Source organism: Magnolia sinica, chromosome 5 (assembly GCF_029962835.1).
Source record: "Magnolia sinica isolate HGM2019 chromosome 5, MsV1, whole genome shotgun sequence".
Taxonomy (NCBI): Eukaryota; Viridiplantae; Streptophyta; class Magnoliopsida; order Magnoliales; family Magnoliaceae; genus Magnolia; species Magnolia sinica.
In genome coordinates, this window is record NC_080577.1 from 6,526,289 (window position 1) to 6,598,377 (window position 72,089).

Below are 72,089 nucleotides of genomic sequence, written 5' to 3' on the forward strand. Positions count from 1 at the left end.
ACACATCAGATTCCTTCCCAAACCCCAAATTACTGTGAGTGTGTGTCCACTTTGCACACGTGGCAGCTGGGTCGCACTTTTGATGAAGCATGGATCTAAGCTTAGTTTGATTGGAAGAGAAGAGCTCATCTCTTCCATTAGATGGATGGGGTGCAACTCAAAATGTGTTTTAATGAGCTTTTTTCTTGGGGGTCAGCACCTGTCTACTGAAAGCATATCAACGGTTAGTATGGATCTAAAGTTGTGGCCCAGTGGTGTATCCAGCTGGCTTGGAATTTCATTGGCACTCTTTTTCTTATGACGAGAGTTTGATGAATGGTATGGATTTTTCGATCAACACCCTTGCTAGCTGCGAGTTAGGGTGTGTTTGGTGCCACGATTCTCTGATGACAGCACCTTTTGAAAGCATACCAGCCGTTGGTATGGAGCTAAGATTGTGGCCCAGTCAGAATATCTTGGAATTTCATTGGTATGTATTTTTTACGCTGAGTTTGATGACCGGTTTGGATTTTCGAACATGTGGCATGTAAGAGCAAGTGTGTGAGAAGCAATGAATCGACCTCTCACTGGCTATTTATTGGTATGCGTTTTTGGACAGCTAAGTTCGATGATTTGATTGATTTTTCAAACATGTGGCATGTATGAACACGTGTGGTTCCGATCAATTTAGCTGGCCGCATTTTTTTAGGGGAGGAGTAGCTTTCCTGACCAACGCACACAGATTCAATGACAATTGTAAAATGGGTGGCATCGAAACAAAACCATATCATTATTATCTTAGCTCGGGTCTAAATTTTTTACTATAGCCAATCTGAAATGGGACCCAACGCATGAATGGCTTGGATTGTTGTTATTGAATACCATATGTACCATGGATGAGTGTATGCGCTTGGATTCTCATACTCTGGCAATGTATCAAATAAGATCTTTTTATTTTTAACTCAGTCACTAAATACAGTTGTATGTTAGATTTGTGAGGGGTTGGGAAAAGCAAAGCTTTGTCACGAAGGGTATGTTTTGTGCGTTTGACTGTTTGCTTTGTCACCACTTTAGAATGGAAGTGGGATTGTTTTCTTGTGGTTGTTTGGTAGACCAAACAAGGCTCAAAAATACCCCTCCAACCATTCCCAAATTTCAAGATGTGAACGTGTGTAACTCAAATATCAACTTTAGTAAAGGAACCACGTACATTTTCATGGATGCCACTTTATTCTATTCCTGTTTTGGATGTATTTGAAACTACGTACAACCTAGAGATGAAACCCTCCAGTTATGAAAGGGATTCTGAAAACTCGACTCAGCTACTTCTCTAGCCAGATCGAGTTGACTGAGCGACTTATATCGAGTTTTCGCTTGACTCGACTGGGTATTTAATAATAAAATTAATTACATGTAAGATGTTTGTCGGTGTCATGGTTACAGGTGTTTGTTTTGTTAAGTTTGTAACTTGCCAGTTTTTAATTTTTATTTAATTATAAACCAACTATTCTGAGTGACTCGAGATTGTAAGAACTCTATTTAGTGGGCCTCACTGATCAACGGTCTGGATTGTCATACAGTTGGACTGGATGATTGAGTAGACTAGTGGGCCCCACTTCAAGTGATGTGCTGCGCAGTCTATCTACGCAGTTCTTCGTACTAGGGCTGGAATGCTATAACTGTCTTACGCAGACAGAAGCTTGAGTTGAACTAGGATACTACAATGTAAAGCGTGGGAGAGAGAGAGTTGTGATGAGTTTCAAACTCTCTCTCCACAAACTCTATATTAGAGAGCTGGGTCCCCGATCCTACACCACAGCAGAATTCGAGTCTCATCTATTGTATTGCAGAAAGGGTGTGAAGGAGAGGAAGATCCTAAGCTCTTTAGGAATTATCGGTATTCTGGTATTCTTATCCGGCTTCCATGGCGGCGTCACAGCTAGGTAAGTTATCTTACCCCTGATCGCCATGTCCCATGCACATAGAGATCCGTGGGCCTATTCCGTATATAGATTAAGTCCCACAGAGATTAAACACAGTGGGTCGTGTAGGGTAATTAAGTGTGAGTCATGTTGATGAGCCAAATTTCGATATCTTGTTATGCCAATTTGACTCGCCTTTGTTTAAAACTCAACACTTCTATATTCTAAAATTTCTATCATAGGAATAAAATTAGTTAGACTATATTTTTGAGGTACTATAACGACCGATGAGAGAATATGTAGTATTTTTAGGTTTCAATTTGTATAAGTGGGCTTCAGATTTAGTGATCTAAGCTGTTTATATGATGTTCCCACCATAGATGTGTGCGCCAAACATGAGGTTGTAGGAGTGTGAAGAAAAGCAGAAGAAAAGATAACCATCTTCTTCATCTAGAAAAAGCCTTGAATTCATGACAAAAGAAGAAAAGAACCTCTCTAATTGGAACATATGATAATTAATTGTTCTCTCTATAATAATACGAGCGGAGTCTCCTAAGTTTACTTGGAATAGTAAACTTGTTAAAAATGGTATTAATTTTGAAGCTTAACATTGAAATAACCGGTTACATAACCTGTGGCCTGATTTCTCTTGATCCTAGCAATCCATAAAATTCTCCATAACCTATTCAACATTAAAACATCTCTCAGATAGGAAGAATGTAAACCAGTAAAATGACCGCTAAGTAATAAATTATAACAAATAGTTCATGTTTAACTGAAATGGCCATATATTTCACTTTACCGGAGCCCCGCAGATCTGCCTAGACTTATTAGGGGCATTTTAGCTTTAGACAATGCAAGGATTGGGCTGTTTAGAAGGAAAAAAATGTCAAGGGGGGAGGGCTTAACATAGGAAAGCTTTTTAGCTCCCCTTTTTTTGCGTTATCTTGGGTGGGTTTATTTTGTATATGGCTCATATGATAGGTGGGACCCAAGCATTTTTCGCCGGGCTTCACCTGAATGTGTGTTGATAGTCTTAATTAATAAATTTTCTTTAAAAAAGAAAAAGAAATAGCCATATATTTAGGGGGCTTTTGGAGATAAGTTACTTATGTAGCAAGTAACAACTTATCTTACTTATATTTATTCAGAAGATAAATATGTTTGGTAAAGAACATATTTATCAGTTCTCCTCTCTTTCATATCTCCCGATGCTTCTCTTCAGCAACTCAGGAAAAGTAGAAAAGCTTTAAAAAAATAACTAAAGTAATTAAGTACTTTTAAGTAAAAAGTTCCTTATAACTAATTATAAACCAAACTTATCTAAAAATAAGTCACTTATCATCTGCTGTAAGTAGAAAAAGTAACTTGTCTTGTGGTATCTAAACAGGCTCTTAATGTCTGAGAGATTTTTGATGCATGGACCAATCATAGAGGGGCCATCATATCAACAGTTTGGATTACTCTATTGTGACCCTTGAATGGATCATTCCCATTGAACTCACGTCTATGGAGGTACAATGCCTAGCAAACATTCCCTTGTCACTAACCACATTCATCTGGCAATTCAAGCGGTTGGAATGCCACTTATCTATCAAAATATGGGGTCATGAGGAAGATTAATTGATGATGGCATTGTCTGGATTCCTGAAATGAGAAATAAGAACGCCATGTTTGGATCCCAAGTGAATTGAACTGTCAACATGCAATTTAATCAAAAGAAAATAACCCAACAAGCTATGTTTCCTAGTATTCACGACGATGAACTGATTCTCATCTTGCAACTAAGTCCTTATTAAGTTCAACTTGAAAGTAATGCAATTGCAATTTGGAGCCCAGACCTACTACATTAGCACCATACAGATGGATACTACAATTTGGTTTGTCCACTTCATTACACTATAATTCGGATCCAAAGATCCAAACGCACCAAAATAATGTGCAATGTATACTGAGCAAGCGTACATTGGATGTTGCCGTCGTGTCGGCCGGTGGATGACTCATCAGATCAGCACCTTGTAGTTGACCGAGTCAACCAAAAGTTAGAAAGATTTGAAGGTTGATCTTACCTAACCTAGATTTTTCATTCCATTAATCATTGATCTGTAATTTTTTTCAACCTTTATAACTATTCAAGATCCCAATTTAAGAATATTGACGATTACATAGCCTTTGAATCCCACGACTAGCAATCTTTTTTCTTTATTATTGTTAATCATGGAGGAACATTGCATGCACGAGATTGGTTATCAGATTTCTTGTTAATAATTGGGGGGTGATGTCACTTGCAATGCACGGCTGATCGATTGTATACGTGTGGCTATTGTTCAGTCATCCAATACATGGGTGGAAATGGTCCATGAACAAAACTCTTCCTGATGGAATAATCTAAACCGTTCGAGAGGTGGCCAACAAAGAAATGTTTTAAAAGGCCCATTATTCCACGGCTAGGATCTTCCAATCTAGGGTATTTTCAGTGCATGTACCATCGTGTGGGCATTTTGGGTCACTGAACCATGGGCCCCACTTATACGAATTGATTACCCAAACGTAATGTACCCAATATATTTGCCCGAGCATTGTATGCGCATGCATGTACCGTGGATGCATGCTAATTGATGTAGAGCGGGTCGTGGATAGTTTCATGGCCAAGATGGATCAGAAAAGGCCCGGTCGACGACAGAAGTGATCCGGACCGTCGGACCTTAGATCGGGCGTATCTCACAATCTGGAATGAGTTATATATCAGGCGTAAAATATATGATTTTGGGGTAGAACGAGCTACTTTAGCCAACCAACCCGGCTATGCCAGGTTGCGCAAGCTGGATTTGCGAAATACCCCTGGATTGATGGTCATTTCCCTATTTTAATTTCATTTTTACTATAAATAGTAAGTTTTAGTTTGATTATAACTCTTCATCCGTCGGGCTTTAGGAGTTGCGACCAACGTGAAAAGAGCTTAGAATAATTAGGAGAACGGTCTGGTGAAGCCAAATAGAACACTTACTATTTTTGGCCGAAAACCTTGCGCACTAGTAGACATCATGATCGTCTATAAATAGTAAGTTTCCTATTTATAGTAAGTCGCAAATTCTACGAGTTTTAGTTGTAGTTTGATTATGATTTCTTTCTCATTGCTTGGTACTGCTATTTAAAAGGTTGTGAACTCATTTTTATTCATCAATTAATCAATTTCGAATTTATTAAAATTTATTTCTATTTCATGCTTTCTTTCCTCATGGATTCGAGAAGTCTCTGTGAGGAGTCCAGAGAAGCTCCGTGGATTCGGAGTAGTTATCTTCATCACGTTCATCCCCACGTCACTAATCATACACGTACGTGTGGGAGAGGTGTGGTTGATGTAAGCAATCGATGAGTGGAAAAGGGCGCCAAATTCGGAGGTGTGGGTCCCACTTCTTTTCACAGAAGCAAAATTCACTGATATGTATCTTTGCGATGCACCAAAAGGGTATCGCTCAGCTGTACAGTTATCAGTGGTGGAGGACAACTAGGATCCAACTAGGTTGACCAAGTCAACGTATACTGTGCAAGATACAAATGCTAACTACCGCACATACAAAACCTCACACTTATGAAGCGCATGGTTTTCTCAATCAGAGAAATCACCAAATACAAGCACTGCATGTGAACCTTCACATACAGCCCTGTCTTTCTCTCCCACGTATCATGTATGTGGGACATTTGAGCCATGCAACAGATGGGCCGCATGTTCACCGTCGAAAATCAAGCTGATCCACTCACTGGCGACGCCCGTATGTTGCGTAAAAACGTCCTTCTTTCTATTAAATTCTGAAAAGTTGTCTGCCCAACGGATGGACCAGCCTGATTTGCACCTGAGGTGATCTTTATGGTGCGGTGCACCTTTTGCACGGCTTGGATGTGCGACACAGGCAACAATTTGGTAGGAAAGATGGGGTTGTATGTTGAAATTCACATACAATGGTTGTATGTGGTCATTTCTCCCCCAATCATACAACTTTGGAAATAATGAAAGTGGTATTCGCTAGTTGCAACTACAAGCCAAAACTTGCAAAAAAAAAAAAAAGAGGAGGCACCAATATCTGCAATGGCTGTGATACCTTCTCTTTGGCTCTATCCTACAATGACTTTTGACGTGGTCAATCGACAAGCCAGGTTTTTTAAACATTAGTATGAGAAGGACATTCGAATCTCTCTGCTACCAGTGGATTTTGTCCATTTGGAATAGGTGGGCATGGCAACTATTTCAAGTTGGACGGTTGGCTGATTTACCCGATGATCTGAGCCTTGCATCTAGAACGGCCCATTGTAGATGGTTCATATGGTAGAGATCTCACTAGTTAGAGATCCTTTACCACTCCATGCAAAGGTGAGTTAGAAGTTTGTGGCCCAGCTAGGGAGGGCCGGATAATCAGGTGGCTAGCCTTTTCAGTGGGGTCGAAAATCTTCAAATTCATAGACATGCTCTCTCTCGTCAGTGTACTTCAAAAGGGCATGCAGTAAATTTAATAAAATCTAGAGCTCACCCCATCATTTCACGAGACTATCCATGCACCATATTTCAAAAGAAATCTGATCACATACAGCGGCTGTATGTCAACTTCACATACAACCATTACTTTCAGGGCCAATATATCACATGATAAAAATATCCATACCATGCAAATGATGGGCCACATCATGTTGATCACCCAGAATAAAATCAGGCTGATCCACTCGCAAAGCATGACACAAAATGAAAATCAATGCACTGATGATGAGATGACTCACCCAATGACTAGATGGGCCTGATTTTTATACCAAGTGATCATCATGCTGTGACCCATTTTTTGGACGGATCAGATATGCTATACGTGGGGCCCAAAATGACTGCATGTTAAAGTCCACGTATGTGAACGTTTGTGATTGAAAAACACATGTTGTGCAAGACAAGAACCCAATGGCAAGGAGCTTTTGTGCACCATCACCTGCGATGGAGATTTTATTGTGGTTGGAGAGGAAAGGAAAAGCACTTCACTTTCAAAAAAGGGAGTCATAGGCTTATTGCGTCAAGGGAGGAAGGCTTTTTTTTTTTTTTGTGGGCCCCAGGAAGAAAGATAGGACCATCCATGTAAATGGACCCAAATTTACGCGGTTTAGCCTTTCACCCATTTGACTGGAAAGGGTGTGGACCAAATCCCCGTACGTGGCGGGTGGGATGGTGGATCCAAACTGTCCATCTGGTTGTTCCCATCCGTTGATGATCGCCCTTATTAAAAAATAGTACAGAGGGTGCTATCCTAATCGTACAAAATACTGGCCTAGAAATTGACGGTAATAATGAAATTGATAATTGTTAACGTTTGATAGGACCCATTTGGAGGGTCAGGATTTAGTGCCCCCACATGACATGTGTCACTGCTCCATTCGATCTCTGAAAACTAGCCTCGAGTCTTCTTAAGAATAAAGTAAAGAAATGCCCACCAAGCACCGAGCCTTTTTTCAAAAACCTTAAAAACGTTGAATGCATCACATGATGGCTGTAAAGGCAAAGGAAAAGGATTTCGCTGTTGATGGAGTCATGGATTATATCTGTTGGATACAGATATATGATTTTTGCTAGTTCTACTCTACGTAAAGAAGGCCACACACACAACAATTGGCACACGTACACATTGAAAAGATTCGGATTTGGTAGTGACCCCTCGATCCGGCACGACGACGGTACTGGTCAGTGCTGTGGGCCCACCTTGATTTGTGTTTTTTATCCACATCATCCATCCATTTTCGCCAACCCATTTCAAGGCATGATCTAGAAAATGAGACAGATCCAAATCTTGGGTGGACCACACCTCAGAAAACAGTGGTGATTGAACGCCCACCATTAAGAACTTCCTAAGGTCCATTGTAATGTTTATTTTCCACTGATAAGGTCACACAGGTCTAGGCGAAGTTACAACACTTTTTGTAGCCTCTGAGAAGTTTTTAAGGGTGAGATTCCTATCACCCTTGTTTCCTATGGTGTGATTTACTTGTAATTTGGATTTGTTTCATTTTTTGGCTCATATCATTAAATAAGTTGGCAAAATAGATGAATGACGTGGATAAAACACATACATCATGGTGAGGGCCCATAGAGCACTGACCAATATTGAACTGGAAGGATAACTTAAGATGTTAGCATCTAGGGGTGCACACGGGTCGGTTCGGTCCGATTCTGGGGTGAAACTGTGACGCAGGGATGAACATGATGAGGATAACTACTCCGAATCCACGAGCTTCTCTGGACTCCTCACAGAGACTTCTCGAATCCACGAGAAAAGAAAGCAGAAAATAGAAATAAATTCTAATAAATTTGAAATTGATTAATTAATCCATAAAAACGAGTTTACAACCCTTTAAACAGGGGTACCAAGTAATGGGAAAGAAATCAGAATCAAACTACAACTAAAATTCCTAGAATCCGCGACTTACTATTAATAGTAAACTTACTATTTATAGACGGTCGTGATATCTACTAGTGCCAAGGTTTTCAGCCAAAATTAGTAAGTGTCCTATTTGGATTTACCAAACCGTTCTCATCATTATTCTAAGCTCTTTTCACATTGGACACAACTCATAAAGCCCGACGGATGAAGAGTTATATTCAAACTAAAACTTACTATTTATAGTAAAAACGAAATTAAAACAGGGGAACGATTGTCGATCCGGCTTGCGCAACCCGGCACAGCGGGATTGGTTGGCTAAAGTAGCTCGTTCTACCCCAAAATCATATATTTTACGCCTGATAACTCATTCCGGATTGTGAGATACGCCCGATCTATGGTCCGACGGTCCGGATCACTTTTGTCGTCGACCGGGCTTTTTCTGATCCATCCTGGCCATAAAATTGTCCGTGACCTGCTCTACACCAGTTCCCTTCACTTCAAAAGAACTCGTCCTCAAGTTCTCATCCTGCTCTGGTTCATGATACTCGGTCAGGTCCGCGACGTTGAAAGTTCGTGAGATCGCCATGTCATCTGGAAGATCAACAACATAAACGTTGTCATTGATCTTTTGGATGATTGAGACGGGTCCAATCTTCTTATTTTTCAACTTGTTGTACGTCCCTATCGGAAATCTCTCTTTGCGCTGATGGAACATAACGCGGTCACCTACCTCGAACACCTTTTGTCGTTGGTGCTTCTCCGCTTGTTCCTTGTACTTCTCGTTCGAGGCATGTAGCTTGGTCTACACTTCCGCATGGATACTCATGATCTTGTCTGCCGTATGTTCTATTGCAATGCTCGTGCCTGGGTGCTTGGGCAGAGAGACCAAGTCAAGTGTGTGGCGAGACACTCATCCGTAGATAATCTGAAACAGTGATTTTTCTGTCGAGCGGTTCACCATGTTGTTGAATGCAAACTTTGCTTGAGACAAGGCCAAATCTCACTGCTTCAGTTTTTCTCCTGAAATACAGCGAAGGAGGTTTCCCAAAGTGCGATTCACAACTTTGGTCTGCCCATCAGTCTGTAGGTGGTAAGCACTGCTGAATTGAAGTCGTGTATCGAATCGAGTCCACAAAGTCCGCCAAAAGTGGCTAATAAATTTCGTGTCACGATTAGAAGTGATGGTTTTGGGGATCCCGTGTAGCCATACGACCTCCCTGAAGAATAAATTCACCACATGTATTGCATCAAAGGTCTTCTTACATTGAATAAAATGTGTCATCTTGGAGAAATGATCTACCATCACGAATACCGAATCCATGCCGCGTTGTGTTCGTGGGAGACCAAGCACGAAGTTCATTGATAAATCCTCCCAAGGACCGTCAAGCATGGGTAACGAGGTGTAGGGCCCGCATTCTGAGATTGCCCCTTGGAGGTCTGACAAACATGACAACATTGAACGGCTTTTTCCATGTCACGTACTAATTGCGGCCAATAATACTTCTCTTCCACAAGAGCTCACGTCTTGTCTCGCTGTGGCCACCGAGGTCACCTCCATGTAGCTCCTGAATAATCTGCTCCCTCAGAGAACTTTGAGGGATGCACAATTGATTCCCTTTGAAGGGAAAATAGTCTTGTATATGAAGGTCACCCCAGTGACCTTCTTGGCACTTCATTCAAGAATCTTTGAAGTCCTCTTCCTCGGCATACAGTTCATTGAGACAATCGAAGCCGACCACCTCGTTGCTCATCGTAACAAGTAGTGATGCACGACAGCTAAGTGCATCAGTCACCTTGTTCTACTGCCCTGACTTATACTTCAGAACGAACATGAATTCCTATAAAAATGTAACTCATCTAGCATGCACACGATTCACGTTAGTCTGACTATTAATAAACTTTAATGCTTGATAGTCAGTGTACAGAACAAATTCTCTTTGAATCAGATAATGTCGTCAATGTCGCAGCGCCTGAACAACCACGTACAACTCAAGCTCATAAGTTGACCACTTCTTTCGGGCTTCACTGAACTTCTCGTTGTAAAAGGCTACTGGCCTGCCTTCCTATGATGATACTCCAATTCTAACGTATGAAGCGTCACACTCAACCTCAAACAATTTGTCGAAATTAGGAAGCACCAAGACCGATGTTGTAGACAAATGATGCTTAATCTCATGAAAGCTCTTGTTAGCTTTATCGGTCCACTGGAACGGTCCTTTTTTCATGCAATCTATTATAGGTGCAACTATGGTGCTAAAATCTCACACAAATCGATGATAAAAAGTCATCAACCTATGAAAACTCCTTACCTCATGAATGTTTGTCGGGATTGGTCATTCCCTAATAGCTCGCACCTTTTCATTATCCACACGAATGCCTGTGGACGTAACAACAAATCCTAAAAACAACAGGCTATCAGTTAAAAAACTACGCTTCTTAAAGTTGAGGTACAACTTGTTAATTTGTAGGACCTACAGCACGTAGCTGAGATATTTCCTGTGCTCTGCCTCATCCTAGCTATATATCAATATGTCATCAAAATATAATACTACAAATCGGCCAGTGAATGGTTTTAGAACTTGATTCATCAAATGCATAAAAGTACTTAGTGCGTTCAATAGGTTGAAGGGCATGACTAGCCACTCATACAACCCTTCCTTCGTCTTGAATGTCGTTTTCCACTCATCACCGGATCGGATATGAATCTAATGGTACCCGCTCCTTAGATCTAATTTAGAGAACACCTTAGCCCCTTCTAGCATATCGAGCATGTCATCCAACCGTGGTATTAGGAATCGATATTTGATGGTAATTTTGTTAATTACCCGGCTATCGACACACATGCGTCAGCTTCCATCTTTTTTTGGCGTTAATAATACTAGTACGACACATGGGTTCATGCTCTCTCTCAAGAGACCCTTACGGATCAATTCATCTACTTACCCTTGAAGTATCTCACACTCCTTTGGACTCATCCGATAATAAGGGCGGTTGGGCAAGCTAGCCCCAGGGACGAGGTCTATGTGATGTTGGGTGTCTCTCATGGGGCAATCCATTAGGTAAATCTTCAGGCCAGACTTTTTGAATTCGTTTAGCAACAGTCTTAAACTTGGAGGGATGTTTGAGGGTTCTTCTCCCTCGCCCTTCACCACGATGGCGTATACCTCGCTGGTTTCCTTGGATTCCTCCATGAAATTCCGAATGGTCAAAAGGGAACTCCCCTCCATTTTAGAGGCTTCAGGGTGGTTCTCTGGTGTCATAGGGGCAAGGATTATTTTTCGATTATCCTTTAAGAATATGCAAGCATTGTCTCATCCCCGATTGGTCGCATCACGGTCCGACTGCCAGGGTTGATCGAGTAGCATATGACAAGCTTCCATATCAACCACGTCACAAAGTATTTGATCCTTATAATTTTTACCAATTGAAAATGAAATAGTGTATTGTTCAGTTACCTTGGTTGCATTTACCTTTTTTATCCAGCCAATTGAGTACGGGGAAGGATGTTTCGTCGTTAGTAGCTGCAACTTATCCACCATCACTCTTGAGACGATGTTCTCGCTACTACTACTGTCTATAATCACATCACAGACCTTTCCGTTGACATTGCACCGAGTACAAAATATATTGTGTCACTGTAGATGTAATTCCTTTCGTGGGGCATACAGTAATCGCCTCACAACTAAAAATTCATCACGATCCTCGCCCGTCACTTCATCACCACCTGTTATTTTTTCAGTGGTTTGTTCATGTCCATCAAAGCCATGGTCTTCTTCTGCGGCTCCATCTTCAGTGCCCCCTTCGTTTATAGTCAAGTGTGCTGCAGGATGTTGAGGACAAGTATTTGATAAGTGGCCTGGCTGGCCACAGTGGTAACAATTATTCGACCTTAGCGAGCATAAGGATTTGGAATCCTATTCGGGCCCGCTGTTGTGGGTGCTGCACGTTGAGGTCTGAATGAGTTGCTCCCCATATCACAGTTTGCAGTTGTAGGAAGTTGAGGACGTTCTCCTACTGGATCCTTTCCTCGTGCCAGCACTGGATCCTACATGGGATCTGTCATGGGGGGTCGAGTTGAAGGATATGGATAAGCAGGAGCTCTTCCTAGTTGTGTTTCTGCCCTACCCGCCAATTGAACTGCTTCATCCACGATCCCGACTGGATACATCTGAACCCGGTCCTGAATTATCGGTCACAACCCACCTATAAATTGTACCACCTTCTGTGACTCAGATTCTAACAGATCGTTTCGTGCAGCCAACCACTGGAATTCTTCAGTGTAATCTGTGACGGTTCAATTTCCTTGTCGGTAATTTTGATATTGCTGGAATAATAGATGCTCATAATCACTGGAGAGAAATTGTGATCGAAGAAGACGTCTTATCTGTGGCCATGATAAGATGGGCACCTTGTTCTGACGGACTCGTGAGAGTTGTAATTGTTCCCACCATGCAGAAGCACTAGATTTTAATTTAAACGCTACCAATTTTACCCGTTTAAAATCTGACACGTCTATATAATCAAAATATCTCTCTACTTCGGCTAGCCAATTGAGAAAATCTTCTATACGTAATAAACCGTTAAAACTAGCAAGTTTAGCCTTACCTCGATAGTCTCTTTCAGCACGATCTAGATAATCGCCTCCATGGATTGGTCATCAAACAAAACCCTCATTAAGGTCCTCGTCGCTAGAACTTGAATCATCTAGTGTAGCCCTACGGTTTGCCACTGGTAGTGGTCTACGAAAATCGGGGTTGCATCGTACAGCAACCACGGGTAGTGAAGCAACCATAGGTGGTGGAGCACCGCCTAGGGCTCGGGGCAGAAGTAGCGCATCCGCAAGACGGTCGAGGGTTACCTGCAGCCCTTACATGGTCAACTGACTCTCCTGGTGGAAAGCTTTTATTCTTTCCGAAAGATAACAAATCTTTGGATCACCATCTATAGTATTTTAATTCATACCTTCATTGTTTGCCATCGGTCCGAGGGGAATCCTCGCTCGGATACCAATTGACGCAGGGATGAAAGTAATGAGGATAACTACTCCGAATCCACGGAACTTCTCTGGACTCCTCACAGAGACTTCTTGAATCCACGAGGGAAGAAAGTAAAAAATAGAAATAAATTCTAATAAATTCAAAATTGATTAATTAATCCATAAAAATGAGTTCACAACCCTTTAAATAGGGGTACCAAGCAATGAGAAAGAAATCAAAATCAAACTACAACTAAAACTCCTAGAATCCGCGACTTACCATAAATAGTAAACTTACTATTTATAGACGGTCATGATGTCTACTAGTGCGCAAGGTTTTCGGCCAAAAATAGTAAGTGTCCTATTTGGCTTCACCAAACCGTTCTTCTAATTATTCTAAGCTCTTTTCACGTTGGACACAACTCCTAAAGCCCGATGGATGAAGAGTTATAATCAAACTAAAACTTACTATTTATAGTAAAAACGAAATTAAAACAGGAAAATGACCATCGATCGAGGGGTATTTTGCAAATCCGGCTTGTGCAACCCGGCATAGCAGGGTTAGTTAGCTAAAGTAGTAGCTCGTTCTACCCCAAAATCATATATTTTACGCTTGATAACTCATTCTGGATTGTGAGATACGCCCGATCTAAGGTCTGATGGTCTGGATCACTTCTGTCGTCGACCGGACCTTTTTTGATCCATCTTGGCCATGAAACTATCCGCGACCAGCTCTACATCAAACTAGAACCAAACCGTTCCATACGGTTCTAGGATTTTCAGAACCAAAACTGGACCGTTCGCACCCTAGAACTAGACCGGTTCGGTTTCGAATCGGTTCCATGGTTTTGTGGTGTGGAGAGAGAGGACCAACGAGAGAGAAAATTGGTTAGAGAGAGGAGTAGAGAGAGAGAGAGAGGGGAAGGATCGGGGGCCAGCGAGAGAGGAACAAAGAGAGAGAGAGGGCCGGTGGCGGTGAGAGAGAGAGAGAGAGAGAGAGAGAGAGAGGGTCGGCAGCGGCGAGAGAGAGAGGAGCAATGAGAGAGATTGGAGGAGCAATGAGATAGAGAGAGGACCCGAGAAGGCAGGGGCAGCCGCGCACACACAGCAGGGTTGGGTAGACTAAGCGTTTTTTTTAATTATTATTTCTTAATGTAGGTTCAGTTCTTGGTTCGGTTCTAGATTCGGATCACGGTTCGATTCGGTTCTACATACCCCTAAACCGGAACCGAACCGATCTAAACGGTTCTTTGATTTTTGGAACCGAAACTGGAACCGGTGCACTCTAGAGCCGGACCAAACTAGACCGTTTGATCGGTTCCGGTCCGGTTCCACGGTTCTACCGATTCGATGTGCACCCCTATTAACATCACAAGGATTCTATAAAGCATTATTTGCACCTTTTCATAGTATGGATTCCTGCACTATAAACTAAGGGCATATTTGGGAGCATGGATTTGGAACCCCTTGGATTTGAAATCCTCTTAGTGTGTTTGGCACCCTGGTTTGGGAATCAACTTTAATCCAAAAGTAGCTATGCATGGTATATTTACAGGGATTTGAATTTAATTACTAAATCAACTTTAATATCTCTAATTAGTGACGTGTGTAATATTTGATACAACGGTTATAATAAGCTCGCTGAAATATATGCTTTGCTCGAAAATGATGAAATTCCAAGTCTCGGATGGGCCACAAGCATAAGATCATGTCCGAGTTACCAACCAACAATTTCTAGCCATTGATTTACATGGACAATGTTTGGACAGTGTTGATCATCATATTAAAATAATTATAGTAATGCAATTGATAATCTAGTTGTTTTTGGATATCATTAGTGGGCCATGTGCCCAATAGAATAATAGTATGGTGACACGCATGTTACACTTGTAACTATAGAAAAGATTCTAGGTGTAATCCAAGCTCTATCGAGGATTTCAAACCTTTCTTTGAGGGGATTTGAAATACCCTGTTACTTTATGCTGCCAAACAACCAGGGGATTTGAAATCCCCTTAAATCCCCCTCCCCCAAACCCAAGGTGTCAAACGACCCCTAAGGGGGCATTTGGCGCATGGGATTGGGTGGGATTAGGTGGGATGGGATTCAAAACATGTCATTATCACGATCTGTTAGGGATTGTCTTCAATCCCACGTTGGTTGACTTGAATGGTGGAGTGTTTGGATGGGGAGTTAGCTTTAAATGCATCCTGGGGTTGAAGGTGGTGTGGCGTTTGGGTATAGCTCCAACCCCATGGGTTACGTAATCATGCACTCCAAACACATGTTTGGATAGCAATGTGGGTCTGCTCGGTGAAAGTTGCTACATTACAAATCTCAGTCCTAGATGCGTTTTTTGGTAGTGGGCTAATGTTGATCGTCCATTTTGGAAGTGGCTTGGGTCCAGACCTCGCCTAGACTGTAATCCGTTCGGTCAAAGCACTATGTGGGCCATCGTTTCGTAATGTACTTATCCATGTCGCCCATCCCAATATACAGAACATTATATAATGCAAGCAGTTATTTCGAAGCATAACAAAGGCTTAAGTGGGCCACAAGTGGGGATTGAATGCCCACCATTAATAACTTCTTGGGAGCTACAGAAGTTTTGGATCAATCCGATGTTTTTGTTTTCACTTCATACAGGTGTATATGGCCTTATCAATAGGTTGGATGGTTAAAAAACAACATAATGGCCCTTGTATCAGCTCTCGAAGAAGGCTACACCTACGCCTCCGATCGTCCACTCACCACCTGAAAATCGAACGGTCGGCTGAAGAGGGTCATCAGGTAGTAGCATCAAGGAAATCAGAAAACGGAGAAGCAGAAGCACATACACCTACTTGCAAAGGATTTGAAGGCGTTGGGTGAAACCTGCTCTTCCTCTCACCTGAATTTATGGTGTGGGTTTGGTTGGATATCCCCCCATCTCAATCAATGGAAGAGATGTAATGAGAAAGACAAAAGATCGTGCCATCTGCAGGCTTGGAACGAGGGAGATATACGCAGTACTCCGAGATTTGGTGGGATTTCATTCAATCTCACTTCGAGCTGTTTAAAGGCCCGTGGAAGTGATGCTACTCTACCCCAAGACCAAGAGGGATTGTGCAAATCCCTTCCCTCAGCACAGTGTCCAATGCAGGCTTCGTAAATTTGGGATTTTGAATCGTCACCAAACAGACTTCTCATCAGATCCTGGGTTTTGAAATCCCATGCCCACCTAATCCCACCCAATCCTACACGCCAAACGCCCCCTAAGGGTTTAACTCAAGCAAGTTGAGTAGGTTTGAGAGTCAACCTTGATCTCAAGAAGACACAATCTCATAGCAATTTGTCTTAAAATAAAATGAATGCTCCACAAATATAAAAATTTTACTTGTCATCAAATAACATTAATAAGATTGAAATCCACATTTCAATGGTACTCATGAAAACATTATTATCTTTGGTTCTTTTTTCCTTCGAGTACATGTATCCAAACATAGTTTACTTATAACCTATGGAATGTTGCACCAACCTAATCTTTGAAGTAGCTTATTTGCACAACAAACGCCTCTTCACAAATGATTTAGGTGTTGCACACATGTACCTTATTGGCATGCATAATGTTTGTACCAAAATTCATCCAGATCATATAAATGGTACAGATTGGGCCACATGGTATAAAAGATATTTGAGAAGAATGCACTAGAGATTTGAAAATCAGACTATATTTTCATGTGCATTTTTAGTATTTAAGTTATCTTTAGATAGAGGGCAAGCAATTGTTCCAATCACATCAACCCTAAAGTATATTCTAAGCATCGAGTGAAAACAAAATCATAGTTGATATAAAATATAATTGCTCTTTCTCAATTGGTTATATGCTAAGACGACACATGTGGATGAGTGCTTGTTCTCCCATCTCTCTTGAAAAGCTATAAATAGCAGAAGAAGATACAAGCCTCACTTCGAAAATTCAAAATTAAAATATAAAAGTCTTAATTCAACACAACGCCCTGTATCTAGTTTTAGTTCCCCACTGCTCATCAATAGCGGACCCTTAAGGTAGATTTAGTTTCAGTTTGCCTCTCCGCGTATGTCGAACTGACTCTTAACTATAACCAGTAGTTGTAATTCCATTTCATCTGCTGCTGCTTGCCAGATCTGAAGGAAGACATTAGTTTAGGAACTCGTCTACTTACGCTCATATGTTAACCCGATCATAGTTGTAATCTCCGACATTGCCTTTGCATCGCTCATTAGTATGTTAGTCCTTAAAGCACCCTATTACTCTCAACCAAGTCGGCGATCTGCTGTGGTGGTAAGTAACATGTCTTTTCTACATCCATCTCCAACCTTTTCCATTTGACCATACAGCTATTTCACCTTTGAAAGTCTTTAAATTTTTAAGATAAAAAAGATTTTATTGGAGTAAGAGCCCTGACCTCTTATAGTCGTTTGAGTAATGAGCGTACGACGGTTGACTGAATAGACAAACATTCAAACTACGACTGAACACCACTCTATCTCAATGTCAAGGGTATGGTCACGGTTTGAATCAGACCTAATCAGTTCCAGCACGCCCACAAACCTTACACATGTTCCGCATGACCAATTCAAGACCAACACATAACTTCTAGTAGGTTAGTGCGTAGATGTGATCAGAGAACTTCATATTAATGGTGCCTTTCTTGAATATGTTATACAATGCTTTGGTCGTGTTTGTAAGTAAAAATATATGTAGGTGCTCTAAAAGAGCGAATAGATAATATACAAGCAGTTAGAAATTACAGAAAAAATATGTATGTGGCATATAAGTAATTCTAACTAAATGGTATCAAATATGAATACCACTTTAGATGTATCATGATAAAAAATTTACTATGTTTTAATTATTTAACATTAAATTGTTGAATATTTATTGAATAGTTAAAATCCAAATTTCTAACAAAAATTACATTATTTTATGATGGCTCAACCAATCCTTTTTTCAGTCCATACCTTAGAGAGTGGGTCCACAAATTACTTAATTTTATTTGAAGTATTACATGCCTTGTCTGCCATTTTAAATGGCCACAGGTTGCCTGGAGACCAGGTCGCTAGGGATGGTGCGGGGCCCATTGTAATTTATATGTTTTATCCCCATTGTCCATCTGTTATGTCAACTTATTTTACGTACTTATGGGCCTAAAAAGGAGGCAAATCTGAAGCTCAAGTGGATCACGCCACAAGAAATAAAGGGGATTGAATGCATACGTTGAAAAATTCTTGGGGCCATAAAAGTTTTAGATCAAGTTGATATATGTATTTCCTTTATCTAAGTCCTTGTAACCTTATAAACAAGTTCGATGACAAATAAATATCATGGTCGGCCATGGGAAGGTTTCAATAGTACTGTGTGTCATTATCCCCACTACTTCTTGTTGTATGGTCCACTTAAGCTTTTGATGTAGGACGTGGCATAGATACATTCTTAGAATGGTTGGACCAAAAGAAGGCCAAATGGAAGTGGAAGTAGTATGTCATATTCAGCCCAGTCTTACATAAGAGATGATGTAATTGAGGCCCAAGTGCATCCGGTTTGAAGAAATTCAATTTGAATAGGGAGAAATTGACATTTGAAGTGTGAACCATAAATCGATCATAACTTTTTATCCAGGTATCATTATGGGACAAATGATCTATCAATTTTTACTACAACGGGCCATCCAGGGTCAACTTACCCACATCATGGGTTGTGTTAGGCTATTTCATGAGAAAACATATGCTTCAAGTTCAAAAATGAAAATTTTGTGAAATTTTATTTTTTTAGTAATTTTGATTTGTCATATTTCTTTATTTTTAGAGTTCCATCTTTATTAGAAATCACTTGTAATCATCCCAGGACTCCTCTTAGAATGTTTATCTGGACTTTCTATTTTTTGCAAATTAGGCTTTAGATAAGCTTTACTATTTTGGATACTTTTTATTAAGACTAGAATTCTACTATTATTAATAATTATGAATTAGAATTTTATTTATTTTTAATTGAGAAAACATACGCATTACACATTATTCTATAGATAAAATGTTTGGGGTTTTCTCTTATTTTTCTTGTGGAATCAAAAAATTATATTGTGAATTGAAGGTTTTAATCACTTGAGGAAAATGATGATTTTTTTTTTCATCATTTCACCCTTCCCTGCATCAGCTTTAACCTCATTTTTGCGCTTTTGCCCCTCAAATGAGTGTCAATGTGGATGAATAAAACACATATATCATAGTAAGGTTACAGAGTCGAGTCACCGGATATATCCCCAGTGGTCACCTATCTATATAAATCTGCCTTCATCTTGTTTGAGCATGAACCTTCCACTCTTCATATTGGCCAGACCCTGGTAATTAAGCACTTGACAGTGGCATATTTGGGCAAAAGTACAAGTGTGGCTAGCTGGATGAGTGGACTGGTCTGATTTTCGCTCTTTGTGGAGCTAACCTGTTAAACATGTTATCGTGGCAATCGTGATCCAATTGGGCCTTATTATATTAACACCGTGGAATGATCATATGCATTTAAACACATGATAAATTACGGTGTATTTGAGCAGCGTGGGACCGCTGTGATGTGTGAGTGCCATTCAACTTGTCAATCCAAAAAATCCAGCATGATCAGGTGAGTCACATCAAAAGAGAAACAGTGAAGGCCATTGGGGAGGGGGACACCCACCATAGAAACTTCCTGATGAATGTGGGGTCCACTATGTTGTGCCTATGTCATCCAACCCAATCATCAAGGGACACACCAAAATTCAAGGCATTAAAAAATTTAGGTGGGCCACAACAATTGAATATATAAGTTTTAGGTGTGATTTTATATTGCTACCTATAGTGTGTCCCACCTGAGTTTTTGATAGGGATGATTTTTGCATGTTCAGTGTCCATGAGGAGCGCACAGATGCACTGTTTGGATTCCAAATCCACACCACAAGAGTGCCCCACATGCATCTCTCTCTCTCTCTCTCTCTCTCTCTCTCTAATATAAAAAACGGATCGTTCGTTTTTGATAGGGATGATTAATTGGATCGTTCGTTTTAATATAAAAATAGGAAAATGTCCAACCAACAAGTTATATTTTAACATTGCATGTGGTAATAGGATTGCATTGATTTTATCACTAAAAAATGGGGGGGGGGAGGAAGGGGAATAAGATTTGAGATATAAATGTGATTGATTGTATGGTTGAGATTACTTGATCCAATTTGAAGGTCTTAAAATCCCTCTTAAAAGTATTAGAATTTAATCCAACGGTCAGGATCTTCAAATCTGAAATGGTTTCCAGCGGGCCCCAAATCAACCATCATCACACGCCACTGAAAACGAAGTTTGTGAGCTGATTTCCAAATATTGCAAATAAACAGCTGTACCATGGCCTAAGATTCAACAAATATTCTATTGGTGCGTAACCAATCCCAATCCAAGCAATTCTCTGGCTGCAATGCCTTTGATCATAGATTATAATTTTGGGCCTAGCCCCCAGCCCGGCTTGATTATTAGGCTTAGCAAAGTCTAGATGAACTCGAGGGTGCATAATGGGTCAGAGAGTCTGGCCAACCTGTTGAGCACGGGCTCTAAACTTGGTCCGATAGGTGGTCCAGTCCAGTGATGAATGGCATGGCCTGGCTGGTTGGTTCAGTGCAATCACCAGGTGGGTGACCCTCATACAAAAAGAATGAGTGGTTCACATGATCTCGTCCCATGAGTGTTCATGTTTTAACGATCCAAACCATTCATTTGATGAGACTTGTTATTGATGGAGGATACTTATAAGGTGAAAATTCTTAGATTATAATATTTTTAACCTTGGATCATTGAACTCTTTTCTTAACTGGCCAGGGTCTTTTCAAACTGATTAAGGAGTACTGGACCAGGGCTTATGTGACTAGTGACAGGTTAGGTGGGCCATAGCCCAAATGGAAGCCAAAAGAGGAATTTGCAAGCTCAAATCAATGAAATATGATTTTCCATATTCTCTCCTCTCTTAGCATTAAGTTGGGAAGGGTTATGACCTGATTAAACCCCTTAACCATGCTTTTTACTAATGTATGTTGTGTGTATTAGTGATGCAATAACACTAACCACTGTGATAACAACTTTACTCACTTTCTAGATAATTGTCATTCGATCCCAACCGTTTATAACTTAAAATGGAAAACAAGATTTTCAAGATGTTGTCATGGCCCAATTGGAAGATCAGGATTAGCCACCGGGATTTGTCATGGATTCCTTTTTCTTTTTTATTTTATTTTTATTTTAATTGGATCAATAAGAAGACCTTGAATGGAAGTGCTGATTGGGCGGCTGGCCTAAGTATGATTTTTGTACTTAGCCCGGCACAAGTCCAGACACTTTGGTCAGAAGTCCAATGTGGGCCCTTTTTTCGGCCCATAACTATTTGTTGTGAATGCCAATACCTTGAGACACTTGTGTAAAATTTCTATTAGGTGGGCCCATACGATCAACATGGTTTGGATCTGACCCTTGGATTAATCGGCTTGAGCAAACCAGTGGACTTGTATTAGTTGTGATCAACATGGGGCCACACATACAGTATTTAGATGGACATACACTCTATATAAAGTATGGAAACTCAATTAAGATGGAGAGTTGAAATAGATTTAAATTACTCCAACCTTCTTTCTGATCCCTTTACTTGGACATCTGAAAAAATCTTCTTCCCCTCTCTGGTTTCCATACTGTAGAAATCTATCCTCATCCATCTATTAACAGGGATGGCCTTGCATCCAGGTAGGCAATTCAGATCAAGCTTTAGTTTCCAAGATTTATGTAGGGTATGATAAGGTATTCTACGATTTAAGGCTTACAACTTTGTCATAAAGAGCCCGTCTAACAAAAATGTCTATAAAGCTCACCATCAGTTGCACCAGCTCATGTTATGATGTGAAGCTAATATTAGGTGGAGATAATACCTGTGTGGGCCAAAGGGCATGAAAAAGTGAGGATGCGGATGCCCACATGGAAACCTTCTTAGCCTAAACATTTTGATTGTGTTGCTACTTGTGTGTTGTGTTCATGTTGATGGAATCCTTTTGTCAATAGGTTAGATAGAAAACAGATATCACAATGGGACCCAGGAATGTTTCTACGGTGGGCATCCCCATTCCCACTACTCCCACATTTATTCTTGGATCTTCTTGCTTTTTGGTCTACTATTCTAATATTTGTTAGAGCAATTGATGGATGAAGTGGATGTCACAAATGACATCAGGGTGGGCTCCATCAAGCTTATTGTTACACAGACTCACCTCAAAAACTGTTGTAGGAAGCTCCCATCCAATAGAGGATGGCTATATATATATATATAGTAAATAAGTAACTTATTACAAATAAGTAAGTTTAGTTCATTATTAATAATAAGCAACTTTTTACTTAAAATTATTTTATCAATTTAGTTATTTATTTATTTATTTATTTACTTTTCATGAGTTACTGAAAGAAGAGATGAAAGAGAGGAAAAACTAATAAGTATGTTGTTCACCAAGCATACTTATCTGCTTCATAAGTAGAAACTAAGATAAGTTACTTGAGGTATAAATAGCTTATATTAAGTAACTTATGATCTAAACACCTCCTTAGTTACTATTTTTTTTTGTTTACACTCGCACTCACACCCCACATACACTCATGCACTCACACCATAGTAGGTACTCGAATCCAAGACCTCATGTTGAAACTCTTGTGAGTCTATCATTGAGGCATGAGTACGGACCCTCTCTTAATTATCTTATTCGCTTAAGTTAGTTTAGTAATCATGATCGTAACAATAACTTGTGTTCTTAAGCCTATTTATTTTCATATTTAAAAAAAAAAAAAAAAACTTTATAACTTCTCACTTTTTTACTTCTTCCTCTCACACTTCCACGAGCTTCTCTCACTTTCGGGGTTCATATCAAAGGAGGCCCCACATGATGGATGGTCCACATCAAAGATTGGCTTTATATGATGGATCATCATATTAACATGGGGTCTACATCTAAAGTTGGCCACATGTAGCACATCTCTTGTAGGGCTTGTTTGGGAGCATGAACTTGGAACCCCTTGGATTCAAAACCCTTTGGATTTAAAATTCTCGGGTTGTGTTTGGTACCTTAGATTCAGAATCCCCTATAATTCAAAAGTAGGTATGCATATTATATTTACACCGATTTGAATTTAATTACTAAAACTACTTTAATATATCTAAGTAGTGTAGGTACGTAATGTTGACACAATGGTTATAGTAAGCCCATTGAAATATATATTTTATCCAAAAATGATGAAATTCTAAGTCTCGGATGGGCCACAAGCACAAGATCATATCCGAGTGACTAAGGGCCTGTTTGGCTAGGCAACTCCCATGGTATTAGGAGGGATGAGATTGCGATATCTCACCCGTCCATCCCGCGTTTGTGTTTGGGTAGGGCTATAACCCTCGGTACGGTGCAATCCCACGAAATCAGTTGAGGGAGTAGAGTCTTCAGGCGAGGGATTGCGAAATCCCTCTGGGATTCGCTGCCATCCCTCTTCTATCCTCGAGCCGATCCCATTGATTTTTCTCTCATCCCTCTTACAGCTCCCCTTCACTACTCCTTCCTCACCCGACATGATGAAGCAGACCCGAATAGATGAATATGTCATCTCCCGCCTCTACCCGATTGTCATCTGTGCTCCTCCTCCTTCTCATCCAATCCACCACCACCGACGCCCAATTCCTCACCACTCGCAATGCCGCAGCCCCCCAGTCGGCGTGGATCCAAAATCTACACTATCATCTTCGATGCCGGGAGTACCAGGAGCAAGGTCCATGTCTTCTGCTTTGACCACAACTTGGATCTCATCCCATCGGAAATGAACTCGAGTTCTACAGTTAGGTTACTTTCTCATACTATTTCATACTGCGTGCTCCCTTCTCATCTCAACCATGCCATTCCTTCTTCTTCTTTTTTTAATTGACTGGAACTGTTGCATTGTATGTACGCAGAAGAATGAAGGATTACTGCAATCCCATGCCTAACCAAACAGGCCAGATGTCTTGATCCCGGGATATGACCCACATCCCACGGACGTCCCAAACAAACCGTCCAATTCTGTCCCGGGATTGGTCCATCCCATGGGATTCCCTGCAATCCATTGACACCACCATCGTTACCTTAAATTTGATCCCATCCCTCCTAATACCATGGGATTTGCCCGGCCAAACATGCCTTAATGATTTTTAACTATTGATTTGCATGGACAATGTTTAGATAGCACAAATCATCATATAAAATAATTGTAATGATACAATTGATAATACGATTGTTTTGAGATATCAACGGTGAGCCATGTGCCCCATATATTAATGGTCTAGTTACACACATGTTATACACGTAACTCTTTGAAGGATTTTTAGATGTAATCCAAGCTTTTACCCTGGAATTGTGTCTGCCTTAGAGTTGGCCCTATCCTGGCCCAAGCGCAGGAGGTTGACAACCTTACATCCAGGCCATTCAAATAGTGCCCCAGTTGAATGGAGCATCATCAGGATCACACTTTCACCATCGCAATCCATGGTAAAAGCTGATTAAAGAGAAAATTCAGTGGTCCAAAGTCAACGTAGAGAGTGATAAAGCTCGTGAAGAAGGCATGAGATGGATGATACGTAGGGTTGCGATGGATGATCTGCGGTCAAAAAAAAAAAAAGTTAAAAATTGCGTAAGTGGAATATAATTCATGAAAAATAAACGGTTCAAATTACAGATGACATCTTAGATGTACCATGAACCGTAAATTATACGAATTGGGTTATCTGACTATCAGATTAGTGGATATTGGACGGCCAAACATAAAATATCCGACGGTTTTCTTTCAACAATCAAAATTTCACAAATCAGGGGTCACAGAACTGTTCAACCAAATTAATTTGATGAATGAGACATGGATGCATAGGGATTCAAAATTTCATCGGCTCAATTTAAGTCAATATATGCCACATATAGCGCCTGCCTATCAAGTGTTCCTTGTAGCGAGAGTAACGTATGACTCCCAGATCCTGACACTACTTGGCGAAGCGGAAGCGGATTGCGTGATGTGGCAGACACCACCAACCTCAGTAGTGTGTTGACGTCACCAAGTTCTGTGGGCCCAATATGATGTATGTGTTATATCCACACCGTCAATCCGTTTTTAGAGATAATTTTATGGAGTGGGCCCAAAAATGAGGAAAGTCCAAATCTCAAGTGGATCACACCACGTAAAGCAGTTTTGACAATAATGTACACCGCTGAAACATTTATAGGGATTATTATGATGTTTATTTGCACTCACAGTCACAGACCTGAACAAAGGAAAAAAATATCAGCTTTATCTAAAACTCCTGTGCCCCTAAGAACTTTTCAACGGTAGCCGTTCAATTTCCATAGTGTGGTCCACTTGAGCTCTGGTTCTGAATCATTATTTGGGGCCATTCCCTAAAATGCTCTAAAAAAATGTATTGACGGTGTAGATATAACACATACATCATGGTGGGCCACATAACTTGGTAACCTGGTGAAATCAACACACCAGCCAGGTCAGTGGTGCGTGCCACGCAATCCGCTTCCATAACGAAGCAGGCAGGCGAAAAGGTTGCTTCTGCTCGAGAAGAAGAGAAATTTCCTACTGTACGACCCATTTATGGCCCACCAGCCATTTGAAGCCCACCTCTTTTTAAGCTTCCAAGAATACTCCCCTGTGTACGGCCGACTTTTCAAGGGACCAAAATACCCCCGTCATTCATTCCTTCCGGAGGCCGATTGGCTGGGGTGCGAAGACGAGCGCTGACGCTCCTCCACATGGCCCCCACAATGATGTATTTATTATATCCACACCGTTCATCCATATTTCGAGATCATTTCAGAGCATTATCGGAAAAAAGAATCATATCCACATATCAACTGGACCACACCACAAATAGCAGCAGTAAACTTGATTTTCACTATTAAAAATTTCATAGGGCCCACCATAACATATATTTTCCATCCAATCTATTCATAAGGTCACAAAGACCTGGATGAAGAGGAAAAACAAATTTCATATTGATCTAAAACTTCTGTGACCCCTAACAGGATTTCAATGGTAGATGTTCAATCCTCCACTGCCCCTTTTACGGTGTGGTCCATTTGATAGCTAGATCTGTCTTATTTTTTCGTCTCAAGCCTTAATACAAGTTCGCCAAATATATGGATGGTTTGGATATAACACATACATCATAATGGGACCCACAAAAGCGGTGGGGATTACAACAGCGAAAAATAAAAATAAAAAAAAATAAACTAGGAACTTAAGGCTACGGGGTTTTCTATAGCTACGGATTATAACCGTAGCTATAGTTGCAGCCCGTGCCATTTCGATATGTCCTTTCATGTGTATCGAAGGTCTTTCGATTAATCAAAAAAGGTCCAGAACTGTCTAGCGAGTTTGCCTCAAAAATCCTGCAATTTTCGATACATATCGAAGCGTATTTGATATGTATTGAAGGTATTTCACCAATAGCTACGGATTATAACCGTAGCCATATCTGTAGTCTGTCCTGGTCAATGAAATTTTTATTATTTTTTATTTTATTTATTTATTTTACATGGAGAACTTTATTCTACCTACAATTTCCTCTAATACATATTCATATATATATATATATATATATATATATATATATATATATATATATATATATATATATATATATATATATATATATATATATATATATATATAAGCATACAAAATATTTTTCTCTCTTTTTTTTTTCATTACTTTCTTTATTCATTTAACAAGAATATCTTATAAACCAAAATTAGTTACTTGATGTACCTTATATGATTTTGGGGCAGGAGAAGCTACTTTAGCCAACCAACATGGTTATTTTTCAAGATTCCATCAGGTCGATGGTCGAAAATTCATTTCATTCACTTCGCAGTCAATTTCAATCCGTTCACGGTCAATTTCGTTCATTTCATTTACTTCGTGATCAATTCCATGCATTTCACAGTCATTCCCGATAATTCCGTGTTGATTCACGGTCATTTCCATGCATTTCACGGTCAATTCCCTTCACTTCACGGTCATTTCCATGCATTTCACAGTCAATTCGCTTCACTTCACGGTCATTTCTATGCATTTCATGGTCATTCCCGACGATTCCGTGTTGATTCACGGTCATTTCTAGGCATTTCATGGTCAATTCGCTTCACTTCATGGTCATTTCTATGCATTGCATGGTCATTCCCGGTTATTCCGTGTTGATTCACGGTCATTTCCACGCATTTCACGGCCAATTCCCTTCACTTCACAGTCATTTCCACGCATTTCACGGTCAATTCCCTTTACTTCACGATCATTTCTATGCATTTCATGGTCATTCCCGACGATTCCGTGTTGATTCACGGTCATTTCCATGCATTTCACGGTCAATTCCCTACACTTCACAGTTATTTCCACGCATTTCACGGTCAATTGTTGATTCACGGTCATTTTCATGCATTTCACGGTCAACTCCCTTCACTTCACGGTCATTTCCACGCATTTCACGGTCAATTCCCTTTACTTCACAATCATTTCTATGCATTTCATGGTCATTTCCGACGATTCCGTGTTGATTCACAGTCATTTCCACGCATTTCATGGTCAATTCCCTTCACTTCACGGTCATTTCCACGTATTTCACGGTCAATTCGCTTCACTTCACGGTCATTTCTATGCATTGCACGGTCATTCCCGGTTATTCCGTGTTGATTCACGGTCATTTCCATGCATTTCACAATCAATTCCCTTCATGTCACGGTCATTTCCACACATTTCATGGTCAATTCCCTTTACTTCACGGTCATTTCTATCCATTTCATGGTCATTCCCAATGATTCCGTGTTGATTCACGGTCATTTTCACGCATTTCACGGTCAATTTTCTTCACTTCATGGTCATTTCCATGCATTTCATGGTCAATTCCCTTCACTTCACGATCATTTCTATGCATTTCATGGTCATTCCCGACGATTCCGTGTTGATTCACAGTCATTTCCATGCATTTCACGGTCAATTCCCTTCACTTCACGGTCATTTCCACGCATTTCACAGTCAATCCGCTTCACATCACGGTCTTTCCATGCATTTCGCAGTCATTCCCTTACATACTTTCATTTACTTGGCCATTTCCAACATTTCACGATCAATTCGTTCACTTCACGGCCATTTCTATGATTTCATGGTTATTCGACGATTATTCATTTTCCACGCATTTCACTGGCCAATTCCCTTCACTTCACTTCCACGATTTCACTTCACTTCACATCACGGCCATTTCCATGCATTTCACGGCCATTCCTGGTGATTCCGTTCATGGCCATTTTCACGCATTTCACTTCCTTCACTTCACGGCCATTTCCACGCATTTCCATGCATTTCACGGTCATTCCCAGTGATTCCGTGTTGATTCACCCTCATTTCCACGCATTTCACGGTCAATTCCCTTTACTTCACGGTCATTTCCACGCATTTCACTGTCAATTCCCTTCACTTACCGTCATTTCCATGCATTTCACGATCATTCCCGGCGATTTCGTGTTGATTCACTGTCATTTCCACGCATTTCACGATCCATTTCCTTCACTTCACTGTCATTTCCACGCATTTCACGATCCATTTCCTTCACTTCATGGTCATTTCCACGCATATTATGGTTAATTCGCTTCACTTCACTGTCATTTCTATGCATTTCATGGTCATTCCCGCCGATTCCGTGTTGATTCACGGTCATTTTCACACATTTCACGGTCAATTCCCTTCACTTCACGGTCATTTCCACGCATTTCTCGGTCAATTCACTTCACATCATGGTCATTTCCATGCATTTCACGGTCATTTCCACGCATTTCACCGTCAATTCCCTTCACTTCACGGTCATTTCCACGCATTTCATGGTTAACTTGCTTCACGTCGGTCAATTCCTTCACTTTACGGTCATTTCCACACATTTCACGGTCAATTCGCTTCACTTCACGGTCAATTTCATGCATTTCATGGTCATTCTCGGCGATTCCGTGTTGATTCGCGATCATTTCCATGCATTTCACGGTCAATTCCCTTCACTTCACAGTCATTTGAAATGCATTTCACGATCATTCTCGGTGATTCCGTGTTCATTCATGGTCAATCCAACGCACTTCACGGTCAATTCACTTCACTTCATGGCCATTTCCATGTATTTCGCGATCGATTCACTTTAACTTCACCATCATTTTCATGCATTTCACGGTCATTCCCGGCGATTCCATGTTCATTCACAGTCAATTCAACGCACTTCACGGTCAATTCACTTCACTTCACGCCCATTTCCTCACATTTCGCGGTCAATTCACTTCACTTCATCATCATTTCCATGCATTTCACGGTCATTCCCGGCAATTCCGTGTTCATTCACGGTCAATTCGACGCACTTCACTATCAATTCACTTCACTTCACGGCCATTTCTTCGCATTTCGCGGTCAATTCACTTCACTTCACCGTCATTTCCATGCAATTCATGGTCAATTCCCGGCAATTCCGTGTTCATTCACGATCAATTCGACGCACTTCACGGACAATTCACTTCACTTAACAGCCATTTCCATGCATTTCACGGTCATTCCCGGCGATTCCGTGTTCATTCACGGTCAATTTAATGCACTTCACGGTCAATTCACTTCACTTCATGCCCATTTCCACACACCGAAGTGCGTGGAAATGGCCGTGAAGTGAAGTAAATTGACTGTGAAATGCATGAAAATGACCGTGAAGTGAAGTGAATTGACCGCGAAGTGCATGGAAATGGCTGTGAAGTGAAGTGAATTGACCGTGAAGTGTGTCGAATTGACTGTGAATGAACACGGAATTGCTGGGAATGACCGTGAAATGCATGGAAATGACGGTGAAGTGAAGTGAATTGACCGCAAAATGCGAGGAAATGGTCGTGAAGTGAAGTGAATTGACCGTGAAGTGCGTCGAATTGACCGTGAATGAACACGGAAATGCCGGAAATGACCGTGAAATGCATAGAAATGACGGTGAAGTGAAGTGAATTGACATCGAAATGTGAGGAAATGGCCGTGAAGTGAAGTGAATTGACCGTGAAATGCGTGGAAATGACCGTGAATCAACACGAAATCGGCGGGAATGACCGTGAAATGCATGGAATTGATCGCGAAGTAAATGAAATGAACGAAATTTACCGCGAACGGATTGAAATTGAACGCGAAGTGAATGAAATGGATTTTCAACCATTGACCTGATGAAATCTTGAAAAATAATCAGGTTGGTTGGCTAAAGTAGCTTCTCCTACCCAAAATCATATAGGGTACGTCAAGTAACTAATTTTAGTTTATAATATATTCTTGTTAAATGAATAAAGAAAAAAATGAAAAAAAGAGAGAAATTTTCTTTTATATGCTCATAGATATATGTTTATATAAATATATATTAGAGAAAATTGTAGGTAGAATAAAATTCTCCATGTAAAAAAATAAAATTAAAAAAAATTCATAGACTTGCACAGACTACAGTTATGGATATGGTTATAATCCGTAGCTGTCGGTAAAAATACCTTTAATACATATCGAATACTCTTTGATATGTATCGAAAATTGTAGGAAGTTTGAGGCAAACTCGCTGGACAGCTCTGTACCCTTTTCAATTAATTGAAAGACCTTCGATTCATATTGAAAGAGATATCGAAAGACTCTCGATACATATAAAAGGATATATGAAAATGCCATGGACTACGGGTATGGCTACGGTTATAATCCGTAGCTATAGAAAACCCCCTACCCTTCCTGGTTATTTATTTATTATTATTATTTTTTAAAAAAGATTTTTGCTATTATAATCCCCTCTGCTTTTTGTGGGTCCTATTATGAGGTATGTGTTATATCCAAACCGTCCATCTATTTGGCAAACTCATATTAAGGCTTGAGACGAAAAATAAGACAGATCTAGCTATCAACTGGACCACACCGTAAAAGGCTTCAGAGGATTGAACGTTTACCATTGAAACCTTTTTAGGGGTCACAGAAGTTTTGGATCATTATGAAATTTATTTTTCCTCTTCATCCAGGTCTTTGTGACCTTATGAATAGATGGGATGGAAAATAAATTTTATGGTGGGCCCTACAAAATTTTTAAAGGTGAAAATCAATTTTCCCGCTGCTCTTTGTGGTGTGGTCCAGTTGATCATTGGGTATGATTTTTTCTTTTTGATAATGCTCCGAAATGATCTCGAAATATGGATGAACGTTGTGGATATAATAAATACATAACTGTGGGGCCCATGTAACTTTGATATCTTTTGAACCGTTCGTACAACTCGGAGTTCGAGGAGCGTCAGCGCTCGTCTTCGAGCACCAGGCAAGCTGCTTCCGGAAAGAAAGCAGGGGCATTTTCGACCTGAGAAATGGGACCGTACAGCTGGGCTTCTTCTTTGGAGGTAAAAAGCAAGTGGGCTTAAAAAGGTTGTGGCCATATACTGGTCGTACAGTTGGAAATTTCTACGAGAAGAATTGATGCTCTGTCACGGTGCGATGGATGATACGCAGACACTAAGCACTTCAGAATAATACTAGGGAAATTAAACCGTCCAAATTATGACAACCAGAGCACACGTACCACGAACCAAAAATTAACTTTATTTTATCATCTAAGTAATGGATTTATGGCACTTAATGAACAGTTTAAATGAAAAAAAAATCCAACGGTCCTATCTTCACAAACAAGTGTCCACGAATCGTAGCCTAGGATTTTTCAACCAATCTGATACTGGGTACAGTGACATGCACAATCGAGGCGGTTTTATTTGAGTTAAGATGTGCCACGTTTGACAATTTCTGAGTGCCTGCGTATCAAGCGTCATACGCAGCGGAGTAATCATATTACTCCTCTTGACCGAATTTCAAAACAGGCGTCTTCTATCTTCTTCCTCCTTCCGATATCGCATTCCCTGAGAAATCTAGGGTTTTCGTTCATTGCCAATGGATTTAGGGTTCTACATCTTCAAATTCCCACATCCCTAGGGTTTTCCATTTCCAAATTCCTCCACCCAAATCCATGGATTCAAAAGCGTCTGCCAAATCCAAGAGAGCTCACTCTCTACGCGGCAACAACAAAAAGTCTCCTCACTCAAATCCAAACCCTGGAAACCTTCCCCAATCAGCTCCAAACTCTAACAAGAATCAAAGCAGAGAGAATAATCGTCGATCTCACGCGGCTCCTGCTCTCCCCTCTAATTGGGATCGGTACCACGAGGACGGAATCGATTCCAATACGGAAGATCCTTCCGTCGACGTCGACCACACCGGACGAGCCGACATCGTCGCGCCGAAAAGCAAAGGGGCTGATTTCGCAGAATTGATTTCTCAGGCTCAGACCGATGCACGGGCCCGTACTAACCCTAATCCGGAGAGTTTCGTCTCGTTCGATGATGTTTTGCCTGGTAAATGGCCTAGCCTTTTGTTATTTCTAAGCACTGAAAAAAAAAAGAGATTGGGCTAAAATGTAGGTTTGCTATGTACTTCAAAAGAATTCCCTTTACTGAAGTTGGTTATTTACGTTGATTGTGAGTTTAATGCTGCTGGTTTTGAAGCAGTGTATTTGTTGGAAATTTAGCATCTCTGATAGAGACGATAATTGGTAGTTTCAACTATCTCTTGTCATTGGATAAGTAGAAAAATGTTGTTGTTGTTATGTTAGAATCCAATTATTCTCGTTGAATACTTTCTTGACTTAATATATAGACAACCTGATTGAAGGGTGGACGCCTGATGCACATCACGGTGGGGCCCACAGAGCTCATCCTCATGTGCGACATCCAATCTGTCGAATAGGTTGCCCCAATCAGTGGGTTTTTTTTTTTTTTTGCAAAAATCAGCCACATCCACTCGCCAAGTTTTCTGCAAAGTTGTCTTTCAACTGTTCAAGCCATCTTAAGAGGGAGGAAGAGAGATTTGCGTGCAAAGTTATCTTTCAACCATTTGAGCCATTGTAAGAGGGAGGAATAAAATAGAGGCAACGGTCAAGGGCCGTTTGGTTAAAAGAAGGCGATGAGCATACTTAGTTCTTTCATAATATAGCAAGTGCAAGAGCAAGGAATAATAGAATATGTAGTTTGGTGGTGGATGGAAAGAAGGTAGAAGAGTAGGAACAGATATGCACATCTATAACACAATTTTACTCTAGACTGTTTGCAAGGGAGACATGGAAAAGGCCCAAATTGGACAACCTGCCGTTTAAGCAAATATCAAATGAGGAAGCAAAGAACCTAAAGAACCTTGAAAAAGTGACAACCAAGGAATAAATCAAACCAGCAATTGACTCCTTTGGGGAGGGATAAGGCTCTGGGTCCAGACAGGTACTCAATGGGCTTTTACTAGGTTTTTTGGAATGTTGCGAAGGGCTATGTCGTGGACTTTGTCAAAGAGTTCTTTTGAGAGAGGCAAGCTATCTATAGAAATGGGAGCCTCTTTTGTTGCCCTTGTTATGAAGAAGGAAATAGCGGATACATTAAAATATTTCAGGCTGATTAGTCTTTTAGGGAGCTTCTATAAGATGCGAAGATCCTTGCGTCCAGGTTCAACGCGGTTCTGGCAAATGTTATATCAGAAAATCAAGGGGCTTTCGTGGCAGGTAGGCAGATTTTAGGTAGTGCACTCATGGCTCATGAATATATCGATTCAAGGTATAAGGAAAGTAGTATAGGTGTCGTATGTAAATTAGATATTGAAATGGCATACAATCATGCAGATAGGGAGTTTCTTGATATATGTTGGAAAGAGTGGGTTGTGGTTTGAAGTGGAGAGATTGGATTCGAGAGTGCATTTGCTTGACAACGTTTTCGGTTTTGGTTGATTGATCGCTGAAGGGTTTTTCAAGGCTACAAGAGCCTTAAAGCAAGGGTATCCTCTATCTCTATTTTTGTTTGTGTTGATAGCAGAGGTTTTAAGCAAGATATTAGACAGGGCAGGAAGCGGATCTAATCAGTGGATTTAAGGTAGATAGATTAGAGATGGAGTTCGGATTTCCCATCTTCAATGTGCAAATGGTACCATCTTGTCATGTGATGCAGAATCATCAATGGTGGATAGCCTAGAAGATACTAAGATATTACTAGGTGGTTCGGGACTGAAAGTTAATATGAATAAGTGTAACGTGCTAGGGGTGGGATTATTAAAAGATGAAGTGCAAAGCTTAGTGGATATATTTGAATGTGAAGCTAGAACAGTTCTTTCTACATACCTTGGTCCCCATTATGTGTGCTGTGTGGGGAAGCCAACAAAGCACATTTTTTTTTTTTTTGGGTAAAGATAACATTACTAGGGATTGTGCCCTAGTTCACTCACACACACTACATTGTCTCTACCGGCTTATCTAACGTGCCGGATATAATTATCTTCTTGGATGTTACATTGTTTGTTTAAACATATAATTATCTTCTTGGATGTTAAAGTGTTTGTTTAAACACATAATTTAACGGTCAAATGCAGTTGTAATAGGCGACATGCAAAGGAATTTGTAGTCATTACAATTTTACATTGGATTGCAGTGGAAATCTTGTATCCAAACACGGGCATTAGTGTACATTTCCTATTAACTTGACATTTTAGTAATGTAAAAGTATCATCATTATGATTTTACCATTTCTATCTAAACACGGGAATTATCGGTCAAATTACCTATTTTGCATGAGATGAGTATCGTGATTTGTACTTCTAAAATACATTACAGCCATAATTCGCAATCCAAACAAGCCCTAAATCAATTTTGGCAAGACCAGAAAAGTTAAGACGAGACTTCTTATGGAGAGGGGCAGAGGTTAGGCAAAAGTTTCATTTCCTGAAGTGGGAAGACGTGTGTAAGCTTATTGCTAAAAGGGGACTGGGTATAAGGGTTTTAGAGTCAAGGAATTTAGCATTGTTAGGAAAATGGAGGGTGAAGATTTGACAATGAAGAAGAGAGAATGTGGAAGAGATGTTGTGGCTGATTACGGGGTATAGCGGGGGGATGGGAGGTGAGAAATTCATCAAGTTATAGAGCTTTAGGAATATGGAAAGCTATCATCTCGTTGGCTTCCATGTTTAAGGGGTAGCCTTTTCACTTGGGGATGGGAACTGGATCTGATTTTGGGAAGATATTTAGTGTGGGGAAAGGCCCGTTGCATGTTGAATTCCCAAGGCTTGCTTTTTTGGCTCTAGATAGGAAGGTGATAGTGGCATGTTGTTGTTTCAAGAGTGGAGAGATCAGAATATGGTGTCCTCGCTGTGGGAATTTATTGGAGGGGGAAAATAGAAGACTTCACCAAGTTGTTTGACGGGCTTAAGAATTATCACCCAAGCTCAAGAAAAAAGGACATGATGGTCTGGAAGGGCCATAATTCAGGATGTTTCTCTGTACAATCATTCTATATGTTACTGCAGAAGCCATTGCTTGCGATAGGATTGCAGTACTCATTTATTTTGTCACTATGAGACCCCTCCCAAGGTGACGGCTTTTATGTGGTTGGTGGGAAGGAAGATGATTCTTGCTAAAAATAATCCTTAAAAGAGATCTATGATCATTCCCAGCATGTGTGTGATGTGCAAGAGTAATGTTGAGACGATAGTCGATCTATTGGTTCATTGCCTGCTTCTTGGAATAGGTGTGGGATAAGTTCTTAGCTATTCTCAACATACATTGGATGATGGATCAGGTGAGGAAGGGTGAGCAGTGTGGTGTCTTCTTTTGTTGGCGGTGTTTTGGAATATTTGGGGGGGAGTGGAATAGATGATGTTTCCAAGTAAGGAAGGTTCAATGGAGGAAATTGTATGGTAGATAAAGGAGTTGTTGGAACGGGTGTCAGGCTTGCAGGGAGTTGATGTTTGCAAGTTTGGGTCCATGTTGTTGATGCAATATTAGTGATGCATATTTATGCCTTGGCTATTGGCTCGATATTTAATTAATAAAGGAACAGTTATCTCTAAAAAGAAAAAGAAAAAGAAAAAAACATTCTGATACTCTCATGTCATTCCTCAGATTCTTGGTTTGGAAGGCCCATTTATTCAGTTTGCATCAGAAGGGAAAAAGAAGACTTTTGAGGTGCTTGGGAATTTAGATTTTACTTCTTATGATAGCAATAACTTCACTATTGTTCGATTTTTTGTCTGTGCATTGTCTTTCCATTATGAGGTTTAGTTCCTTACAGAGCACATGCTTTCTTAGTGATGTCAACTCATGTAAGTAGGTGACATAGGCTAAATCTGTAGCTTTCCCACACCATTATCTCTTCTACAGTGATGAAATGCCTTGTCCTTTTGTTATGAGCATGACTTCAATTTGCATGGTGTGCACCGAGAATTGGCGCAGAATAGCTTCCCCCATTAACAGACAGTCGGTACACCCTCCGTGTGGAGTACTGTGCACTGAGAGTTGGTGCAGACGTTAGCTCCCCCCAATTAAAAGACGGTGCACCCTCTGTGAGTAGTGGAGAGTGGGAGGGAGGGAGGGAGGGATATGGTATTCTAAACCATAAGTTAGGATTCCCCTCAGTTACACCCTCCCCTCCCCACGGCACATTATTTGGACTGCACATCCATTTATGTTCAGGCCGCCTGATCAATCATGATCTACTTGTATGGGATTTGAGTGTCATGGACTGTTTCTTTTGGTTATTTATCAAAGTGTTAGAGACTGCTATAATGCTACACTTGCAGACAAGAAGTGCAGTGTGGTAACTTTGATCATACCATGCTTTCACATTTGAGATTTTATGTTATTCTCAATCTGTTATTGCATCCTTATTGCACATCTTCTCTGATGATGTTTGTAATATAGATGTCACTTTGGTATGTAAAGTCGATTCAATTAGAAGCGCAGACTAAGTTTATAAATATATGATTCCCCAAATTTTTATGGTGCCCTACCCCACAAGATTGACTTTGTTTTTTAATTTTTACTTTTATAATAGACCTAAATCAGGGAGTAAGCGCTATGCTTTCTGTCAGGGGAAAGTGCCTTTTGTCATGGTGTGGAGATGATAATTTCATTGTGGATGACAATGCAACATCAAGTTATGAGGTAACTGTTTCTTTCTTTCTCTGTTTTCTTATATTCATTGTTTGGACATAGTAGCTGACTTGGTTTTATTCCTCCGTATTTAGGCACCATCTACAGGTGAACTATAATCATGTTTTGAATCGTTATATTTCTTTTATTTTTCTTTCTATAATTTTTATTTTATTATAGTTTTACAAATCAAACTGGTTCTTGGAATCATTTTCAAGAGGAATTCACAGATCGAGTAGTATTCTGACTCTCTGTTTCACAATGTAACTATTGGTCAATGTCTGATTTTGTCAATTGTGTAACTTGTATGGTCTTTGCAGGCATCATTTCTCTCCATGGATCTGCATGCTCTTGCTGCACAACTTGAGAAAATAGATGTTTCAGAAAGGCTATTTATTGAAGTAGATCTATTACCTGCAGAGCTGGTATGTATTAGTTCCGATTTCAATTGTGTCGTCAGCCTTTCTTGCCTGTTACTTGTATATTGCAGGTGATTGGTGATCCCTGCATTTTGTTTTTGCCTTTTGTTAAAAATAATCAGTGGTTAATGAGACTGTAACCATGGCATCCCCTGGATAAGAAAACTTGAAATGGACTATCCTGGAAGGCTACTTGAAATGGGCTATCCTGGAAGGCTACTTCACAGAGAGTGCTTTGGTGTGACTGAGCATTATTTACTCAAAATGCTCATGTCCTCTGGGATGATGGCTCTGCCAAAAACAATCCCATCCACCAACTGTTGGTTACACCCTTGCCCATGCAATTCATGCTGTGCTTTCTTAAAATTGCAGAATTCTGTTATTTTACCTTATCCAAGTCCTTGATGAATCTTTCCAAAAAAAAAAAAAGGTTATTGTTGAAGATTCTGTTGTTATAGATAACAATGCAATCTTTATTGAAAGAGAAAAGAAAAGTGAAAGAAAGAAAAATTAGAAGTTACAATGAAGAAAAATTATTGAGTACAAATTTCTTCTTGGAATAACACTGCAAGTGTATAATTTGCTTGACACAACCCTGATTGCCCGCAACCATGATATACTTTGGCAGTTGGGCACCTTCTATCAGTATGCTGCTTCTTGGTATATGCTATTAGTTGATTTCGGCTTTCTATATGATGGATCTCTTGTTGTACTTATGTATTCCTTTGTGTGTGTGTGTGTGTGTGTGTGTGTGTGTGTGTGTGTGTGTGTGTATTCCTTTGTGTGTGTGTATTCACATGATTATCTTTATCTGTGACAAAGTCTCACAACCAATGTCAAGTGCCACTCCACTATGGCAAGGCCTGCTATCTCCCCTAATTAAGCATCACAGTTATGCAATTAACTCCCGTATGTTCACGACGAAGTGTCGGACCTTGCAGTTCAGTACCACTTGAGTAGGTCAAGGCCCATCTCATGTACATGACTAAGTAATGCACACGGTTATATGTTGATTGGCAATAAAAGAGATTTTATTAAGAGACCTGAAGGTCCAAAAAGCAAAAAAGGATACAAAAGGTGATCAAAAGATGGAGGTGACCTCCCTTCTGCAAGGGTTTTGGTTATGTGAAGGATTGGTCTCTTAGCCTTAATCTCTGTGATAACTCTGTCGTCACCTCTCTTTTGGGCTAGTTTCTGCTTCTGGCTCTGGCTTCTTTGGGTGTTCCCCCTGTCTTGAGTTGTATTTAGCTGTTGTATATTCCTATGTTTAGAGTTGTAATAGTTGTTTGATAGGTTTCTGTTTCTTTTGTCTTTTTTCTTAAAATTTAATGATTCTGCTTTTGTTTGGTTTTGATTTTGGGGTTACTTTGGCTCCCTTATTATTAATATATTCAATCTTCCAAAAAAAAAAAAAAAAAAAAGGAAAAAAAAGAAGAGAGATGGAGGTGACCCCTAGAACAACTTGGGAATTGATGCCAACAGATTCCGCCCAAGAGTAATTTGAAGTCGATTGACTGATTCTGCATCCCTCAGTCATGGACAACATCCATTAACAATAATCATATTGCTACTACGGAGCCTGTCCACAGTAAGGATGTGTGCATAATATGCAAGCCAAGCAAAAGCCACCACTTTTTGGGGACCTTTTGATTTCCATAACCATCTCATCTGGCTCCCTTTTTGAAAGTCCTTCACGAAGCCTGTCTCAGGCATACTTAGTCTGCCCCTCTCTAAGGTGGGGCTGTGGCGAAAGGCATCTCTCCCTTTTCAGAGATTGGGGAGCATTCAGTCATTGGCCTGGTCCTCTTTAATGGGAGTAGTATTCTACCATTGAGGAGCTAGTTTATACAATGGATGTTGCCCTATTTTCTCATGAGGATCTTCGAAGAGTATTCCTTATTCAAGGATCTGATTATTGCTGTCTCAAGTGGAAATTCAGTTGGAATGATCTCCTGGTATTTGGCTGATGGTGGGTTTGGAATCACTTACCTGAAGCTTTTAGGTTCTACGATTCTTGGGAAAGCTGTGATCTCATTGTTTGTCTTTGCTCTCTCATTAAATGCTAATCTAAAAGTAGCACCATGACCATGAACATCGACATGTCAGTTCTTTATTTTTCACTTTTTTAGGTCTTCACTCAAGGGCGAAATTTCTTTAACTCTGCTATGTGCATAACATTGCTGGTGGCTCCCACTTTAGAAAGCATTTATACTCCGGGACTCAGGCACCCAGAGTCTCAGATGTCAGAACTGCTTATTGTGTGCTTCAGATTGATCCCTTTGCTTTTGCACCTGACCACTTCGAGTAAAAGAGATTCATCTTGTGTACCCACTTGCTCATAGGTGTTGATGTAAGGGCAAGTTGCCAATCAATGTCATTTGAATGCTTAGTGGCAGTGCATGTACCAAGCTTGGAAAGGCTGCCAACTATTGTTTTCTATGTGTGAACAGAATCTCTGTTGTATAGTGGCGTTGCTTCTCTCTATTATACCCAAGCCCAATGTGGATATTTAGAGCTCGTTTGGGAGCTTTGTATTTGGAATGCATTGGAATCCAAATCACAATTACAGTGGGATCAAGGTGATTCCGAATCCTTAGCAGTGTTTGGCTACTTGTAATTGGAATATCCTGGAATCCAAAAATTGTGTTTGGATGCTTGTAATTGGAATGCATTGGAATTCTCTAGTATATTCACATGTACCTGAATTTAATTAACTAAATCAGCTTTAATATCCCAAATTTGTGTACATTTGTGATATTGGATAGATTGATTGATTGTGATGAGCCCATTGAAATATATACTTTCGCCAAAAATGACGAAATTCCAAGCCTCAGGTGGGCCACAAATGCAAGGATAACAAATGAGTGACTCACTGATTTTTTTAACCATCTATTTAGATGGCCAACATTTAGACTGTTTGGATTATTCTATTGACGTGATTTGGCGTTGAAGCTAATAATTTACTGTTTTAGGGGTATCCAGGGTGTCCCGTATCCATTATGATACGGCCGTATCGGCCGATACATATAGGTAACGGCAGTGGCCGTTACGCGATACGAGGCCGTAACGGGGCACCCCCCCGATTCTGTGGCCGTAACGGCCGTTATGCCCCGTAACGGCCGTTACTGCCCCATAACGGTAAAAAAACGGTCTTTTTTTTTTTTTTTTTTTTTTTTTTGCTTTAAAAGTCTGTTTTTTCACTTTTTTTGAAACTTCTTTATTCCAAATTCACCCTAAATCATTTTATTGTTATTTTCGACCACTCTTAGCTTGATATTATAGATAAAATAATTTATATTAAGGATTTTCTTGATTCGAAGCTTTGTGGGCCATTTTCCAGAAATTCCTCAAAAATAGGTATTTACATATATATATATATATATATATATATATATATATATATATATATATATATATATATATATTTACATATATATATTTTCAATGTTTTGCTGTTTGACTGGTAGAATATGATGTGTTAATCATAATAGAAGATATTAATGTCTATTTTACATATTGTTGTTGTCATTTTATATTTTTTTATAATTTTTTTCTATTTACGCACTATTTTTGGCTTTTTTTTTTAATTCGAAAAATCATTTTTTATTAAATGTTTTGCTGTTTAAATGGTAGAATATGATGTGTTAATCATAGAAGAACATGTTAATGTCCATTTTACAGATTGTTGTTGTCATTTTATATTTTTTTTTATAATTTTTTTCTATTTACACACTATTTTCGGCCCTTTTTTTTTAAAAAATTCGAAAAATCATTTTTTATTCAATGTTTTTCTGTTTTAATGGTAGAATATGATGTGTTAATCATAGTAGAAGATATTAATGTGCATTTTACAGATCATTGTTCTCATTTTATATTTTTTTATAATTTTTTTCTATTTACACACTATTTTTGACTTTTTTTTTTTTAAAATTCGAAAAATCATTTTTTATTGAATGTTTTGTTGTTTTAATGGTAGAATATGATGTGTTAATCATAATAAAACATGTTAATGCCCATTTTACAGATTGTTGTTGTCATTTTATATTTTTTTTAATAATTTTTTTCTATTTACGCACTATTTTCGGCCATTTTTTTTTTTAAATTCGAATATATTACACATGTAAGATATTTTCATATTACATTCATTCTAATATATCTATCATTGATAGTAGATAGTTAGAAAATTAAATATATAAGTTTTGCAGTCAAATCCAGGTTGTCTGGTTCATAAATTCATTAGACAATCCGATACAACTTCTCAGCAAAGAGTGGACCATTACACCACCATAAACATGTTCCAATTTATAAATGAATGTATATTTGGAATGCTTAGAATATTCCGGATTTAATCCATATTTTTTCATTTTTTTTGGCAAAATAAAAAACAAAAATTGCACCGTTATGGGCCGTTATGCCCCCGTATCACCGTTACACCCCCGTATACGTATCAGTATCGGAGGGCACCATTATGCCAACCGATACCGATACGGGATACCTTGGGGGTATCATTAGCGTGCCCCGTGTACAATGGCTTAGTAGTCTAGTGACACCTTTGTTAAATGTGTCTCTCTTGTCTTTAAAAATGGGGCAAAAAAAAAAGAAAAGGAAAGAGGCATTTAACTCCAATTACACCTGAATAACAAAAAAAATGTGAGCTTTCAAAACACCACAAAACTGTCTATTTCAAATACCTCCAAATCTGTTTACCTCCAAAAACAAAGTGTCAAACTCTAAAAGTAGCCATAAGGAATCCATTTACCCCCAAATACATCGAAAACAGGGCTGCCAAACAATCTGTTACCATGTCAAGGATTGAGAATGACAGATCCTCCAAATTCTCTGGCCATGGGTGCGGCAAGGATTGGGTACAGCTCATAAGTATAACCATGTTTAAATAATAGCAATTTCACAAGTTGGCTTTGTAGTATATTCACTATAATGCTTAATAACTAGAATGTCTGGAATCTAGTGTTCCAAAACCCCATTGATCCGGATTCCCAAATCCTGGGGAATGGGACCCCTTAATTTTTATCTGATTATCTGGATTGGGTGCTTTGCTTTCTGGAAATCATCCTCGCACAATTGGATCTGGTTTAAGGCTTGAGAAGCATAAGATGGAGATGTGGTGTCTCAGCTTGCCATGCTAATGTATTCTTCCTGGGCAAGGCATTCCATAATGCTATTGGTGGCTATGATGGCCACTGGTGTTACTGTTACAGGATGGGCCATGACGGCCGTTACGGCTTCTTCTTCTTCTTCTTCTTCTTTTTTTTTTGGGGAAAAAACCTATTTCGGCCCTATAACAGACCATTATGGGCCAATTTTTCTGTTATGGATGTTGGGTAACCCTTGTAGAATACTTTGTTGCTGGGGCAGCAGAGATACCTGTACGCTACAAACCATAGTAACATGAGTTACAATATTTCCACTTGATTAACATATTGCATGCATTTATGATCATGTAATGGGGCAATCTGGGCTGGGTCTGATCTGTCTAGGGCAAATCTTAGCTCTTGTGACCATGGTTCTGAGGCTAGAGTTTGGATTTTTAAATTCGCGGTTCTGGGGTTTTGTTGTTCTATCTTTTCCCAATTCTGATTGTCAGTTGCTTGGTTACACTTTGATTGAACATCAAAAGCCATAATAGATACATTTTTCTTATTTGGTACAGGTGCATGTTAATTTCTCTAGTCCTATTTTGTATGCACATGCACGCACAATTTTTTGCAGCGGCTCAATTTTATTCCTGGTCTGGGATGTGCGAGTCCCGATGCACATAAAAAAAGACAGCATGAACATGTCATACATGTTTGTTTTGCCCATTCACATTTTAGTATGCAATTGGTCAACAGTGCTTCCCCCAAGCATAGACCGTTTAGTACTTGATTCACAATCCTGTCGTGAACAAGTTACCCTATCCCCAAGTGCAAATACCGAATATTGTGCACTAAACCTACTAGGATGCAAGAATGGAAGGATGTGTTGTATTGCTTTAGAGCTCCAAAACTTTTGAACTTCTTGTGGATAGGATGCAAATGAGGCATCCTCCTTAATAGAGGACTATGAACATTCTAGGTTCTCTACATAAATGGCTAGGATGATGCCATGTGGTAATCATTCGACGGCTGAGAACATTTCAGGAACTTTCTAGAATACTCTACAGTACTCCCCATACAAGACTCCACTAGAAAACTCTAGAGCATTCTAAAGATCTCTATGCTATCAGACTCATACACAACTCTACTATTCTCTAGAATTCTCTACATACATACTATTTACACAAACCTTTAGTGTACAAAATGAGCATTGCACAAATAGCTAATCTCTTGATTTAACCCCCCCTGAATGATCAGTCCGTTGGAAACTGCTACTTTGATTGTTAGTATGTCAAGAGTATGCAAGCTTTCACAGTTAGCCATTGTAAATTGCATATTGACAAGGATCACTCCACTACAAAACATTAGTTTTATTTCTATTTTCTATGTCAATTTTCTGATTATTGTGCTATGTTTTACATGCATTTTATATATTCATCTAGGGAAAAGAAAAATGTCCAATGTATAATTCCTAACTACGCATCATCTTTCGTCTTTTTTTTTTTTTTCTCCTCTCCATTGGCAGCATGTTGATGTATCGAAAGAAAGCAGCAGTCAGGGATATGGTGTAGCTACGTTAGGTGCTAATGCAGGATGCTCTGATGATGAAAAGACTCTGAATTATAGGGATGAGGTAATGCCTTCTACAGATGCCAGTATTGCTAGTTCACAAGCTGTTGGAGGTCATGACACCATACAGAGAGCCAACAAAAGTGCATCATTTCTGACCACCTCTGAGGAAGGGGCCAAACCAGATCCCTTAAATCAGAGAGGATTTGTGGAGTCTACACCACAGTTCAATCTTTATTCTGCAGCAGACTCGAAGGAGAAAACCTCAAGATTTCAGGCAGCAGCAGCTGAAGCGGAGCTCGATATGCTCCTCAATTCTTTTGGTGAAACGACACCGCTCGACTCAATTAGCATAGATGAGAAGAAGCCTAACAAGGCAGAAGCAGCTGTGGTGGAGCTCGATATGTTTCTCAATTCTTTTAGTGAAACAATGCCACTCGACTCAGTTAGCATAGACAAGAAGAAGCCTGGTAATGATTTCCCTGCTGTGGAATGTGAAGAACCTGATGCCTCCAGACATGTATCAATGGCTGTTTCTCTCGATGATGCGATCGATGACTTGCTTGGGGAAACGTCCATCACAGGTAACCAAAAGAATGGACCATTACTGGGACAAGAAAGAGGAGCCCCGGTTAATCTCCCTTCTCATTCTTCATCAAATTCTGTTTCAAAGGCCTTGGATGATTTTGATTCATGGTTGGATACACTTTGAATGAATCTGTATGTACTTGTAATTTGGCCAATTTTCTTTGACTACCCCCACAAATGAGGATAGACACAATACTGGGCCGGAACTGGGAGTGATTTAGTTTGGTCTGGCAATTGGCATGCCATACAGGTGAGGCCCGCCTTTACAACGAGCTGGAGAACTTTAGACTGTTCATCTGATCGGTCCTCAAATCAGTCCTGCAAATGGATGCTCAACTTAAAATAATACTGATAGTCCAAATGCAATGGGAAGAGGCTCATTCATCAGGTGTCTGGAATTGTTCGATGGATGTAATTATCAGTCCATCAGTCATCCACGATATGGTCCCTCAGAAAATTTGGGTCCTCGAAAGGTGGGCCCCACCAAACAGAGTTCTGCTCCGAATGATGTTTCCAACACAAGATTAGTGTTCCAATATGAGGGCTGCAGAAAGGGGCATATCAAGAAGAGCCGGTTCATATCATATGCTCACAGCTACTGTAAACATGGAAATTAAAATTTTCCTGGTCCCCACTTTGTGGTAGATAGCCCATCATATTAGGTGATTGATCTTAACCCCCCATCAGTGTGCATTTATTTAATCGATCTGAACAGCGAAAACCATCCCGGTCCCCACATTAGGTTGGATATACTCCGTCATATTGAGTGATCCATCCTAACCTCTGATATATATTTATTTATTTAATGCATATGAACAGTCCCTATCATTTTGGCAATTCTGTGGCCTGCAATCAGGTGATTGTCATTATCCCATCAGCGAATTTGTAATTAGGATTTCTATTTAAAACCACCTTTTGTTATTATTATATATATTTCTATTATTCAAATAGAATGAAAGGTGAGACTTTTAGGATCTAATCCAGGTTCATGCCTTCCATGTGGGATTGATTGTCCATGCTAGAGGGCACTTTCCTTCGTATAATTGTAACTGGAGGGCATGTTGGCCCCACTAAAATTGGGATAACGTTTAAATCCCGATTTGCACCTACCCGAGTGAACGTTGTAAAATGGCCGTTGCAACTAGTCCTCGACCATTTTTGAACCCTGAGGAGCTTCGGTGAGGAGCTCGCCACCCACCTTGGTGAAATGACGTGCTGAGATTTGACTGTTGGGGCCATGTGGTGTTAGAGATGGCCCCCACCTTCAAAAAAAAAGGGTTTTCTGGATGAATACATAGTCAGCCTATCTCTGATAGCACACAAATCTCGCTACACACCGCCCAATTGCCGTCCCCTATCAAGCCACAAGATATGCCAGCATGTCAGACAAGTACAATGCCCAAACTATAAGACAGGTCAGTCAGACGGTGAAGATAATCTCATACAAGAATCAGGTTTGTCTCCTCATCAGGTGGGCCACGTGTTAAGTAAAGAATCAGGTCTGTCTACTCATCAGTGAAGCTTTTTTCTCACTCGCACATTTTGTTCCATAAACTATGTTCTTGGTTCAGGTCTCACGGCATCTGTATGGTGTGACCCACTGATGGATGGATTGTATCTATTAGTTATATGCCATGCTGGCACATGCGATGGTGTGAGCATGAGTTACCTTGGACACACAGCGTGTGCGTAGCAGAGCTCTGGTTTTTTTTTAACTATCATCTCTTTTGGTATTTTCTGGTGGGCTGGACCCGTCGTGAAGTGGAGTTTCGGTCATCATAACCAGTTTCTTAAGGGCATGATCTATTAACAACTGGGGCCCATTTTGTGCAATCAGACCATTGAGATGATACAGTCCACCGTGTATGTAGTGTGCCCCTAAATTTTTTGTGATCCAGTGAATAGGCCCACCGATGCAAGGGCTAGAATCGTTTCATTTGGGAAGGTTGATAGGCATCAGTGATCCATTGTGGGTTCTTTCAGATAAAAGGTCAGGAACCCAGAAATACGGTCCCTACATGCATAAACTTTGTGAATCAGGCAGTATTCACGTTCTGATGCATCGTGATCGTTAATTGCTATTGAGATGGGACCATAAAGTCCAGTGGGGAAAGAGCATAAATAAACGGGTATAAGAGCACAAGATTGCGTACACGAAAGAAATCTTGTGGTGGGTGGACCAAAAGTGCACAATATTTCCATCTGGTACGTGTATTATTCAAAGTGGTCGGGTAAGGTGTGTGTAAGTTGGGAAACGTGAACCGTTGTATGTAGCACGATTCTCCTTTCCGGTTCGTGCGGCAGGTGGGCCTCACCTTGCATGTTACATGGTACGAAAACTTAAAGGTTAGGAGGGCTGAATGCATAACCTGTCGGTCAACTTTTGAAGTTCCATTTTTCTCATAATTAGGGTCCACCAGACGACCTCATGGGCTTAATTTTTTTAATTTTATTTTTGGTACTGCAGAGCAAACACTTTAAGGCCCATTTGATGGATGGCCTGGATCTCTCTCACATGCAATCCATCCATTTTGCCAGCTCATTTTAGGGAGTGGATTAGGCGTGGCGCAACTGCACCCAATACTGTGCAGCCTTGACCATGGGGCTCACCTTGATGTATCTACTGTATATCCATGATGTTCATCTTTTTTCCTAGCTCATTTTAGGGCATGAGCCCAAAATTGATGCAAATCCATGCCTCAAGTGGACCGCATTACAGGAAACAATGATGATTGACCATTAAAAACTTCTTGTGGCCACAAAAGTTTAGGATCAAGTTGATTTTTTTTATTTATTTTATTTTATTTTTTTTCCCTTTGTCTAAGTTTGTATGACCTTATCAACCGGTTGGATGGCAAATAAACATTACAATGGGCCTTAGGAAGTTTTGAATGGTGGGCGTTCAATCACCACTATTTCCTATGGTATGGTTCACTTGAGATTTGGATATGCTTCATTTTCTGGGCTCGTACCCTAGAATGAGTTGGTGCAATAGATGGATGACATATATATAATACATACATCAAAATGCTTATACCATTATCTTAGCACTTGCTCTAAGTCGTAAAGCGATTTGTTCAGCCAATAAACACTATGCTTTTTGTTTTTTAAATAAAACTTTCATGTTGAATCATATAAAAATTTTCATTAATTTTCTATGCAAGAATATAAATTTTACATTGGATTGCTCAAGTTCTTAATTAAGTATTGCTGCTATACTTAACACAATATAAATAGTAGCCAATCGAGCAATTGAAAAGAAAATTTTAATTCAATTTAATATTTGATTTCTAAGCATATACTTTCATCATTAATTGACCTTTGGATTTTTTAACACTTCCATTAGTATTTTTTTTTTTTAAACTTGTAAATCAATTTGTAACCAATAACCTTCCACTCTTTAGGTTGTCAAGTCCTTTTTTATATATAGAGTTTTCATCTCCTTTTGCATGGACACTCTCCCGTGGATAACATCCGCAAAAGTAATTTTGTAGTTCTCTTTGGTCGAGATTGCTCGCTTTGCATTTCAACACCCATCATCTCATTTGCATGATATCCATCAGATTCATCGCCAATAATATCATCAACGTGTTAATCTTCTGAGTTAGTAGGTTAATTTTAAACATTATATGAAGATTTCAATTCAATTATCTCTTGAGACTTTAAGTTTGTCATTTCCTTGTCTTTATACAACGAATCCTCATTAAAACAACATTTCCACTCATTATCAACTTATGGACAATAAATCTCATAATCTATACCCATTGTTCCATCTACATAGTTACGAAAACTATATATTTTCTGGACCTTGCATCCAATATAATATTTACTCTTTAAGAATATATACATAAACTTTTACCGCTAAAAATAAAAAAGGAATAAATAACTAGTATTTTTAGACCATATATATTGCTTCATAGATCTTGCAATCTATTGCAATTGGGGAAAATAATTTATTAAATAACAAGCCGTGCAAATGACTTTACCCTAAAAACGCTGCTCAAGACTAACTGATTCTAATATACTCTTGGCATGATGCATAAGCTTATTATTTATATATTAAGTAATTTGTTCTAGTATGACGTATCAATGATATGTAGTGCTTCTCGGCATCATACTAACTATAATTAAAAAAAAAAAAAAAAATCTTTCAAGATAAAATTTCCCATGTTGTCAATTCTTAGACATTTAATCTTCTTTCTCTTTTAGTTTTCAACCAATGTTTTAAACTTAATAAAACAACCAAAAGTATCATTCTTCATCTTAAGCATGTAAACCCATACCTTCATGGAAAAATAGTAAATAAAAAAATAAAATGTTTTGAACATCTTAAGAATTTGATATGAGCTTTTAAGTGTCAAAATGAAATAAATTTAAAACATTTTTTTTAAAACTTTTAACGGTTGAATAGAAAAAATAAATTTAACCAAAGTTTGTCACGGCATTGATAGTAATCGCATTGGGCATTGCCAACCACATTATCTCTAATTAAATAATATAAACACAATTCAACTTTTCCCTCGTAATTACCATTATTCCTTTTAGAATTTTCAGTTGAATTTTTCTACTAAAAAATTTGTAATCATATTAATCAAACTTTCTCAATAACAAAAGACTCTTCCATAAGTCCAATATATATGACACATGTGAAACTATATGTATGATACTATTAAACATAGTAATCCTCACATCTCAAATCCGAACAATTTTACACGTGCTATCATCACCCTGTGTAAATTATACGACCATCATATAACTAAGGTGTATATGGTGTCATATGAGATAAACTCCCTGATTCTAAGATTCATTAATGGTTAAATTCTCTTGCACAAGCATAGATGATAACTTTTTCTCATTCTCAAATAAATTTCCTTTCTCAACCAAGTTTTCATAGGAACCTTTTGAATAAAATACTTAATCATGCGAATTAGGTTTATAATTTTTTTAATTTTCTTTTCTAAGTTTATGATTTTTGCAAGACTTTTTTATTTTGTACCATTTCAATTTAAATTTAGTTTGATCTCTTTTACTATTGCCTTTTTCAGTAAATATTTATTTGAACAATCATGCATCACTAAAAGACCCTCATGTATTTTTCTATAGAGCACTTTAGTAAGTAATATGGACATGACTGACTCTATATTGACATTTAGAACGTTGTTGATATTCATAATTAAATTATCCCACGAATTTGACATCAAATAAAACAGAAGCATGAACTTTTTCTTGTTGTTAATCTTCACATTAATTGCTAGTAATCTATTAATTAGGATATTAAACTCATCTAAGTGTTCTTGTAAAAAAAATCATTTATTCAATTATTAAGTTATACAACTGCTATCGGAGAAATATAATATTTTTATCCAAAAAGTATTTGATAAAAAATTTCTACAAGAAAAAAAATGCTTGTAAAAACAAGGAAAACTTTGTATTATATAAATTTTCTTTCATACAATTTCACAATTTATCCGACAAATCTTTAATAGTAGTTTGATAAGATTAAATACATTGAACAAAACTGAATTATAATTAGTTTTTCACCTCAAATAAATACGTTGTCTTTTATTTCGATGAGATTTTTTCTTTTCTTTCTATCGCAATTGTACAACCTGATTTCACCAACACCGCATTTATTTTCAATTTCTATAACGCATAATTGGATCCATCAAACTTCAACACCTCCAGTTTAATAGAATTCAATCCAACAATATAAAATTTAAATGCAATAAAAAATGCCAAAACTGCTCGTGTTAAAAATGCTTTCAACGTTTGGTCTAATAGTAATTGTTATGGAAAAACACATACACAGTTAATATATGAAAAACAAAATCACAAAAGAAAAAGTTAAAACCAAAGAGAAAATAAAAGACAAGAGGTACAAATATTGACTTAGTTTAATAATATACTACGTTATGAGACGACAATGTAGACCTTTCTTGTTCACTAAAGCTAAAAAGAAAATTTTTTTTAAAAAAAGAAAAAAATATAATTAAAAGGCTTACTTCTCTCTTACTCTTTCAACTCCCTTATCAAAGAAAATAAAAAAGAAAAAGAAAAAATATAATTAAAAAGCTTACTTCTCTCTTACTCTTTCAACTCTCTTATTAAAGAATACCCTGAAAAATTGCACTTCTCTTTACGTGTCCTCCTCGTTATATAGACCACACAAAAAAGTGTTATGGGGAAAATAGTTTGACGAATAGGAAAAGGTCAGGTCGGAACATTATGCGCTCGACCAAGCCATGCAATAACAGAAACTCTAGACCTGATCTCTAGTTTCGAAGCAGAAAAGGAGATGATGTCAAGCTCGACGTCCCGCCAACAAGCTGAAGGGGCCATAGACCTTAATGAAAGGAATCCAATTGCTCAACTAAGGAAATAGGTCGAGATGTCCCAGTTTGGTACATCCCGACTCGTCATGTCCCAACTCGGCATGCCCCAGCTCGGCAGGCTCCAGGTCAATATACTTCAGGTCAGTACGGACTTCCTCTAATCGAGGTTCGACCCTGTTTACCCGAGATCCTAGCTGAATATCTAAGAAGCCTATTGCAATACGGATCCGCTCAATATCTCAGCCGAGAATCTAAGGCGGTCATTACGATTTCCAATAGGATTGTAATCCTATTACAAGATATCCTATTAAATAAGGAGATCCCTCATACGCCACCGCCTCTCCAAAATTATAAATATAAACACTTCTAATGGTGAAAGGTACACACGATCTGTAGCCCAAAGTTCTCTATTCAATTGAGACCTAGATTTCATACCTGACTTAGGCATCGGAGGATCCCTCGCACGAGTTAGGGTCTTCCTCGCATGTTCTTTGTGTAAGTTCATCGGTCTAGGGAGGGCTAACCAGATTTCTACATCAACAGTTTGGTGTCATCTGTGGGAACGACGTCGAAAGTCATTCTCACCTTACTATGGTTCAACAATGGCGAAAGCGAAGAAGAAATTAAGCTCCAGCCTCCTCTATTACACCTGACCTCACACTTTCGAAATAGTCTGTCAGCCACTGGGATTCCTCTTCCCAATTCCAGGTTGATTCCGCACCTGTGGGGCCGATGCAGCAATCCCGAAATCGAGAATGGCGACCTATATCCCTCGAGCAGCAAGTTGCAATGTTGAATAACAATATGAACTCCATGAAATAAATGTTGGAACAACTACAACCATGTCTCGCACAGGGAGATGGGCAAGTGGCAGGACCAACGGTACAAGAACTTCTTGGCACCTTCTCACATCTCTGGTATCGCCGCGCTAGCCGCTTTCGACTTGCACCATGAGTTGAATAGAACGAAGCGCGACAAAGCACTCGAAGCAGCGGCCAAGGTTATGGCTGAAAACGGTGACCCTTTGGAAGCCGAGCTCAATGACCTACGAGGTCAGATCGAAGACATATGGCAAGCCTACCGCTCAACCACCTGCGATGCATGAGAGGCCCGGAAATCCCCGTCGCTCATCATCATCAAGGGTGATGGTGGGTTCGACATGGGGCGAAGATCATCTACCCCACCATCACAACGAGGGGTCCCCTCTTGGTGACTAAGAGTTTCGGGCATGATTGTGGGCCTAAAAATCGCCGAAAATTCGGAAGAAAAGAAGAAATAGGTGGAGGGGAATGAATAACTGAGCTCACCTGGAGAGAAGGCCCGCCTGAGAGGACGCCGGAGAATTGACCAGGAGTACGCTAAAAATTGCCTGACGCCAAAGGAAGAAAATGTTGTAAGAACAAAAGGGCAAATAACTCCGCCCAATGATAGGGCACTCCCTTTTATAGCCAAATCTCCCACGCAACATTCAATTCACCTTTAATGCAGCAGCCAGAACAGCTCCTCGACGCCCGTGCCCAGACACATGGAGCCTTATCATTCGTCGCACGACTTCGCGACCAAACGCATGCCACACGTTGTTGCCCCATTGGTTAGACACCGAAAAGGCTTTCTGACAGTGCACATGACCTCGAGCCGTGACTATATTATCTCAAGTACTGCGTGTCATGATTACAAACATACTTCGAGTCCTGTGCACACCGCCGCCTAAACTCAACATTAACGAGGGACTGACTAGACACCCCAAGAAACAATAATTTGACTTAACCGGGTCCAACCTACTTCTCAAGCCTGCTTCGTAGACTTGAAAGTAGGGGGGCTTACTGTTGTGGGGAAAACAAACCGACCAAAAGGTCAGGTCGGAACATTATGCGCTCAACCAAGTCGTGCAATAACAAAAACTCCAGACCCTGACCTCCGGTTTTGAAGCGGAAAATGAGATGAGGTTTGAGCTCGACATCCCGCCAACAAGTTGAAGGAGCCACATGTATCAATGAAAGGAATCTAACCGCTCAACTAAGGAGACAGGTCAAGATATCTCGGTTAGTACGTCCCACGTCGGCATGCCCCAGCTCAATAGGCTTCAGGTCGGTACATCCTAGGTTAGTATACTTCAAGTCGGCACAGACCGCCTCCCATCAAGGTTCGATATCGACTTCCCAAGATCCTAGCTGAAGATCTAGGAAGCTTATCACGATAAAGATCTGCCCGAGATTTTAGCTGAGAATCTAGAGCGGTCATTATGACTCCCAATGGGATTATAATCCTACTACAAGATATCCTACTAAATAAGGAGACCCCTCCTATGCCACCGCCTCTCTAAAATTATAAATAGAAGCACTTCTAATGGCAAAAGGTACGCACAATTTGTATCTCAAATTTCTCTATTTAATTGAGATCTAGATTTCATACCTAACTTACGCATCGGAGGGTGCCCTGTATAAGTTAGAATCTTCCTTACCTGTTCTTTGTGTAGGTTCACCGATCTAGGAAGGGCTAATCAGATTTTTGCATCAACAGAAAGCATGTGCCAAAAGTTAAGTACTCTAAGCTTCACCTCACATGTGCTTATGTACATGTGCTTATGTCGACTTAGTGCAGTGAGGATCACTAACCCAACCTGATACAAATTATAAAGTCAAGATATAAGAACAATAGTTACAGGATTCTTCTAACTAGGTGATACTCCTGTTTTGCACTGGGTTTCTGATTCTCGCTCCCACACTCACTTTTTATTTATATTTACCTGTTTATAGTAAGAAATAATGCTTACTCCCTCAACCTCTCGAATTTGTTGCAGCTTTGCTTTCATTCCTAAGAAATATATAGGTGCGTCAGGATGCTCTCGGTGCATAAAAACTACGTAATTTCTCAAGTAATTATGTCACGTTCCACTTTCTATAAAGTCCACTGCACAATTCATCAAGACTTGTTATTTAAAACTTTATTTTATTTTTACCTTATTTTAAAATGAGATGGCTTCATGTGCAAGTTAAAGATCAACCAGTAGATAATTTCCAACCTTTCATGTTTATAATACATTCGACCTATCCAATAGGTTAGCCCAACCATAAGGGATTGCCATTTGAAAAAACACCAACAGTCACTCATTGAGGAAATAACAATCATGTTTTTCTATTTACCAATGGCTGGAAATTATTTTATATGGTGTGGATCACTTGATGAGTATATGAAGCTTACCTTCCCAATTGGTGATCCCTCTGGTGGACCCAACCTGTTGGAAGAGTTGGATGTCACGTGCACTTAAGACATTGGAAGTTATAATCTTGGTAGACTATATAACTTGGGATTTAACTTGGACGACTTGAGAACTTACTTAAAAATAATTCATCGAGCTTTTTTCCACAAAAGGCCATTTTGAATTTCTTTGTTTTTTTCTTCTTTTTACTACCTTTTATTTAGTGCAGTAAAACGAGTCAAAATTTACCGAGATTAGCTGAGGTCAGGGATTAAATCGTCCATGTTTGGACTCAGTGATTTCACTGAAAGTGGTATTTATGGTACAATGCATTCCAGCATCATCAATGAAAAATACAGCCCGTATAGGCCTGAAACAGGCACACCGATTTAAAATCGTATCGGCAAGGCTTCCAACGGAATTTGGTCGGTCCGCTGATTACAATGTTCAAAAAAGGTAGTTTTGTCATTTCAACCATCCTCGTTCTCAGTATTGTAAATTTCATTTACTATGTAAGCGGTAGAAACCGCGTTTTTTAAACCTCGGCACAGATCCAGTATTGCAGCACCGGCATGGTGGGGCCCACGTTTAGTTAATCTGAGCCGTTCAACTTCTAGCCTCCGTTCTGATTATTTCACCCAATTCTCCGTATCTCAAGTAGATTATCCTGGCCATCTGATTGGTACCCCAAAAATGGGCAACGAGAACCAACGGTTGGATGGCTAGGATAATTCGATTGGGTAGATTCCTGGGTGGATATGGATATCGAAAAGGCGAGAAAGTTTGTTGAGCCGAGCAGATTAGTCTATCGAGATTTGACAATTCACAATCTGAATAAACCAAACAGACCAAACTCCACAAAACTGAAAAAATACAAAAAACTCTTTCCATGGAATGTATTTCTCAGGAAGAAAAAATTACAGAATTCTGCACTCCTCTCCAAAACAAACAAAAAAACAAACAGAAATAGAGAGAGAGAGAGAGAGAGAGAGAGAGAGAGAGAGAGAGAACGAGTTAGAGCCACAAAGCACCAGCTTCTTTCAAGATGGGTACCAAATCACCGGAAATATGAACGGCCATGAGTCGATCGAGGCCCCCAACGAGCCTCCCTCCTATAAAGACAGCCGGAAACTGCAGCCGTCGATCATCATCGCCGCCAGAGATCCCTGCCAGCTCTTCGACCACGCTCACCTCCTTCTCTTCCTCCACTTCGTAGACAACAGGGTTCACCCCAAGGCCTTGAAGAAGCCGGTTCACCACATGACACATACAGCACCCACGTCGTCCTAGTACCAGAACCGCGTTCTCCTTTATGAGATTCCTCAGTCTGTCCGAAGGGTTGGTGGTTTTGTCTCCGTCAAGCTTGTCCATGTTCGGTGGAGCGTCGATCCGACTGGTAGTCGGTATGGGTTGCCATGTTCTGTAGGGAATTGCTTGCTGCATCTTGGCCTCTTTGGACACAGAGAAAGAGAGATATTTGATAAAGATCTTGGTGTGTGTGTGTGTGTGTGTGTGTGTGTGAGAGAGAGAGAGAGAGAGAGAGAGAGAGAGAGAGAGAGGTGAGGTGGAGGGCGGAGGAGAAGGGAAGGGGAGGGTGAGTTTTATATGAAGGGGGTTGGCGTCATGCGAAGAAGAGTCCCACGTCAACGGCAGTTCCGCATCATCCTTCTATTACGCGTCATATTTCGCTGTTAATGGCGTGGATTTACGTCACTCTTTTGTCTCGTTCGTGGCCCACCTCACCACCCTTTCTCTCTTTCCCACGCCTTTCCTCTCTCTCTCTCTCTCTCTCTCTCTCTCTTCCATCGTTAATCACATGGATGGGTAGGTTGATTTCGTAGAAGCTATTGCCAACGTCATATATCCTTCATTTTCTTTTAAATAACTATTTCTTTTCTATTCGGCGTCTGTATGTAACTTTCACGTTAATCTATTCCTTTCTTGCCAACGTGTGATATGTGTAGAACATCGTATCCGTGCCAAAGGTGGGCCACACCATGATGACCAACCCCTTTGTATATCTTGCCGATCCGAAAATTGAGTAGGCCACATTAGTACGCAGAGTAATACCATTACATGATAGATTGGCCTGATTTAAACATGTTTACACGCTGGTGGGTGAGAAATGGCTGGATGTGAAAGATAGTATACAGCTGGTGAATATGGTACTTGATGGGACCGGACCAGACTTCGTGTTCACGATATCAACCGTTTAATCAACTGTGGATGGGCCATGACGTCTCGTTTGTTGGGTGTGGACTTATAGTCAATCGAGCTATTTAATCTTACCGTAAGTCTGTTCATCATCCAATTTCGAAATTATGACCCAGTTGGTAAGACGTGGCCCATTAATTTGACGGTTGCGATCAATAGCCATACCCACTTGTTAGATCCAAGAAAGGTTTTTGTCTTTGGAAAATGCCTGCGTAACTGGAGCTTAGTACCTACCGGGGTTACTTTTTCGAAGATGGGGAAAAGAATAAAATCGCAAAATCCACGCCGTCCATCAGGCACCTCACCCCTTTTATGGCATTGATACCAAAAACTAGGCTGATTCAACACTCGGCTGTCCAAACCAAAACAATTTTACTTAAGACCTCTAAATTCATGCATTATGGAATGGATTGGATGACATATAAGCACCGCAATAGGCATTAAAAAGATTAATGGTGGCCACTCCATTCCAGATGTTTATCATGTCGTGGCCTACCTAAAGTTAGGATTTTCATGATTTTTACATCAATGGTCAAGATGAGGCAGTTTTCCTGATGGAGGGTGGTGGATCTCCTGAACATATGCACGTCAGCAAGAATTCGTCTGTATAAACATGTATACGCCAGCAATTTCTCTCTTTTACCTTTTCTTCGTTTTGCTTGCGTGGAAAATAGAGACATTCGATCCATGGTCGGCGGGTTGCCAATTCGAATCAATTTTCAGATCTCGCGTGGAGATAACGGAGATGGGTTTGTTTAGCCTCTGTCGCGACTTAGAATTCGATTGTCTGTCGCGTCCAACTGGGCCCATGCTCTGAGTTTTTAATGATCGTAACCGTCCATGTTTATATATATGTGCTGTAAAATCTACATTACTAAATAATTTCTGAAATAATTATTTTTAACGTCACTATCCGTAGTTGTATTTAGAACAATGAAAAGAAAATTTTCAATGGATCGAATTTAAATCTAATAATCAGAGGTGAGATTAATCATTAAAGCGTGATTGAAGTCAATTATTTCATTTATAGTATTAAATATAATATCTACGGTCCAAATAGTCGTCCCATCTCATCATGTGGGCCCAGTGGCGATAGACGCTTTATTCTTAGTCGCGACAGACGCAAGAACAACTATTGAGGGAGAAAAAAAAAAAAAAAACTAATAAGGGGGAAATTTCGCTCTCTCCGCTGGAAGCGAGTTGCGTGTAACAGCCTATTACACGGAGCCGTGTAGCACAAAACTCTGTAGGGCCGAACACTTTGTCCATATAACATCTGCTCCGTCCATCAGTTTTTCCATCTCATGTTAGTTTGAAATCCCAAAACTGAGGTAGATAAAAATCTTATGTAGTCCACACAGTAAGAAGCAATGGGGATTAAACGCTCATCATTGAAACGCTATTAGGCCCCACCGTGAAGTTTATAAGCCATCAGACCCATCCATAAGGTGATTTCCACCACGATGAAGGGAAAATACAAATATCAACCTGATTCAAAACTTCTATGGGCCCCAACCGTTCGTTTCTAACTGTTTCTTGTGGTGCCACCCACCGGAAATTTGAATCAGTCTGATTTTGGTATCACTTCTTCACGCGGGCATCGAGGTAGGCCCGACAGATTCTGGAGTTCCACGCCCGTTTCCCTCTACGCCGGCTCCTTCACGTATTGAGAGAGAAGCGCGTGGATTTTGTGTTTTGTGGTCGGTGCGATTTTTTTCGTCGGTGACTCATCTAATCGGTAGCGGATTAGGTGCGGCCCTGACCGTGGGGCCCACCTTGATGTATATGCAGTATATTCACGCCGTCCATCCGTTTTTCCAGATCCAAGCCTCTAGATTGACAGCCGCGTCTGATTGGTCAACGGGGAGAGTCAGTAGTGAGGACTGGTCTTATACACCTCAATGCCCGGTAGATAAGAGTACACCCTCATTTTTTTAAAGTACCCCCACATTGCACGGGAAATGGATTGGCTACTCCCCCTGACACCGGGCAATGGCTGGTGGTCGGTGCTCTGTAGGCCCCACCATGATGTTTGTTTTTCATCCATGCCGTCCATATATTTTTATAGATCATTTTATGGTATGGGACCAAATATTACGTATATACTAATCTCAAGTGGACCACATTACAGGAAATAGTGTTGAATGAATGTTGACCATTAAAAACTTTTTGGGGGCCATAAAAGTTTTGAATCAAGCTGATATTTGTTTTTTTCCTACAATCTGGGTCTGTATGAACTAATCAACAGATTGGATGTCAAATAAAAGGTACATTGGGCCTTAGGAGGATTTAAATGGGGGATATCCAATCACTATTGTTTTCCTGTAGTGTGGTCAACCTGAGATTTATATCCCTCTCATTTTTATGATAAAACCATGAAATGATATGTAAAATTGGATGAACGGAATGGATGAAACACATACATCATGGTGGGGCCCACAGAGCACCGTGGCTGGTGGCAGGGGGAGTAGCCAATCCGTTTCCCAACGCACGTATGACCGGCGTGCCACTGTATACGACGTTCGAGCCATCTAAAAGTGTGGGCCCATCTTCAATATCATTGAACTCAAGGATCGTTATCATACTTGGATCCACATGTTAAGTAGCTCACACGTGTATAGAATTAATTCGCTTGCCTTCCCGTGACCGGCCTCTTTCTAATACAAATGACCGGTTTTAGTATTTTCTCTAATGTTCCATGATTTCATAAAATGATACTTTTCACATTAGCTTTGTGTGTACCATATAAATATACATTTTGGTAAAGGATTCAACTTGCATGGCCCAATAAAGCTTCATAATCTAGACCTTTCAATGGTATACTATCTATGATATTTTATCTAAACTATTATGTAAACACCTTACTAAAAATGAGATTAAATTACCTTTCAAACTTTGGTTGAGCCTCGATAAAATTATTTATGGGCAATTTGAAGACCCTTGAAAATTTAAGGGATCAAAGGAATATGTGTAACAATCCTAAATTTTGGTACATTATAAAAAAATTAAATTAAATATTTAAAGATTTTATTTTTAAATAAAAAATAAAAACAAGTCAATAGTTGAGTTGGTAGTGAAATTCTTAATTGAGAGAGAGGTTTAGGGATCGATTCTTAAAGTAGTAATAATAAATTTTTTTATTTTAAATATCATAAAAAAATTCAAATTCAGGATAAGGGAGGATGTGCTTATCCTATCTTATGAGAATTTTCTTTAAAAAGGGATACGAAAAGTTTCTGCATTAAAAAAAAAAAGGAGATAGGAAGCCCTAAAGTAAAAGGAAGATTAAATTCTAAGAAGGCTCGATCAGGTAAGTTCTAATCGTTAGATCTTTTTAACTTTTTATTATGTTGTTAATTTCTTCTTGATCTATACAATGGATGGCGTGGATCATCCACACCATCATTGTATAGGTGTGTAGAGTCAATTTTAATAAAGTGATGTTTTTATGATTTTGGTCTAATTAGTAATATTTTAGGAATAAATTAAATGGATGAAATCTGATTATGCTAAGATAGATCTGTACGGATCATATGATCCTTAAGGCCAAAATATACAAGGACCATAATTTTTAGATCAATTTAACAATCAGATAGGCTACATTAGTCAGATCTAAAAGTGTTTAATAAAGGAATCTTAGATTTTTGCGCAAGTGTTGGTATCACTTGGTGTAGAAGGTCGAGATGGGTCATCGGTGTATGTGTGGTTAGATCCACACCATCCATCTAATGTGTAGAGGCAAAACATGATACTACCTCAAGAATCTGAATGATCTGACCATTCGATGGACCACCCCAATCAAGTAATTATCATTCAATTTTATAATATTAAAAAGGAGAAAAAAAATAGAATAGAAATTTTAATTATTTGATTATTTTGGATCTGGCCACCTAGGATGTTAATCAGAGGTGGGCCCCACCATGTAATAAAAACATATGAATAATAATGTTGTTGATATAACTGATAGGATTTTTGAATTCAAACCAACATAATTACCTTGTGGATTTATACTACCAGACTCAGGTGAGTAACCCAACTTGTCTCATAATTCATTAAAATTAAAATAAATCATTGTGATTGTTTAATTGATTTACTGGTTTGAATATTTTGATATGATAATTGTACGATAAATTTATATATGAATATTTTAATCGAGACAACTATGCCAAATATGAAAAATATGCATTTACATATCATCCTTCATTTATTACATTGCATAATGCATGGTCGATCCTAGGGGCCCTCCCTGGAAGAAATGTCGATCCTGGTAGAGCGTTACCAGATGCGGGTTACGCCCAAGCCCACCGAAAGGTGGAAGCCTACCCAACGGGTGGATGCGGGTTGACGACCTCCAACCCAAGCAGATGGACGATCATCCCATCTGATGCATTCATATATCATTTTACATTTATATCATTGTACATGTATTTATGTATTATTTTAATTGCTATGATTATGAACCATGCTAGGTTTTATCACTAAGCCTGGCCAGCTTACATTTTTATTGATGGAAAAACCGTACAGAGGAGCCATTAGCAGATGATGTGACGCAAGAATCGGAAGGATCTACTGTACCTGAACACGACCTGCTTGAAACATGGCCATACCTATCCAAGGATGAAGTGGCGGTATTGGAAAATTTTTAATTATATGTTTTATTTTGTTAGCACAGTTTAATTAACGAATAATGCATACTGGCATTTATTTTGAGACTTTAAGCAATTATTTAGATTTATTTCTTTGTAATAATGTTAGCATGGAATAAATATCATTATATTATAATGGTATAATAAATTAATAATTTTAAGGTTCATTTTATTTTAAGAGTCGTCAAGATTTATATATGTTTAGTTGATTGGTGCTAAGTATTATGCATGTGTGATTGAGATTATGGTGGACCTTATATTGAATATAATTATTATCTCTGATTAAACTGATTAATGAATTAAATTAGTACACTTTGTGTACGAGTTACAAACTGAAACTCGAGTCTGAGGGTGCACACTCTGTACTCGGATTTCGGGGCGTGACAATATGAGTACCGGCACCTCATAAAAATAATCAATAGACATGATCAACATATTCAAAACCTAACGAATCAAATCCTAGATGATCATCTAAACTCTATAGAAAATCATATTTATGCCTTATTTTAAAATAAGTTATATTAATCTGCCACACCCTGAAATTTGAATATAAAGTGTGTACCCTTAGATCCGAGTTTTGAGTCGTAACTCGTACACAAAGTGTACTAATTTCATTCCATTATACGATTACTAAGAGGCAAAAGTAATATTTATTTTTATATTTTAACTAGGTCCATTCACAATCATTCACACAAATGATTTAAGCAACAACATCCGTTCATTCTCAACATTTATATACATTCAATTTGCATAAATTAGGCATCATTCATCAGTCGATAGAACTTGCTACAGACCTAGAACAATTCAATTAAATAAAACCAATCAAATACTTAAAAATCCTACAACTAATACCATAATTCATTATATATAAATCAGATCATCATAACAAAGAAAATTCTAAATAATTAATTAGGAACGATCCAAATGTGGTCAATTCTTCTCCTGACAGATACGATCACGTCTCACGGGTGTCGTGCACCAGTTCAGTCAGAACTTCTTGTTCATGTGCCAACTCATCAGTTTATTTCTTATCTGTATGATTTTTCCATTAATGAAAAGGTAAGCTGGTTAGGCTTAGTGAAATAATCCAACATGGTTCATAATCATAGCAATTAAAATAATATAAGTATTAAATATAACCATGTGTGCACAATGATATTGATGCAATGATGTATAAATGCATCAGATGGGATGATCGTCCATCTACTTGGGTTGGAGGTCGTCAACCCGCATTCACTCGTTGGGTAGGCTTCCACCTTTTGGTAGGCTTAGGCATAACCCACATCTGGTAACGCTCTACCAGGATGAACATTTCTTTCAGGGAGGGCCCCTAGGATCGACCATGCATTATGTAAATGCAATGAATGATGAATAATGTATGAATGTATCATTTTCATAACTGTCATAGATATTTGTCTTGATAAGAACATTCATATATGAATGTAATGTACAATTATCATAGCCATGTAATTTGGCACAAATTAATAAGTGATTTACTGTAACATACAATATTGTAACAAAACACTTAAATCAATATATCAAACAATCAAACAATCACAAATAATTTATTTTAATTCCAATGAATTATGAAACACGTTGGGTTACTCACCTGAGTCTGGTAATGTAGAATCCATAGGACAATTAGATTGGTTTGAATTCAGAGATCCTATTAGTTATATCAACAATATTATTATTCATCTGATTATATTACACGGTGGGGTCCACCTTTGATATACATCTTAGGTGGTCAAACCTTAAATGATCAAATAATTAAAATTATGTGTTTATTAGATTTAATTATAAAAATTTAGATTTTCTTTTTAAGATCCTGAAATTGAATGTCAAATAATTAATCGGGGTGACTCGTCAGATGATTAGATCATCTGGATTCTTGAGGTCTTGACATATTTTGTCTCTACACATTGGATGAATGGTGTGGATCTAACCATATATACATCGATGTCCCATCTTGACTTTCTACACTAAGTGATATCAATCAGTTGCGCAGAAATCCAAAATTTTCTTATTAAACATTTATAAATCTTACTAGTGTGGCTTATCCGATGGTTAGATCGATTTGAAATTTAAAGCTTTGTTATCTTTGGTGCTTCGGATCAAAGGACCCGTTGATCTATCTTAACACAATCAGATTCCATCCATTAAATTTATTCCAAAAATATTATTGATCAGATCTGAAATTATAACGCATCACTTTGTTAAAATTTTCTTTACACACTTATACAATGATCTTATGAATGATCCACATCATCCATTGTAAAGATCAGGAATAAATTAACAACATAATAAAAAATTAAAAAAATCTAAGGGTTAAAACTTACTTATCAAGCCCTCTTAGAATCTCTTCTCCCTATTTTTTCTTTCTTATGCAGAAACCTTTGTGTATCCCTTTTTAAAGAAACTTCTCTTGATAAGATAGGATGAGCACATCTTCCCTTATTTTGAATTTGAAATTTTTTAATGGTATTTAATAAAAAAAATTATTATTACTACTCCAAAAATACTAAGAATGTCTCTACCAACTCAACTATTGACTTATTTTTATTTTTTATTTAAAAATAAATTATTTAATTATTTATTTTAATTTTTTAATGCACCAAAATTTAGGGTCATTACATTATCCAACCCGTAAAGTATAAAAAATTTAAATAGGTGGCATCTTCGGCATCTCCTGTAACCCACCAATGAGCCTTATCGATGAAATAAAACCACCTAACTCACACGCTTGCAGTGAAATGATGGTGACATCATCACTTTTACTTTTGTTTTCCAAAACAATAAGTGTCAAGGAACCCATTTTATCCAACAAAATGGTCCTAAGCCTATAGCAAACCAACGACCACTTGACATACTTTATATCTAACCAAGATCATGTCCTAGCTTCTCAAATGCTAAAATCTCAAGGTAAGGATATGTGTCGCATTGTCGACTCACTATAAGCCAATGATCTCAAATAATAAATTTGTCACTGCAGCTGCCATTCTGGAGGTCAAGAGATAGGCAGAGATAGAGGAGGCCAAGAGAGAATTGAGAGAAATGTTGGAAGTGGGACCTTTTCTCCGAAGGCTTTAGAGAGTCTTGATTGATGGTGAAGCCCTACCCAACTTAGGAGGCTAGAAAACAAACTACTAAATAAGACATTAAAGTAAAGCCTATGATTGAAATCAGAGATATTTGATCGTCTATTTAATTTTGAACAAAAAAGGGTGATTGATATCTCATTTTCTTTCTCACATTTCAATCAAGTTTGGATCACATTTTGAAGTAGGGATGAACGTGATGAGGATAACTACTCCGAATCCATGGAGCTTCTCTGGACTCCTCACAGAGACTTCTCGAATCCACGAGGAAAGAAAGCAGAAAATAAAAATAAATTCTAATAAATTTGAAATTGATTAATTCCTGAATAAAAATGAGTTCACAACCCTTTAAATAGGGGTACCAAGCAAGAAAGAAATCAGAATTAAACTACAACTCAAACTCCTAGAATCCGCGACTTACTATAAATATTAAACTTACTATTTATAGACGGTCGTGATGTCTACTAGTGCGCAAGGTTTTCGGCCAAAAATAGTAAGTGTCCTATTTGGCTTTCACTAAACCGTTCTCCTAATTATTCTACGCTCTTTTCACGTTGGGCGCAACTCCTAAAGCCCTACGGATGAAGAGTTATAATCAAACTAAAACTTACTATTTATAGTAAAAACGAAATTAAAACAGGGAAACGACCGTCGATCCAGGGGTTTTTTGCAATTCCGGGCTACGCAACCCAGCATAGCTGGGTTGGTTGGCCAAAGTAGCTCGTTCTACCCCAAAATCATATATTTTACATCAGATAACTCATTCCGGATTGCGAGATACGCTCGATCTAAAATCCGATGGTCCGGATCGCTTTTATCGTCGACCGAGCCTTTTCTGATCCATCTTGGCCATGAAACTGTTCGCGACTCGCTCTACATCAGTCCCCTCCACTTCAAAAGAACTCGTCCTCGAGTTCTCATCTTGCTCTGGTTCATGATACTTGGTCAGGTCCGCGACGTTGAAAGTCCGTGAGATCGCTATGTCATCTGGAAGATCAACAACATAAGTATTGTCATTGATCTTTCGAATGATTGGGACGGGTCCAATCTTCTTATTTTTTAACTTGTTGTACGTCCCGGTTGGAAATCTCTCTTTGTGCAGATGGACCATAACGCAGTCGCCCACCTCGAACACTTTTTGTCACCGATGCTTGTCCACTTGTTCCTTGTACTTCTCGTTCGAGGCATGTAGCTTGATCTGCACTTCTGCATGGATGCCCATGATCTTGTTGGCCATATGTTCTACTGCAATGATCGTGCTTGGGTGCTTGGGTAGAGGGACCAAGTCAAGTGTGTGGCGAGGCACTCGTTCGTAGATAATCTGAAACGGTGATCTCCCTGTCGAGCGGTTCACCATGTTGTTGAATGCAAACTTTGCTTGAGACAAGGCCAAATCCCACTGCTTCGATTTTTCTCCTGAAATACATTGAAGGAGGTTTCCCAACGTACGATTCACAACTTCGGTCTGCCCATCAGTTTGTGGGTGGTAAGCACTGCTGAATTGAAGTCATGTATTGAATTGATTCCATAAAGTTCGCCAAAAGTGGCTAATGAACTTCGTGTCACGATCGGAAGTAATGATCTTGGGGACCCCGTATAACCGTATGACCTCCCTGAAAAATAAATTCACCACGTGTGTTGCATCAAGGGTCTTCTTGCATGGGATAAAGTGCGCCATCTTTGAGAAACGATCTATCACCACGAACACCGAATCCATGCCGCGTTGTGTTCCTGAGAGACCAAGCATGAAGTCCATTGATAAATCCTCCTAAAGACTGTCAGGCACAGGTAACGGGGTATAGAGGCCCGTATTCTGAGATTGTCCCTTGGAGGTCTAAAAAATATGACAACGTTATACTGCTTATCCCACATCGCGTACTAATTGCGGCCAGTAATACCGCTCTTCCACAAGAGCTCGCGTCTTGTTTCTCCCCAGGTGTCCACCGAAGCCACCTCCATGTAGCTCCTGAATAATCTGCTCCCTCAGAGAACTTTGGGGGATGCACAATCGATTACCTTTGAAGAGAAAATTGTCCTATATATGAAGGTCACTGGGGTGACCTTCTTTGCACTTCATCCAAGAATTTTTGAAGTCCTCATCTTCGGCATACAGCTCCTTGAGACAGTCGAAGCCGACTACCTTGTTGCTCATCGTAACTAGAAGTGATGCACGACGGCTAAGTGCATCAGCCACCTTGTTTTGCTGCCCTAACTTATGCTTCAGAACGAATATGAATTCCTGTAAAAACGCAACCCATCTAGCTTGTACACGATTCACGTTAGTCTGACTATTAATAAACTTTAATGCTTGATGGTCAGTGTACAAAATAAACTCTCTTTGAATCAGATAATGCGGCTAATGTTGCAGCACCTGAACAACCGCATACAACTCAAGCTCATAAGTCAACCACTTCTTTCGGGCTTCGCTGAGCTTCTCGCTTTAGAAGGCTATCGGCCTGCCTTCCTTTGATAATACTCCACCAATTTCGATGTATGAAGCGTCACACTCAACCTCAAACAAATTGTCGAAATTAGGAAGAACTAATACCGGTGTTGTAGACAAACGATGCTTGATCTCATGAAAGCTCTTGTTAGCTTTATCGATCCACTGGAACGGTCCTTTTTTCATGCAATCTGTTATAGGCGCGACTATAATGTGAAAATCTCGCACAAATCGATGATAGAAGGTCGCCAACTCGTGAAAACTCCTCACCTCATGAATGTTTGTCGGGATCAGCCATTCCCTAATAGCTCGCACTTTTTCATCGTCCACATGAATGCTTGTGGACGTTACAACAAATCCTAAAAACAATAGGCTGTCAGTTAAAAAACTACACTTTTTCAAGTTGAGGTACAACTTGTTAATTTGTAGGACCTGTAGCGCCTGCCTGAGATGTTTCCTATGCTCCGCCTCATCCTGACTATATATCAATATGTCATCAAAATATACTACTACAAATCGGCCAGTGAACGGTTTTAGAACTTGATTCATCAAATGCATAAAAGTACTTGGTGCGTTCGATAGGTCGAAGGGCATGATCAGCCACTCATACAACCCTTCCTTGGTCTTGAATGCCGTTTTCCACTCATCACCGGGTCGAATACGAATCTGATAGTACCCACTCCTTAGATCTAGTTTAGAGAACACCTTGGCCCCTTCTAACGTATCGAGCATGTCATCTAACCGTGGTATTGAGAACCGATATTTGATGGTAATTTTGTTGATTGCCCGGCTGTCGACACACATGCGCCAGCTTTTATCTTTTTTTTTGGCGTTAATAATACTGGTACGGCACATGGGCTCATGCTCTCTCTCAAGAGACCTGTACGGATCAATTCCTCCACTTGCCCTTGAAGTATCTCACATTCCTTCGGACTCATTCGATAACGAAGGCGGTTGGACAGGCTAGCCCTAGGGACGAGGTCTATGTGATGTTGGATGTCCCTCATGGGGAGCAATCCATCAGGTAAATCCCCAGGCCAGACTTCTTTGAATTCATTTAGCAACAGTCTTAAACTTGGAGGGATGTTTGAGGGTTCCTCTTCCTCGCCTTTCACCACTACGGCGTATACCTCGCCGGTTTCCTTGGATTCCTTCATGAAATTCCGAATGGTTAAGAGGGAACTCCCCTCCAATTTAGAGGCTTCAGGGTGGTTCTCTGGTGCCATGGGGGCAATGATTATTTTTCGACTATCATTGACAAATACGTAGACATTATCTCGTCCCCGATGGGTCGCATCATGGTTCGACTGTCAGGGTCGACCGAGTAACATATGACAAGCTTCCATATCGACCATGTCACAAAGTATTTGATCCTTATAATTTTTGCTAATTGAAAACGAGATAGTGCATTGTTCAATTACCCTGGTCTCATTCACCTTTTTTATCTAAACAATTGACTACGGGGAAGGATGTTTCATCGTTGGTATCCTTAACTTATCCACCATCACTCTCGAGACGATGTTCTCGCTACTACTATTGTCTATGATCACATCACAGACTTTTCTATTGATGGTGCACTAAGTACGAAATATATTATGTCACTGTGGATGTAATTCCTTTCGTAGGGCATACAGTAATCGCCTCACAACTAGAAATTCGCCATGATCCTCGCCCGTAACTTCATCGTCACCTGCTATTTCTTCATTTATTTGTTCATGTTCATCAAAGTGATGGTCTACTTCTACGGCCTCATCTTCAGTACCCCCTTCATTTATAGTCAAGTGTGCTGAAGGACGTTGAGGACAAGTGTTTGATAAGTGGCCTGGTTGGCCACAACGGTAACAATTGTTCGACCTTGGCCGAGCATAAGGATTTGGAATCCTACTCGGACCCGCTGTTGTGGGTGCTGCACGTTGAGGTCTAGATGAGCCGCTCCCCGTATCACGGTTTGCGGTTGTAAGAAGTTGAGGTACTGGATCTTTTTCTCGTGGCAGCACTGGATCCTACGTGGAACCCGTCATGGGGGGTTGAGTTGAAGGATATAGATGAGCAGGAGCTCTTGCAAGTTATGTTTCTGCCCTACCTGCCAATTAAACTGCTTCATCCACGGTCCCAACTAGGTACATCTGAACTCGGTCCTAAATTGTCGGTTGCAACCCACCTATAAATCATGCCACATTCTGTGACTCAGATTCTGACAGATCGTTTCGTGTAGCCAATCATTGAAATTCTTCAGTGTAATCTGTGACAGTTTGATTTTCTTGTCTGCAATTTTGATATTGCTGGAATAATATCTGCTCATAATCACTAGGAAGAAATCTTGATCGAAGAAGACATCTCATCCGTGGCCATGATGAGATGGACGCCTTATTCTGGCAGGCTCGTGAGAGTTGTAATTGTTCCCACCATGCAGAAGCACCAGATTTTAATTTAAACGTTATCAATTTTACCCTTTTATGATCTGACACGTCCATGTAATCAAAATATCTCTCTACTTCGGCTAGCCAATCGAGAAAATCTTTTATACGTAATATGTCACGCCCCAAACTCGGAAACCGGGCTCACAAAATTCCCTATCGCCGAATCCGGCGCCGACAGCCTCCGTAGAATCCCATTCTCGGCTCCCAGCGCCCATACGCCAGGTTCCGATCCTGGGATGCTACAAGGAGGATTTTCAACATCAATTTGATTCGTAATGAGTATAACCACAAGCATAACCCACGAACAATAACCACAAGAACACCATCACAAAATCCACTATGAACAAAAACTTTAAGTACAAGGCGTATAAAAGGGAAAATACAATATACTGAAAGTGACAAAACTCCAAAAGCTCCAGAAGACTGCTGCACGCTCCGAGCTCAACGCTGCTGCAACCTAACGTCACCTGCACGCATCTATCGTGCATAAGCTTACAAAAGCTTAGAGGGTGGTGAAAGTGTGTGTAAGGTAAGTGCCAAGTATACAATATCATAGTAATGCGAAAATATGCGGTAAGTCCATGAATGCTATTAGCTATAATAAAGCTATGTGATGCAAGGCATGAATGCTATCGGCCATACCAAGACCATGCGATGCAAGATGCAGCTCAAGCATGCCAATCCTCATGTCAATACAGTTCTCATTCTGGATAATCACCGGGGTCTGGTACACTCTACGCCAGCTTGCCACCCCTATCTGGATGCCCGACTGGGAGAGTGAAAGAGACCTCACTATCCGCCTGCCAATATCGGGCCCGGCTCGTCGATAGCGGACCGATTCCTCAAGCTGGTCAAACTCAACCTAGAAATTGCCCCCTCACTCAGGCGGGTAAGGTCACACCCCTTTCCAACCGACCACGACACAGTGGGAGACGCGGCCTCCTGGTATTCGGCCCTCATGCGCTCGTACATCCACTCGGTCTCGACGTTGGAGTCATCCTCTGGTACCATCGGGTTTAGGAATTTTCACCCAGGGACATCTATGGCGCCCGTATGCTAGAACCAAACATTTCCGGTATCCAATCCAGCCACCCACGATGTGTCTGTGGAGGCTATGGCCCTGGTGTCGCTAGGGCATACAGTAACTACAATCACACAATGCAAGTGCATGAGTCACACTACCAGTCATGCAATAGTCCTGCGTAAACCATGCGCTCATGCAGGGCAACTCCGCCTATCAGGGAGCTCGTAACAGTCTGCCCGAAGACATATGCTATGATCAATCACTCCTCATACCAGTCATACATATGATGCGTATGATAATAAATCATGGATCTATACTAAACATGCATATAGGGATGGGCTCTGCGTATCACAGAGATGGGCCTAGACGGCCTGCAGAGTATAAGTATGGACCTATCAGTGGGCCTTAAGGAGTGTGACAATGCGGACATTTAACCAACATTATCCTTACAATGTGGACGTCAAACCAACATTGTTCCCAAGGCATAGCCCGCCATAAAGTACCATTACACAAACCATAGGAAATCACACATTGCAATGGACCAATATACATCTCATTAGGCCTCGACCCATAGTTCTCAGATACATCAGATGGGCCATCTCATATGGGCCTTATATAAATCAAGTGGGCCGCATTAGTGGGCCTTATGTACATTGCAATGGGCCATAACCCATGGGCCTTTAAATACTTCAAATGGGTCGAATCACATGGGCCTTATGTATATACCAAGGTGGGCCTCAACAATGGCCACAAATACACATCCAGGTGGGCCTCAACAACGACCATATGGTTGAACAACTTGGATGCAACACATACATCATGGTGGGGCCCATAGAGGCCCACCATCATATATATATATATTATATATAATATTAATATATGTAAATATATACAATATCATATATAATAATAATATAATATTATATATATATATATATATATATATATATATATATATATATATATATATATATATATATATATATATATATATCCACACACACACCCACATGCATACACACGTGCACACTCACGTGCAGCAGGGAGGGGGTCCCACCGTCCAGGAGGACGGTGCGGACGAACACATACATCAAGTAGGCCCCACCGTCCGTCTGGACGGTGGGCATGTAACACATGCATCACTGTGGGTCCCATGTGAGGCCCACCATAACGTTTATCTTCCATCTGATCCGTTCATAAGGTCACACGGGCCAGGGTGAAGGGGAACAAAAAATTTCAGCTTGATCTGAAACTTCTGTGGACCCAGAAAGGGTTTCAATGATAGAGTTCAATTCACACTGTTTCTTGTGATGTGGGCCGCCCGAGCGTTGGATTGGCCTGATTTTTAGAGGGGGGTCCACGTCAGATAGTGGCCCACCAAATGGGCGGTGTGGATACAAAATATACATCATGGTGGGGCCCACGGATGGAGCCGTGGGTCCTTGCCTCTTGGCAACCTGTGACTTGTGAAAGTTGGCAGTTGGATGTTTATATTTTTATATATATATATATATATATATATATATATATATATTTTGAAATCCATGATCTTGGGGTTTTTCGAGTGCGGGGCCCACATCAGGTGGATCCGTCCCAACTATCAATTGCTGGGTCTCAAAACAAACCCAACGAGCCCAACATTGGGTATTTTTCGAAGTACAGAGAC

The 72,089-nt window shown here is 39.7% G+C and overlaps 2 protein-coding genes across 2 annotated transcripts; one reads left to right on the plus strand and one right to left on the minus strand.

The window, feature by feature from the left end:
* Positions 1-32,230: 32,230 nt before the first annotated feature.
* Positions 32,231-45,202, plus strand: LOC131245277 (protein ECERIFERUM 16). The gene is made up of 4 exons (XM_058244617.1): positions 32,231-32,774; positions 37,278-37,387; positions 37,696-37,800; positions 44,416-45,202. Exons 1-4 carry the CDS (start codon positions 32,390-32,392, stop codon positions 45,169-45,171), a joined length of 1,356 nt encoding a protein of 451 aa, XP_058100600.1. The 5' UTR covers positions 32,231-32,389; the 3' UTR covers positions 45,172-45,202.
* A 10,248-nt stretch (positions 45,203-55,450) lies between these two features.
* On the minus strand, positions 55,451-56,113 carry LOC131245278 (glutaredoxin-C9-like). Its single transcript, XM_058244618.1, has one exon. It carries the CDS (start codon positions 56,019-56,021, stop codon positions 55,593-55,595), a length of 429 nt encoding a protein of 142 aa, XP_058100601.1. The 5' UTR covers positions 56,022-56,113; the 3' UTR covers positions 55,451-55,592.
* Positions 56,114-72,089: the final 15,976 nt, after the last annotated feature.

What these genes read in the sequence shown, in the direction of transcription:
- LOC131245277 (XM_058244617.1), top strand. Translation starts at nt 32,390, where the DNA reads ATGGATTCAAAAGCGTCTGCCAAATCCAAGAGAGCTCACTCTCTACGC. An exon ending in GTTCGATGATGTTTTGCCTG is followed by an intron (nt 32,775 to 37,277) that starts GTAAATGGCCTA and finishes CTTTTATAATAG; the next exon opens with ACCTAAATCAGGGAGTAAGC. An exon ending in ATCTATTACCTGCAGAGCTG is followed by an intron (nt 37,801 to 44,415) that starts GTATGTATTAGT and finishes CTCCATTGGCAG; the next exon opens with CATGTTGATGTATCGAAAGA.
- LOC131245278 (XM_058244618.1), bottom strand. Translation starts at nt 56,021, where the DNA reads ATGCAGCAAGCAATTCCCTACAGAACATGGCAACCCATACCGACTACC.